General features: G+C 39.2%; 1 protein-coding gene across 11 annotated transcripts; it reads right to left on the reverse strand.

The window, feature by feature from the left end:
- Positions 1-32,424: 32,424 nt before the first annotated feature.
- On the reverse strand, positions 32,425-60,625 carry LOC128105057 (zinc finger protein 431-like). 11 transcript variants are annotated; one of them, XM_052729886.1, is made up of 8 exons: positions 60,357-60,623; positions 52,216-52,337; positions 44,317-50,855; positions 43,612-43,720; positions 43,371-43,523; positions 38,188-38,314; positions 37,921-37,981; positions 32,425-36,913 (listed from the first exon to the last, which is right to left on the reverse strand). In XM_052729886.1, exons 6-8 carry the CDS (start codon positions 38,255-38,257, stop codon positions 34,999-35,001), a joined length of 2,046 nt encoding a protein of 681 aa, XP_052585846.1. In that variant the 5' UTR covers positions 38,258-38,314; positions 43,371-43,523; positions 43,612-43,720; positions 44,317-50,855; positions 52,216-52,337; positions 60,357-60,623; the 3' UTR covers positions 32,425-34,998. The 11 variants fall into 11 exon arrangements, with proteins under 11 accessions (XP_052585846.1, XP_052585845.1, XP_052585847.1 ...); XM_052729885.1 differs by having other exon boundaries at positions 60,309-60,623; XM_052729887.1 differs by lacking the exons at positions 44,317-50,855; positions 52,216-52,337.
- Positions 60,626-66,922: the final 6,297 nt, after the last annotated feature.

Consider the following 66,922-nt stretch of genomic DNA (forward strand, 5'->3'; position numbering starts at 1 on the left):
CGGTCAACCACAGTTTTTTTCTTTTTTAAAAGGAAAGAGTTAGGGATGAAAGGTTCACAACACGTCCCCACGGTTGGGCATGTTTGCACATGCCCGGTGGACCTGGATACTTCCACCTAGCCAGTTCAGGTCAAGATAGCCATTTCCACGTCAAGATGTCTCTCGTGACCAGGATCCATGACTTTGCATGTTTACATAAGCGTGCAGCGTAGCCATGTGATCTACAGACATGTGTGGAGTAGTTACGTCAACCTATGCATGCCCAGCCTTTATAAGCTGGCGCCATATTCCCGGCACCTTCTTCTTCTCTATACACCTGTCTCCCACAGGCCTGAGCACTCTCTGTCCCTTTTATCTTAATAAAACTCTTATTAGCAGGCTCTGTCGTGTTTCGTAACATTTCCTTGCAGGGTAAGAGGACAGCACTGCAAAATAACTGACAAAAACCTTTTTAATGACCTAGGAACCCAAATATATCTGTCTTTTCACCTTTTGCATATCTGGTGCCCATGAGGCAGAGGAGGCATCAGATCTCCTGAAACTGGAATTACAGGTACTTCTGAACTACCTGATGTGGGTGCTAGGAACCAAACCTGGGTGCCGAACAGGAGCAATACTACTGAGCAAACCCTTCAGCTCTCAAATATGTCATTATAATGCAGAAGATGAAAATACTCCATTTCTCCTACTGTGTCCTATCACTTGAACAAGACGAAAGTCCCCGCTAGATGGCTGTCAAAGGATTCCAGTCAGAGTATATTGGAAATTTTCCCATAATTTTAGATATGCTTTTTCTTTTTGGACTCTTCTATGACAGCCATGACTATCCTGAAACTCATTATGTGGACCAACCTGACCTCAAACTTAATGAAATTGGCCTACTACTGTTCCAAGTGCTGGGGTTATAGGCATATATTTTTAAGCCCAGCTGAGATATTTTTTAAATGGCCTATCTTTGAATCAGAGAATTAAAGGACAAAATAAGAGTTTAGAAGGAACCAGGAAAGTTTTGGTGAACAGTAATACTTTTGAAATTGTATAATAATAATTTAAACTGGCAAATCATTTGATATGATCTCAATAATTGGGTTATTTTCTTTGCTTTTCTAATTTCATTCATTAAAAACTGCTTAACTAGATAAGCCCACCCTTCACCAACTGGGACCAGGCAGCTGCCTCTTCCCCAACCCTGTCACCAATAAAACAGCCCCCTGTGACACCAACAACCACTGCAGTCTTACACCCATCCTGCACCAACTGGGAACAGGTAAGACCCCATCTCCAGACTGGGCAGACCAGGTCCCTAGCCCCTAGGCTCTGGGGGCACATTCTGTGCCCCTTCCCCAAACCACTGGAGCCCCAGGGTCCAGGCAGCTGCCTCTTCCCCCACCCCCTCACCAAGCAAACAGTTCCTACCATGCACCAATTGGAAACAGCTGCTCCCTGAGACAGAGCCCACTGGTGTCATTGGACCAAGAGCTGCTGCCTTAGACACAGAATCCATCAGCACCGATTGGATCAAGAGCTCTCATTAGACCAAGAATTTCAATTGGAACAAGAGAGGCTCCCTCAGACATAGACAAAACTTGCATGGAGTGGAGGAAGAGATGTGTAGGCACCAGTGCAAATATACAGTCAACAACATAAAGACCAATATGGCACCATCAGAACCTCATGGTTCTACATCAGCAAGACCTGAACATTCCAACACAGAAGACACAGAAGAAACTGACCTTAAAAATGACTTTAAGAAGATGATAGAGGCTTTAAAGAGGAAATGAAAATTTCCCTTAAAGAAATGGAAGAAAAGGCAAACAAAAATTTGGAAGAAATCAATAAAACCCTTAAAGGAAGCCAAGAAAAAGTAATTCAAAAGGTGAAGGAAATAGTCCAAGATTTGAAAACTGAAATAGTGGCGATAAAGAAGATAAAAACTGAGGGAATGCTGGAAATGGAAAATCTGACTAATTGAACAGGAACTACAGATGCAAGCATAAACAACAGAATAAAAGAGATGGAAGGGAGAATCTCTGGCATTGAAGATCTAATAAAGGAAATAGATCCATCAGTCAAAGAAAACAAGAAGCCAAAAAAAGTCATAAAACAAAATGTCCAGGAAATTCAGGATATCAAGAAAAGACCAAACCTACAAATAATTGGGATAGCAGAAGAAGAATACCAACTCAAAGGCATAGAAAATATATTCAATAAAATCAGAGAAGAAAACTTTCCCAACCTAAAGAAAGAAATGCCTATGAAGGTACAAGAAGCTTACAGAATACCAAATATGCTGGATCCAAAAAAAAGTGCCCTCACCACATATTAATGAAACCACTAAACATACAGAATAAACAAATAATATTAAGAGCTGCAAAGGAAAAAGGTCAAGGAACATATAAAGGCAGACCCATAAGAATAATACCTGACTTCTTTCTCAATGGAGACTCTGAAAGCCAGAAGGTCCTGGACAGATATTATGCAGAAACTAAGAGACCATGGATGCCAACCCAGACTATTATATCCAGCAAAAGTCTCAATTGCCATAGACGGAGTAAACAAAATTTTCCATGATAAAACTAGATTTAAATAATACACAAATCAAGCCCTACAGAAAGTACTAGAAGGAAAAATCTAACCTAAGGAAGTTAGATTCACCCATGAAAACACAGGCAATAGATAATCCCACACTGACAAATACCAAAGAAGAGAAACACACAACACTACCAACAAAAAGTAACAGGAATTAGCAAACAGTGGTCATTAATATCTATTAATATCAATGGTCTCAATTTGCCTATAAAAAGACACAGGCTGAGAGAATGGATCCATCCTTCTGCTGCATACAATAAACACACTTCAACTTTAAAGACAGACACTACCTCAGAGTAAAAGCCTGGGAAAAGACTTTCCAATCAAATGGACTTAAGAATTAAGCTGGTGTAACTATCCTAATATCTAATAAAATAGACTTCAAACTAAAATCAATTGAAAGAGATTGAGAAGGACATTACATATTTATCACAGGGGAAAAATCCATCAAAATGAAGTCTCAATTCTGAACATTTATGCCTCAAATATAAGGGCACCAACATTTGTAAAAGAAACATTACTAAAGCTCAAATCTCACATCAAACCCCACACACTAGTAGTGGGAGATTTTAACACCTCACTCTCACCACTGGATAGATCTGCCAGACTGAAACTTAACAAAGAAATAAGGGACCTAATACAAGTTATGACTCAATTGAACTTAATAGATATCTATAGAAAATTCCATTCTAATACAAAAGAATATACCTTCTTCTCAGCACCCCATGGAACCTTCTCTAAAACTGACCACATGCTTGGTCACAAAGTAAATCTCAACAGATACAAAAAATTGGAATAACCTCCTATATTTCATCAGACTACCATGGATTAAAGTTAGATTTCAACAACAAAAATTACAGAAAGCCTACAATCTCATGGAAACTGAATAATGCCCAAATGAATAACTAATGGGTCAAGAAAAAATAAAGAAAGAAATTAAAGATTTCCTAGAAATCAATGAAAAGGAAAGTACAACATACTGAAACTTATGGGATACTATGAAAGCAGTGCTAAGAGGAAAATTCAAAGCACTAAATGACCCCATAAAGAAGATAGAGAAATCTCATACTAGTGACTTAACAGCACACCTGAAATCTCTAGAACAAAAAGAAGCAAACTCATCCAGGAGGAATAGATGCCAGGAAATATTCAAATTGAGGGCCGAAATCAATGAAATAGAAACAACAAGAACAATACAAAGAATCAATGAAACAAAGAGGTGGTTCTTTGAAAAAAATCAATAAGATAGATAAACCCTTATCCAAATTAAGCAAAAGGCAGAGAGACAGCATCCAAATTAACAAAATCAGAAATCAAAAGGGAGACATAACAATAGACAATGAAATCAAGAGAATTATCAGATCATACTTCAAAAACCTATACTCCACAAAATTGGAAAATCTGAAAGAAATAGACAATTTTCTGGATAGGTACCACATACCAAAGTTAAATCAAGAACAGATAAACTATTTAAATAGACCAATAACCATTAAGGAAATAAGGACACTCATTAAAAGATTCCCAACCTTTTTTGGTTGGGACCAGATGATTTCAGTGCAGAATTCTACCAGATTTTCAAAGAAAAGCTAATTCCAATAACTCTTCAAATTGTTCCATGAAGTAGAAACAGAAGGAACATTACCAAACTCCTTCTATGAAGCTACAGTTAACCTGATACTCAAACCACACAAAGATGCAACAAAGAAAGAGAATTACAAACCAATCTCCCTCATGAACACTGATGCTAAAATACTCAATAAAATATATGCAAACCAACTCCAAGGACACTTAAAAAAATTATTCACCATGACCAAGTAAGCTTCATCTCAGGGATGCAAGGATGGTTCAACATAACAATCTGTCATTGTAATACACCATACAAAAAAACTGAAAGAAAAAATACCACACAATCATTTCATCAGATACTGAAAAAGCCTTTGACAAAATCCAACGCTCCTTCATGATAAAGGTCCTAAGGAGATCAGGAATAAAAGGAACATACCTAAACATAATAAAGGCAATTTACAGCAAGCCAACATCATATTAAATGGAGAAAAACTCAAAGCAATTCCACTAAAATCAGGAACAAGACAAGGCTGTCTACTCTACCCATATTTATTCAATATAGTACTTGAAGTTTTAGCTAGAACAATAAGACACCAAAAGGAGATCAAAGGGATAGAAATTGGAAAGGAAGAAGTCAAACTTTCACTATTTGCAGACAATATGATAGTGTATATAAGTGACTCCAAAATTTCTACCAGAGAACCTCCACAACTGATAAACTCCTTCAGTAATGTTGCAGGATACAAGATTAACTCAAAAAATCAAGGGTCCTCCTGTATACAAATGATAAAAGGGCTAAGAAAGAAATCAGAGAAACATCACCCTTTACAATAGCCACAAATAATATAAAATACCTTGGGGTAACTCTAAGCAAGTGAAGGTTGTTTATGATAAGAATGTTAAGTCTCTGAAGAAAGAAATTGAAGAAGATATCAGAAAAATGGATAGATGTCCCATGCTCATGGATAGGCAAGTTTAACATAGCAAAAATGGAAATCTAACCAAAAGTAATCTGCAGATTCAGTGCAATCCCCATCAAAATCCCAACATAATTCTTCAGACTTGGAAAGAACAATACTCAGCTTCCTATGGAAAAACAAAAAAAAACCCACTATAGCTAAAAGAATACTGTACAATAAAGCAACCTCTGGAGGCATTAAGACCCCTGACTTCAAGCTCCCTACAGACTGGGATGCCCTTGCCCTCTCTACTACCCAAAGAATGGCCAAAATAGTTATTGACTTAAGGGCTAGAGAGATGGCTCAGTGGTTAAGAGCACCAACTGCTCTTCCAAAGGTCCTGAGTACAATTCCCAGCAACCACATAGTGGCTCACAACCACTTGTAATGAGATCTGGTGCCCTCTTCTGGCCTGCAGGGACACATGCAGGCAGAATACTGTATACATAATAAATAAATAAATAAATAAATAAATAAATAAATAAATTTTTTTTAAAAAGAAGAATATTAAGAGGAACTTCTCCTGCCAGGTGGTGGTGGTGCACACTTTAATCCCTGTATTCGGGAGGCAGAGCCAGGTGGATCTCTGTGAGTTTGAGGCCAGCCTGGGTTACAGAGTGAGTTCCAGGAAAGGCACAAAGCTACACAGACAAAACCTGTTTCAGAAAAAAAAGTTATTGACTTCAAAGACTGTTTCTTTACCATACCCTTACAAGAATATAACAGAGAAAATTTTGCCTTCGCAGTACCTAATTATAACAATTCCCAGCCAGTCAAGAGATATCAATGGAAGGTCCTCCCACAGGGAATGTTAAACAGCCCTACCTTGTACCAATACTTTGTGCAAAAACCATTGGAGATAATTTGTGTAAAGTTTCCACAATCCATAATTTATCACAGTATGGATCATATCCTATTAGCTGGTGCAAAGTTAGACACATTAGAAAGCATGTTTGAAGAAGCAAAAAAAGTTTGGCCTCGCTGGGAACTGCAAATTGCTCCTGAAAAAATACAAAGAGGAGGACTGGAGAGATGGCTCAGAGGTTAAGAGCACTGACTGCTCTTCCAGAGGTCCTGAATTCAATTCCCAGCAACCACATGGTGGCTCACAACTATCCATAATGAGATCTGGTGCCCTCTTCTGGCCTGCAGACATATGTGCAGGTAGAATACTGTATATATAATAAAGTAACAAATCTTTTAAAAAATACAAAGAGGAGATTCTGTTAATTACTTAGGATATAAGATAGAGCTACAAAAAATTAGACCCAAAAAAGTACAACTAAGGAGAGCTCGATTGAAGACTCTTAATGATTTTCAAAAGTTGTTGGGAAGCATTTCTAACTTACTGGGTATCATGGGAATATCCAAAGATGGACTACAAAATTTGGCTATTACTCTAGAAGGGGACAAAGAATTAAATAGTCCAAGAGAATTATCAGCTGAAGCTGAGAAGGAGTTGGCTCTAGTAGAAAAGACAATTCAAGCAGCACATGTGGATCATGTGGATCCAGAACTTAAATGCATTCTTGTCATAATGCCTTCCAGACATTCCCCCCACAGGTATTTTGATGCAGAGGGAAGATATTATATTGGAATGGATATTCCTACCATGTAAACCAAATAAGAAATTAAAGACTTACATAGAAAAGATCTGATTTGATTCAAAATGGTAAATTAAGACTTCACCAGTTGACAGTAATGGAACTAGCAGAAATGGTAGTACCTTTAAGTAATGAGGACATTTCATCACTATGGAAAGATAATAAATACTGTCAGAGAGCCTGCAGTAACTTTTTGGGAGAGATTAATAACCACTATTCCAAAAGCAAGAAAATAGAATTCATAAAGAAGACTGAACGGGTCCTTCCTCACATTGTATGACAAAAACCATCCCTGGAGTCCTCACATTCTATACAGATGCAAATAAATCAGGGAAAGCAGGATACAAATCAAGAGACTTAAGTAAAGTGGTACAAAGTGGTACAACCCTCTACAAAAGGCAGAACTGTATGCCATTCTTATGGTACTGATGAACTTCACAGATCCCCTCAATATAGCCACTGACTCTCAATATGCTGAGAAAGTTGTTTTACATATTGAAACTGCTGAATTTATTCCTGATAATACAGAATTAACTTCATTATTCATACAATTGTAGGAAATCATCAGAAAAAGGGAACATCCTATATATATAAAACACATAACAGATACCATACAGGTCTTCCAGGTTGTCTAGCACAAGGTAATTATGAGATTGATCAGTTACTAATAGGTAATGTGCTAGAAGCCTCAGAATTTCATAAGAAACACCATGTAAATAGCAAAGGTTTGAAGGAGGATTTTTCTATCACTTGGCAACAAGCTAAGGACATTGTAAAAAAAATGTCCTACTTGTTCCTTCTATAATCAAACTCCAATACCTGCAGGGAGTAATCCAGAAGGTATACAAAGAAATGAAATTTGGCAGCTGGATGTGTTACATTTTGCAGAATTTGGAAGATTAAAGTATGTACACCTATTCAGAATTACAATGGGTAACTCCTATGAGTTCTGAAAAGGCTGATTCTGTGATTACACACCTATTAGAAGTTATGGCCATCAGGGGAATACCTGTACAAATTAAGAAAGACAATGCCCCAGCATATGTCTCCAATAAAATGAGACAGTTCTTTGCTTATTACAATATAAAGCATGTTACAGGTATACCACACAATCCCACAGGCCAAGCAGTCATAGAAAGTTCCAATCAAACTTTAAAGGATATGCTAAATAAACAGCAACAAGTAACAATGATTCCATGAAATAGATTGCATAGTGCTTTATTAACTTTGAATTTTCTCAATGCTGATGAGAAAGGAGCAATAGCTGTGGAGAGACATTGGACAACAGACAAAACCCCTGAGCTAAACCAACTGGTTTATTTCAAAGATGTGTTGTCCTCAGAATGGAAACTTGGATATATCCTACATTGGGGAAGGGGTTTTGCTTTTGTTTCTGCAGGAGAAGAAAAGCTATGGATACCAACACAATGAATAAAAATTTGATTCGAACAGGAGAAACCCCTTAAGGAGAAGTAAAAGCTCATCCACCAATGTGACATCTCTACAAGTTGTAAGAAAAATTTAACAATCAAAGGTTGTGGTAGGGTTCTGTTTTTATCTTTCCAGGATAATGAAAATACCCATCTTCCTGAAATCATAAGGCCTTGGATATGTGGATGTTTACAGAAGAAAGGAAGAATCTATTGGTACCAATCTACACAGGGTAAAATCTCACTGTCTAACATCTATATCCCTATAAATCTAGAAAAGTTGTGGTTCAAATTCAATTATAAACCAAGCTGGCTTTGTAGATGGAATTGACTCACTCCTTCTCTAAACCCAAGCATATTGCTAAAAGAAAAGGTTGAGAGATTCTTCAGTCCCATACCAGAAGAGTCCTCTGGTGTGGAACAAAAGGAAATCAATAAAAAGGAACCATTGTCTTCAAGATTCTAATTCTCTCCATGCTTACTCTTGATTTCTCAGAATCTTTTCTTACATGTCATGTCATCTTTAAATCCAAACTTTCCATTTTGATAAAAAAAATAAGTTTTTCCAATAGCAATATCTGACATCTCCAGAAGGAAGATGGGGCCCCAACAACAACAACTCTACCCAATCCAGAATGATGCCATGGTAATCATCATCATACTACACTTCTTGCCAGAATTTCAGATAATCATACCCATTACTCTGAGACTTGCTGCAGAATCTACAGTTAGTCTAACTGAGATTTAACTATCTGAGCTTTCTTACAGTACCCAACAAAGATACCACCCCCCCCCCAAACAGCAGAAAGCTATTCTAAGAAAATGACGCCCCTTCTCCCTAAGGTTTCATATTTCTCAGGGTTATGGATGATGGTTATAGGGTTGGGGGTGGAAGAAAATATTAAACTCAGTATTCTCCTTAGGAAAAGAGAAAGTATCTCAAAAAAGGGGGGAAGAAGAAATGGAATGGATAGGTATAAGATAGTATGGTAGATTATTCTATATACTAGTAAACAAATTTAGTAAAGTAGTGGCCTTAGATAATTTGCACTGTTATGGATTCTTATATGTTGATACAAATGTAAACTACTTTTATATTCCTGTTTAAGATAATTTGTATATTGAAACAAATACAGAACTATATTTGTTATAATGTACATATATTTCTACTCTTATTTGAAATATTTGTATATTGATACAAATGTAAATTTATATCTGTCATACTGTATGTATGTTCTACTTCTGTTTAGGATATTCTGTATATTGATATATATTTAAAATTATTGTCATATTGCATATTGCACTATACATTTCTACCTCTGTTATAAATAACTTGTGAGCCGGGCGGTGGTGGCGCACGCCTTTAATCCCAGCACTCGGGAGGCAGAGCCAGGCGGATCTCTGTGAGTTCGAGACCAGCCTGGTCTCCAAAGCGAGTTCCAGGAAAGGCGCAAAGCTACACAGAGAAACCCTGTCTCGAAAAACCAAAAAAAAATAAATAAATAAATAAATAAATAAATAAATAAATAAATAAATAACTTGTGAATTGTCAAAATTTTGAAGTCATTGTCCTTTACCGTACATTTGCTTATAGACTGTTTACCTTGTTTGCGTGAAGCCTTAGTCCTTAGGTTATTTAGGTAGATAATAATTCTAGATTTATAGTTACCTATGTCTTGTCATCTCTATAGTTATGTTAGTTAGGTTATCCAGATTTACAGATACATAGGTAGGATGGACAGGTAATCTTCAAACACTTCATAGACCTAGAGAACATGGCATTTAAATAACTTAGAATTCTGTTGACATGAGACACAATTGCACCTGGCAGCACCAATTTGATCCCAAGAGAATATTGGGCTTCTAAGACATTTCCATTTGGAAGTTTTTCTTCTTGGCACAAAATGGCCTGTTGGGCAAAGTTGAGCCCTTGCCTCAACTGCTGACAATACAAGTGCAATGCTGTCCTTCTGGACAAGTGGGACACAAGGAAAAGTGACTTCTGAACTCTGCCAAGACAGGGTAAGATGGTCTTTCAGAATTCTGCTTCTGAAAATGGTCTGTCAGATACTCTAGGCCTATAGCCACTTTGAATGCACCAACAATGCTGAGAAACATTAGGTGATTGTCCAGGCTGCCAGCTGTCTCTGTCTATTCTTGCATGATTCCCGAAAGTTGCATACATCCATCTTCAATTTCTCAGGTACTATTATATTCCTTCTCAGGTCTTTGATGGGATTGAAGACTAGCAGTTATAGTTACAACTTAGTATATATATAATATCTTAGGTAGAACATATTAAGTATTAGATTCAGGTTCTTTAGGATAGGACACCTTTTGGAATGATCTTTGTAACATACCATTTACCTACACTCTAGACCTCTCTGGATTTTAGTGTGTGTTTCTTGCTTGATATTGTTCACATTGGTTGTAGTTCCATCTTATCTAGGTCATCATCGCTCATTAATCCTGGACAATATTTGATAACCATTCCCTTGTATATAGTCTTGTATTAGGTTAGAACCTTCTTATTTAGACAAAAGGGGAAGATATAGTGGGTAGCCATTCCAGCTTTGATCTGGAAATTCCAACCCCCATTGAGGCTTTGTTAATGGTCACGCCTACAAGGCAGGGCTGAGAGAGGACCCTGAAGACCTGAGATCTGAATGTGCCAGCTCTCTTGGTTCCTGGACCCTGGACGCTGGAAGTAGACCGAGCAGAGTTCTTCAGAGAACACTGCTGGACTGTGCTACACCTTTCCCAGACACTGTTACCTATCCTTCCACTTGTAAGTTACCCCACAAAATAAACCTACCTTTTAACTACGTGGAGTGGCCTTAATAATTTCATCAATCCCGAGATACCATCTTACACCTGTCAAAATGGCTAAGATCAAAAACACTGAAGACAGCTTATGTCGGAGAGGATGTAGAGCAAAGGGAACACTCACTCCTCCACTGTTGGTGGGAATACAAACTTGTGCAGCCACTTTGGAAATCAGTATGGTGGTTTCTCAGAAAACTGGGGATCAATCTTCCTCAAGACCCAGCTATACCACTCTTGGGCATATACCCAAGGAATGGTCAATCATACCAGAAGGACACATGCTCAGCTATGTTTATAGTAGGATTATTCATAATATCCTGAAGCTAGAAGCAACCTAGATACCCTTCAACTGAAGAATGGATTAAGAAAATGTGGTACATATACACAATGGAGTACTACTTAACAGAGAAAAATAATGGCATCACGAAATTTACAGACAAATGGATAGAACTAGAAAATATCATCCTGAATAAGGTAACACAGACTCAGAAGGACAAACATGGGATGTACTCACTCATTAGTGGATATTAGATGTATACAACAAAGTATAACCAGACTGGAACCCACAGTTCCAGGGAAGCTAACTAGCAAGGAGAACCCTAGGAAGGACACATGGATGGCCCAGCAAAGATGAAATGGATGAGGTCTACATAGGCAAACTGGAGGTCATGGGGGTAATGGTGGGGAAGGAATGAGGGATGAGAACATAAGGAAATGGGAGGCTTGAGCTGGAACAGGGACAGAGTGGGAGAGCAAGGAAAGAGATACCATGATAAATGAAAACGTCATGGGAATGCAGAGAAACAGAATGCTAGGGAAGTTCCCAAGAATCCACAAGGATGACCCCACCTTAGTGAAGATGGTGCCTGAACTGTCCTACTCTGGTGATAAGATGGCTGAATACTCTGTCATCATAGAGCCCTCATCCAGTGACTGATGGAAGCAGATGCAGAGATCCAAGGCCAGGTGCCAGGCCAAGCTCCAGGAATCTAGTTGATGAGAGAGAGGACGGATTGTATGAGTAAGAGATATTGAGACCATGATTGGAAAAAGTACAGAGATGACTAGCCAAACTAGTGGAAATGCATGAACTATGGACCAATAACTGAGGAGTCCCCATGAGCCTCATCCAGTGACTAAAGCAGATACAGAGATCCATGGCTGGGCACCAGGCTGAGCTCCAGGAGTTCAATTGATGAGAGAGAGGAGGGATTCTATGAGCAAGGGACAATGAGATCATGATGGAAAAATGTACAGAGATAGCCAGCCAAACTAGTACAAATGCATGAACTGTGGACCAATAGCTGTGGAGCTCCCATGCTACTGGACTAGGCCCTCTGCATGGGTGAGACAGTTCTTTAGTTTAAACTGTCTGTGGGGCCCCCAGGTAGTGGGATCAGGATCCATCCCTGCTGCATGAGCTGGCTTTTTGGAGCCCAGTGCCTATGTTGGGACACCTTTTGGAGCCTTGGTGCAGGAAGGAAGGGCTTAGACCTGCCTCAACTGAATGTATCAGGCTCTGCTGACTCCCCTTGGGAAACCTTGCCTTGGAGGAGGTGGGAAGCTGAGATGAGTTGTGAGAGAAAGCTTCAGGTGGGAAGAGAGAGGAGGGGGGATCTTTGGTTGGTATGTAAAATGAATAAAAAGTTTCTTAATAATAATAAAAACATCCAACAAAAAATGTTGCTAAAGTTTTCCTGTCTGGCCCACAGTCAGGACAAACTCTCTCACCCGCCAGTCCCACAGCCGCTCAGACCTAACCAAGTAAACACAGAGACTTATATTGGTTACAAACTGTATGGCCGTGGCAGGCTTCTTGCTAACTGTTCTTACAGCTTAAATTAATCCATTTCCATTAATCTATACCTTGCCACATGGCTCGTGGCTTACCGGCATTTTCACATGTGGCTTGTCATCATGGCGGCTGGCAGTGTCTCTCTGACTCAGCCTTCCACTTCCCAGTTTTTTCTCCTCCTTGTCCCGCCTATACTTCCTGCCTGGCCACTGACCAATCAGTGATTTATTTATTGACCAATCAGCAACACATTTGACATACAGACCATCCCACAGCAAAAAAATGCTTAACTATGTTTGTGTTTTTACCTGTGCCATGTTGTCTATGTTGCAATGAGAGGACAACTTAAAGGTGTCTATTATCTATTTCTCCTATGTGAGTTTTAGAGATGAAATCCATAGTGTTGTTTGGCTGCAAGAAAATTCAATGGCACTTATTTGGGTTTAAATATTATTCATGTATGTGCTGGTGTGGGAGTGTGCATATGCCACAGTCCAAGTGAAGAAATGAGAGAAAAATTTCAAGGAGTATTCTGGGTTACTTTGAGATTCAATTCAGGTCATCAGGCTAAGCAGCAACTCAGTTTACCAACTGAGAAAAATCTCTGCCAGTCATTTGTGGTTCTGAAAAAGTGTTATAAAAAATGTTTAGTCCTCAGAATAAACTAACACATTCCAAAAGAAAGTGAAAGCAGTATATTATTTTCACTTGCAAATAATATTTATTATTGAAACTGTCCTGTTTTCTGCTATTCTTGGATAAAAGTATGTTTATCATCTGAAAATAAGACAATATTTTAGTTATATAATGTTTCAACTAATCTTATTTGAGAATCAGTGATGTGTCTCAGTGGGAAAAGTCTGTGGTATGTGAGAATGGCAATCTCTTCTTGATCATCATATGAATAAGGAAAAAAAGGAGACCCTGCAAAGTTGTCTTCAGGCTACACATATGTGGTCCATTGTTTATTTAAATATCAGGCAGCGTGTGATCATACTTTTCAAGGAAGGGTATCTGTGAAAGGGTGGTGAGTTGTTTTTCCTGGTTCTGTTTTTTCATATTTTCACAAACTTCTTGGAAACCAGCATGCACATACCCACAAAAAGACACACTGACATCACATAATTAAAATTAAAACAAATCTTTAAGCAATCAGATTTTCACTCAAGAATGTTTTTCTCTTAAAGCATTTATTTCTGCAACCTTGGTGTTGAAGCATCAAGGCTTACTTAGTTTTTATTCATCATGAACTGGTTCATGTATCAGAAAGCAGGCATATAGGATTACAGTCAGAGAAATCATTCTTTCTCAGTTGGTGGTATCATTTGGTGTGGGATCCCATTTTCAGGTTTCCTAGTGGCTTTACCCAGCAGGTCTGTAAACAGAGAATGATTAGACCAAGGGCCTGAGTGCAGGTGTCTGAGGTGGTCTGCACTGGGCTGTGCTGGGGGGAGGTCTTTTGCTCCACCCCTTGGCATTTCTATAAATACTCTAGGGCAGAGACAATCAGGGCTCATTGGAATAGGTTCCAGGCCCTCTCGAGGTTATCCTGTATTTTCTATTTGTTTCTCCCCACTCTGAATCCTTCTATTTAATATTTCCTGCTGCTCCTAATCAAAAGCACTCTGGGGAAATGCAGGGGTGGTGGGTAGCCCTCCTACAGAATGACACCATGAACAGGGACTGAAGACAAAGGAAAAATAATAATACTAGTAATAGATAGATGATAGATAGATGGATAGATAGATAGATAGATAGATAGATAGATAGATAGATAGATTGATTTCAGAGTTCTTGGTGAAAAGTCAGGAGTTAGGTCCTGCCAGTTGAATAGTGACAGTCTAGCATTGAAGTAAAAGAGAAAAATTAAATAGGGCAAGGGGTTTTATCCTCAAGAGAAATGAGAAACAGACTGGAAGAATGTCTGATGCTGCAGCGCAATATTTTAACAATATTTCTGTTTTTCTCTTTCTCAATTTCTATGAAAATTAAGGAGGGTAGTGTATACTAATATAGTGCTGGAAAAACTTAGAAGTGTAAAGTAGTACAGAAAAAATTTACTTCAGATAAATTAGGCAACTAGACAGAGAAACTGTCTTCAATCTTCTAACTTTGGGGGCCATGAATGCAAACTGGGGGAAAAAATTTATCTTCTTTAAACTTTACCAGCAGAGAAAAGCTCTTCTTTGAGTTTATCGGGCAGAAAAAAGAATCCTACAGAAGCTTTTGGCCTGGGGACAGCTAAAATACTAAGTCCAAGAAGCAGGAGAAAGTAATTCTCCCTGAAGCAAAATACGGGGGAATAAGCAAATGTTAGTTTTGGGAATAAATTTGATGGTCTTTCTATCTTCTGGGAAAAAAATCTTCATAAAATCTCTCTTAAAAGCCTTTATCTTTCTCTCTGAAAGTAAAAGCTCTGTTAATCTCTCTCTAAAATGCCTTTCAGAACTTTCTGAGTTTTCTTTCAGTAAAGGACAAAAAATAAAATCACCCGGAGATATTAGTAATTCACCTGTGATTAGATCTAAGAAAAAACAAAGACCTCTTGAGAAAAACGGGGCATGAAAATACTAAGCAAATCTTCGAAGAATCACTTGTAGAAAGACTGAAAAATAAAGGGGTTAAGGTGGAACTACAAGTGCAGAGGTTCTTAAGTTTGTAGAGGAATTGTGTCCTTGGCTTTCTGATTATGGGAAACTGATATATATATATATATATATATATATATATATATATATATATATATATATATATATATATATTCCTGGGAGTGAATTGGAGTTGAAATGCAAAAGTATTATGGAGAACATGGGCCAAAAAAGATTCCCATGAAAGCCCTTGGCCTGTGGGCATTAGTTTGGGATAATTTAGATCCAAACCCTAAAAAGTAGGAGGAATCTTTTCCTAAGGCTCTGAGGCAGAGACAAAACCCTCTGCTCTGCCAGAAGAATGCAAAAACCCTTGTACAATACCATTTAAACAGGGTCTGGTTTCTCTTAGCCATAAAGCTAAGTTTAAGGAACAGAAGTCTTGGGAGAAGACAAAGGAGGAACTGAAAAGCTTGAAAAGCCGAGTAACTTCTCTAGCTCAATAAAATAGAAACTCTCCAAGTCTCTCCTCTTCCTTCTGTAGGGGTGGAATTAGACTCACCTGGGGAGGCATCTTTTAGAATGGAAAAGCGACCTGTAATTCACATAATGCAGAGATCCTCTGAAGCAATTCAAACCCTCTCTGTCAACACTACATCTCCTCTTCAAGCTAGCCTTCAGGAAGCTGCTAGTAAGGGGGAAGAAATTCAAGGCTTTCAAATGTTCCCTGTCTAGGAAGAGCAGGATAGCCAGGGTAATATTATAAGAGGGCATATTCCAATTCCTTTCAAATACTTTAAGTAGTTAAAAACAGCATGTAGTCAATATAGCCCTACCGTTCTTTTCACAACAGCATTGTTAGAAAGCCTTGCTTTAAAAGTTTTGTCCCCAGGTAATTGAAAACAAATGGATCAAGCATATGGTGGTATTTTATTTGTACTGAAATGTGATTTTAATTGTATGTTAATAAATAAAGTTGCCCAGGGGTCAGAGCTATTAGAGCCATAGCAAGAGCATGGTGGTGGTGGTGCACACCTTTAATCCCAGCACTTGGTAAACAGAGCTAGGTAGATCTCTGTGTGTTCAAGAATACAGCCAACGTTGGAGACACACGCCTTTAATCTCAATACCATAGAGGACCTGGAGGGCTGTACATACAGGCAGTGATGAAGCAGTCATGTGTTTGGGTTTACAACCAATAAGAAGGCAGAACAGACAGTCTATATAAAGAGGAACAGACAGGAAGTAGGCCCCCTTTCAGAGAGCTCTCTTGGCTGAAGCAGGAAGGGTAAGGCTCTTAGTTCTGACCTCTTGGCTTTCTTCTCTGAATTGGCTCTGTGTTTCTTATTTAATAAGACGGTTGGTTACATCTACATTTGGCGCCCAACGTGACAAGAATCCATTAAAAACCGCTTAACTTGGCTTGGCGTCAGGTCCGGTTTCCCCCCTGAGCGGCCAGCAGGTTCAGTTTCCCACTTGGGTGGCTGGCTCCCTAGCCTGGGCCCAGGTCGGCTTGGCCTCAGGCCAGACTAACCTTGAGCTACTTGCTTAAAGCCAGTGCTATAAACAACTCAGGCCTACCCTGCCGAACATGGCCCCTGCCTGTAAAACCAACGCACGTGGTTGGAGCTTAAGGTAGCCAGAGCCAAGGTTTGACAAGGCTCAAGCGGGAACACGTGGCTGGATTCAAGCTCTTAGGCAGAACTTGTGGCTACGCTTGCTCTCTTTCTTTCTTTCTTTTCTCTCTCTCTCTCTCTGTCTCTGTCTCTCTCTCTCTCTCTCTCTCTCTCTCTCTCTCTCTCTCTCTGGATTCACACCTCGGATACTAGGTGGGTGTTTTGAAATTCCCTTGGATTTGTACTGTTCTACTCGGACTTGGTAAGTCACTTAACATATCAAATATTTTAAAGGAAACTATTTAAAAGAGAAATTTTTCCACATTTAAAAAAATGGGTTTTCTATGTACATTGGAAGAAAATTGGGCTTTGTTTGCAATTTTAGGCAGTCTGACAATGGAACAACTATACGAGAAGATTAATGTTGATCAAATTATGCAGTTTATTACTATGCTTATCCTCATTTTACTATTTAAAAAGATAGTCAATTTAAGTGCCAGGGTGACAGCTTTAGAAAAACTTGTTAAACCTGTAAAAATTCATACAGAAGAAATTAACAGTGAAGTTGCTTCAAGACTGGATCATAAGGTTACAGAAAGAAAGCCTGTTTTCACACAGTCACCCTTAATTTGTCCAGTAACCGTACAGCAGTTGCCTGATCAAATGACTAGACAAAATATTTGGGGTCCAATTGAAATGTTAGATTTACAAAGGTTTAAGGAGGCAATAGTATCTTATGGCATGCATTCCCCATATGTAAAGCAAATGTTAAACTCTTGGTCAACATATAATAGGATTGTACCACAGGACTGGCAGGAGCTGGCACAAGCTGTTCTTGAACCCAGTCAAAGGCTTCAGTGGCTAACTTGGTTCAAGGATGAAGCTAAAAACATAGAAAAACAATGGAGGGATAAAGAAATACAAGTCTGCCAGGATGAGCTCATTGGAGGAGGTCAATATGCTTCAGCACAAACACAATGTTTATATGATGTCCAAACCTGAATTTTATGTCGAACAGCAGCTTTGAATGCATGGGACAGAGTTGAGGAACCAGGAAAAAATACTGAGTCATTTACAAAGGTGATACAAGACCCAAAAGAATCTTTCACAGATTTTTTTACAAAGACTGGCTTCAGCAGTAAAGAGAATGGTCCCGGATTCAGAAGCTAGTAAGATAATAATTGAATCTTTGGCCTTTAAGAATGTGAATGCAGCATGCAAAAGAATAATCAGGCCATTAAAGGCAAGATCTGCACCTTTGGAAGATTGGATTAGAGACACAGTTAATGTTGAAGCTCATGAGCATGATGATATGTGGGTAGGAGAAGCAATTTCAAAGGAGTTGAGGAATGTTAGATGTTTTGGATGTGGAAAGCAAGGACATTTGAAAAGGGACTGTAAACAGGTCATTCCTAAAAACAATGTTTCTTCAAGGAACACTGGCAACAGAATGCCCCTTCCTTCTGGAGTATGCAGAAGGTGTGGTAAGGGAAAACACTGGACCAACGAATGTAGATCAACAAGGGACAGACAGGGTAATCCTTTGCCTCAGTCTTTGGGAAAATCCCAGAGGGGCCTCATGCAGGCCCCCATAGCAAATCCAGTTCAAACCTTTCCTGCAGTCATAGAGGAAACCCCTACTCAGAGCAATTAAATAACCAAATGCCTATTGGAATAAATCATGCTGGTCAGGATGATAAAACAGAGAGAATAGAAAATTCAAGAGAAAACATAAATAAAATTTTTTGGCAAACTTCTATTAATGAACAAAGACCAAAATTATCGATAAAAATAAATGGTGTTTTGTTGTCTGGTCTGGTAGACACAGGTGCGGATATTGCCATAATTGCACCAGAATTTTGGCATCCAACTTGGCCTCTTCAGGAGGTAAATGTTCAACTGTTAGGAATTGGGACGTTATCTCAGGTGAAACAGAGTGCAAGATGGCTCGAATGTATAGGCCCAGAAGGACAGAGAGGAAAATGAAAACCATATGTGGCTAACATAGCTATGAACCTGTGGGGTTGAGACTTGTTGCAACAATGGAATACTCAGATTAACATACCTCCAATCTCAGAAACAAATCATAAACTAGCACATGATTCTGAGAGAAATATTAGAAGGCATTATTCTGAGTGGTCACCAGCCATCCATATTATACAAGAACAGGGCACAACAACTAATGATCTTCTAAAGACACCAACAGCTCTACCTTTAAAATGGTTAACAGACAAGCCTGTATGGGTCCAGCAATGGCCTTTAACAACAGAGAAACTCCAGGCTTTAGAAGAGCTGGTAGAAGAACAGTTAAATGCTCAGCATATTGAAGAATCTCCTGTATTTATTATTAAAAAGAAATCTGGTAAATGGAGAACGGTAACAGACCTTAGAGCAATTAACAAAGTAATTCAGCCAATGAGCTCTCTACATTCTGGAATTCCTTTGCCTACTCTGTTACCAAAAGGATGGCCTCTCTTAGTTATTGATTTAAAAGACTGTTTCTTTTCAATACCCTTACAAGAAAAAGACAGAGAAAGATTTGCTTTCACAGTGCCTACTTATAATAATTCTCAACCAGTTAAAAGATTTCAATGGAGGGTCCTCAAACAGGGAATGTTGAATAGCCCAACTCTGTGCCAATATTTTGTACAACAACCATTGGAAGTGATATGTAAAAAATTTCCTAAATCTATAATTTATCATTATATGGATGATATTTTACTAGCTGACTCAAATGCAGATACTTTAGAATGTTTGAAGAAGTAAAGAAAATTTTGCCTTGCTGGGGATTACAAATTGATCCTGAAAAGATACAAAGAGGAGATTCTATTAATTATTTAGGATATAAAATAGAGCTACAAAATATTAGAACCAAAAGGTGCAAATTAGGAGAGATAGACTCAAGACTCTTAATGACTTTCAAAGATTATTTGGAGATATTTCTCATCACGAACTATTGTTGAGGTAAAAAATGATGAACTGCATAATTTGTTCAAAACCTTACAAGGTGACAAGGAATTAAATAGTCCAAGAGAATTATCACCTGAAGCTGAGAAAGAATTGGCCTTGGTAGAAAAGAAAGTACATGAAGGGCAGGTGGATCGTATTGATCCAAAGCTGGATTGCATTGTGGTTATTTTACCTTCTAGGCATTCCCCTACAGGAATAATAATGCAGAGGGAAAATATTATATTTGAATGGATATTTTTACCAAATAAACCAAATAAAAAATTAAAAACTTATGTGGAAAAAATCTCTGACTTGATTTGGAAAGGAAAATTGAGACTTTGTCAATTAGCAGGATTAGACCCAGCAGAAATTGTCATATCTTTAACTAAGGAGGACATTAAAAAATTATGGACAGAAAGTGAACCTTGGCAAAGAGCTTGCATTAATTTTTTGGGAGAAATTAACAGCAAATATCCAAAAAGCGATAGAATTGATCTTATAAAGAGAGCTGATTGGATCTTGCCTCGAATTGTATGGGAAAAACCCATATCTGGAGTTTGTACATTTTATACAGCTGCTAACAAACAAGGAAAGTCAGATTACAAATCAGAAAATTTAAGTAAAGTGGTTCAAAGTTCTTACAATTCGGTTCAAAAATCAGAATTGTATGCTATTATGTTTGTATTAATGGATTTTTCAGAACCTTTCAACATAGTAACTGACTCTCAGTATGCTGAAAGAGTAGTGTTACATATTGAGACTGCAGAATTTATCCCTGATACTTCAGAATTAACTTCACTATTTATTCAATTACAAGATACAATCAGGAAAAGGAGTCATCCTTTATATATAACTCACATCCAATCCCATACTGGTCTGCCAGGCCCTCTAGCACAAGGCAATGATGAGATTGATAAATTATTGATAGGAAATGTGCTGGCGGCCTCAGAATTTCATAAAAAACATCATGTCAATAGTAAAGGTTTAAAAATGGATTTTTCTATAACCTGGCAACAAGCCAAAGAAATAGTAAAGAAATGTCCTACTTGTTCCTTCTACAATCAAATGCCATTACCAGCAGGATGTAACCCAAAGGGTATTCAAAGGAATGAAATCTGGCAGATGGACGTGTTTCACTTTGCAGAATTTGGAAAATTGAAATATATACACCATACTATTGATACTTATTCAGGATTTTAATATTCAACTGCTTTGAGTTCTGAAAAAGCTGATTCTGTAATCACTCATTTGCTAGAAGTTATGGCCATCATGGATATACCTGCACAAATCAAAACTGATAATGCTCCATCATATGTCTCTGTTAAAATGAAACAGTTTTTTGCTTATTACAATATAAAGTCTATTACAGGCATACCACATAATCCTACAGCTCAAGCAGTTATAGAAAGATCAAACAGAACTCTAAAGGATATGCTAAATAAACAGAAAGGGGTAACAAAACCCCCCAGAAATAGACTGCATAATGCTTTATGAACTTTGAACTTTCTTAATGCCAATGAGAAAGGAACAACAGCTGCAGAGAGACATTGGATAATAGAAAAAAACTACAGAATTAAATCAGCCTATATACTTTAATGATGTGCTGACCTCAGAATGGAAACCAGGTATGTATTACGTTGGGGTTGAGGTTTTACTTTTGTTTCTACAGGAGAAGATAAGCTGTGGGTACCATCAAAATTGATAAAGGTTTGATTTGAACAAGAGAAACCTCTTAATTAGAGGAGGTGATAGTTCATCAACCAACTTGAACATCCAATTTAAACTAACTTATACTAGTAACACATGCCTTTTCATTTAATCAGATAATAACTTGCCAAAAAGGAACATCCCCAAAATTAGTCTTGGGGAAAGGTTTTTGTTTTTGTCTTTTAGGAGAATGAAGGTTAAGGAATCTGAAGAACACTGGACAAATGAGACAAATGAACAAAAGGGACAAATCATCTATCCCAGGAAACAGAGTGAAATGGCGTATGGGTATATCATCTAAAAAATTTTTTTATAAGTCTTCCTAAATGTTTGTTTCTGCTTTTCTCTAAAGATTTAACACTATTGGTCTTCTTATAGTCCCAGTCAATTAAAATTTAAAGCTGACTTTGGAGTTGGAGAATGGCTCTCTCCTTGTTTAAACTGAAGCATGTTGTTAAAAGGAAAATGCAAACTCCCTGTATCATGCCAGAAGAAAAGAGCCATCTTCTGCTATGGGACAGGAGAAATGCCAAATTAATTAAGGGACTATTCTATCACTAATCTCAACTCTTTGATTCTATTCTGATTCTTTAAACTTTTCTTAAAGTATAAATTTGATATCAAAATTTACAAGATTAATATATATATATATATACATTTTAAACTTTGTTAAGATATGAATGGTCATATAGAGTACTAACTAATTCTAGAAAAAAGGCTTCAATTAGCTGCATATATATGTCTTTGTGTTCGAGTCTCTTATCATTTTTCTGCAGGAATTCACGGCCAGGCCTAACATCAACTGAAGTCTCCAAGAAGATGGGGCCCCACAACAACAGCACTTCCATGTGGACAATAATAATATCACTAAGCTGACAAACATCATCTACAGATCAGCTTTGAACTACAAGGTACTCAGAGCAATTTTGAGATGACTAGTTGACATGATCCAGTCTCAAAGACTACTTGAATAAAGACTTGAGATAAACCCTGAATTTTGGCATTATACACAGAATGGATAATGAAGGATATAGTTACCTTTCCTAGAATTTGACAATTAACCTAAAATTTTTCTTTCAGGATAAAGATAACTTCACCCATACCCAGCAGGAAGCAATTTTAAGAAAATGACGCCCACATTCCCAAAGAGGTGGTGTGGGGCGGGTGGTTTTTTGGTATTTTTAATGAGTTTTGGATCTGGGATAATTTTCATTCTTTAGGGGATTGTTTACAAGTTGTTGTCAAGGGTTAGGAAAAAGGCTAAGCAAAGGAGATTAGATTTAAGATTCTTGTTAAAAAAAAGGAAGAAAAGAAGAAAAAGACAATTACTAGTTTTTAATACTTTACATTGGATTGGATTGTTTTATATTGTATACAAATTATATATATTGAATTTGATATTGTTAGAAAATGCTATATGTATATTTCTAATTGCACTTATGCCTTTCATTTAACAATGCAATTTTCTGATCCTTGAATGTTATTATTACCAACTACTAGGATATAAAGAAATGAAAGTTAGTAGTTAGACATTACAATAGAACTTGTCATATTAGATATGTTTTAAAAATTGAGCAGATATATTTTAGACAGGTCATCTTCAAACCCTTCAGAGATCTACAGAATATGGCATTTAAAATGTTTTAATAACTTAGAAAATTTTTCTTTTTTGAGACATTTCGGCACCTGGCAGAACCAATCTACTTCAGAGAAAATATGGGCATTGAAGAAACTGCATATGGAGTTAACTTTCATTGTGGCAAAATTTAGCCACTGGACAACAAAGTATCCTCGAATCAACTGCTGACAAAATGGACAGACAGGACATGAAACAAAGGACTATGGATTCTTGCCAAAACAAGTGTGGTTATGGCTTTATCAAAAGGCATCTTCTGAGGCCAGGACAATATGGCACCATCCCTGAAGTGGTCTTCGCAATTCGGAAAAGGCACAGTGCCCTCTTCTTCGAAGGCAGCTGCACAGGCAGTGGGCCGATGACTTTTGATGTGCTATGGAACAGCAGCTGAAGCAGTTATTCTTGAAGAGTAACTAAGCTCACGCCTCTCAATAGTAGACTGGCATTTGATAGAGGGATGTGGAGAAGAATGGGATGCTGAAATGAAGCCATATATACATAGCCAAGAAGAATGGACAACTGAATTAAAAAACCATCAACAATTTCCAGAATTTAAAATCCTGAATCATGACATGACACTAGTGGAATTCAGGTGTTTCTGGTACATGGACTGCTCTCACCCAATGTGAGGTTGAACTGTTGACCTTGTGTATATCCTACTTCACAAATGAGTCTGTCAGATATGCTAAGCCTATAGGCTGAAGATGATGCCCCAGCACTGCGGAGAAACCTCAGGTGACTGTCCAGACAGCTGGCTGTTTCTGTCAACTCACAAATTTTTTGGAAGTTTCTTGCATGCACTTTCTGTTTTTATTTTTGTTAGCTAATATTATTTCCTTCTTGGATCTCTGAGGGAGTTGAAGATTAGTTAGTTATAGTTGAAGGTTAGTTAGTTATATTTGAAGACTAGTTAGGATAGAAAGTGAATTAGGTACAATTTGGACTTACCAAAAAGGATAGATAATGGAATTTTTTTCTCTGAATTTGTCAAATAAAAATGGACTAGACATTGTTTAGGCATTTATTACTTGTATATATTGTATATAGTTATTGTACTTTTGTATATAGTTTTTCTTTTGTTAGTTATAACCTTTTTCTTTTTTTTCTTTTTATTAAAATAGAAAAGGGGAAATATGGTGGTATATAATTTGTACTGAAATGTGATTTTAATTGTATGTTAATAAATAAAGTTGCCCAGGGGTCAGAGCTATTAGAGCCATAGCAAGAGCATGGTGGTGGTGGTGCACACCTTTAATCCCAGCACTTGGTAGACAGAGCTAGGTAGATCTCTGTGTGTTCAAGGATACAGCCAACATTGGAGACACATGTCTTTAATCTCAATACCATAGAGGACCTGGAGGGCTGTACATACAGGCAGTGATGAAGCAGTCATGTGTTTGGGTTTACAACCAATAAGAAGGCAGAACAGACAGTCTATATAAAGAGGAACAGACAGGAAGTAGGCCCCCTTTTGGAGAGCTCTCAGGAAGGATAAGGCTCTTAGTTCTGACCTCTTGGCTTTCTTCTCTGAATCGCCTCTGTGTTTCTTATGTAATAAGACGGTTGGTTACATTTACACAAGCATGTCTATCTGGCAGTAACTATCTCCTGTGGAAAAGTGAGTTTGTAGAATAGTGTCAGGCTATAGCTGAAATAAATTGACCATCACCTTTGATATGCTTGCTGGGGAAGGCCTTTCTTGAGAGATGGGTCAACAGTTAAATTTTGATATAGTGATGTATGCTTAGGTTAATCCTGCTGCCAAAAGAGCTTGGAATACACATCCATCATCAGGAAGACAACCTGAAGGCCTGATGAGTTATTTCAAGATTTTGTTTCCAAATTAATGAAAATGGCAAGCAGGTTAATCATAAGCTGGGCTTTTACTTGTAAAACAACTTGCATATGAAAACACCAATGAAGCATGCCAGGCCATAATACATTTGCCCTCTTCGAAAAAAGGGAAACATTTCTGACTATATCCAACTTTGTTCTGTAATAAGGCCATCCTACAATCAAGGGATAGTCATAACTGCAGCATTACAAGGAAAAATGGTTAGAGAAGTTCTGTAACAGCAAAGACATCCTAATTCCAGACATGGGAAAGATACTGGAACTCCTGGAAGTTGTTTTGGGTGTGGACAGATAGGACATTATATTAGAAGGTGCCCTGGCAAGAGTAGGGGCTTGGGATCAAATAGAGAATCTGGTTTATGCCCAAGATGTAAAAGAGGGAAACATTGGACTAGTGAATGTATGTCAAGTGCAGATACCCAGAAGAGTCCATTTCAGGGAAATGGACAGAGGAGCCCACCCCAGGCCCCAACAAGATAGACCTTGGGGTAATTCAGAAGTCAATCCTCTGGCAAAGAAATACATTCAAGACCTCTATAGAACAACACCAGGTAGTACTGGATTAGATCTCAGTTCTTCCATCTATACAGTTTTGACCCCTCAAATGAGAATGCAAGCTCTCCCTACAGGTGTTTATGGACCTTTGCCACAGGGCTCTGTGTGGTTATTGTTGGGTAGAAGTTGTACTACTATGCAAGGAATTCTCGTTGCCCCTGGAGTGATTGATGCTGATTATATGGGAGAAATAAAGGTGATGATTCATTCACTCACAAGAATTTCAGTAATAAAGATCGGTCAGGGACTTGCACAGTTAATCTTACTTCCTCAAATACAAACAAAAAATCCAGTCAAAAGAAATGAGAGGAGAGGCTGGATTCGGTTCGTTGGATGCCCATTGGCTACAAGCCATAGAACCACAATGTGCAGAACTTATGTTAGTCATAAATGATAAAAGCTCTCAGGTCTTTTAGATACAGGAGCAGATTTCTCTGTTGTATCTGCTAGTCAATGGCCTGCTCTGTCACAAAAAATGGAGATTGTTACACAGCTGCAAGGAATTGGCCAAACTCAGTGTCCTGAGAAGAGCAGTAATGAGCTCTCCTGGAGAGATGAAGAGAGTCATGAAGGGAATTTTCTGCCATACATTGTCCCTCACTCGCCTGTAAATTTGTGGGGTTGAAATGCTTGGAGCCATATGGGAGTATATTTGTATCGTCCTGATATAACTGTCTATGAACAAAGAGTTCCTGACCAAAAGTTAGCAGAAATGTCATCTTTAACCCCTAAAGAAAAAATGAATAAGGAAGGTATGGAGCATTTTTAAGAAGGGTCATTGAGCAGCCTGTACTCCATGCAGATCCTATCACTTGGAAATCTAATCAGCCTGTGTGGATAGATCATTGGCCTCTAACAGAAGAAAAAATACAGGCTGTCTAGCAGTTAGTACAGAAACAGCTGGATGGTGGTTGTATTGAACCTTCTAATTCTCTCTAGAATTATTCTATTTTCCTGATCAAAAAAAGAAGTTAAGGAAATGGAGATTATTACAGGATTTGAGGAAGATTAATGAGACCATACAACCAATGGGAGCTTTGCAGCCTGGATTGCCTATCCCTACTGCCATACCAGAAAATACGGATAAAACTATTTTGGATTTAAAGGATTGTTTTTATACCATTCCTTTAGTTCTCCAGGACTGTCAAAGATTTGCATTTAGTGTTCCCTCAGTCAACTTTAAAGAACCCATGAAAAGATTCCATTGGAAGGTTTTGCCCTGGGGAATAGTTAATAGCCCAACACTGTGTCAGAAATTTGTAGCTCAAGCTATCCAAAAAGTTAGAAAGCAAGTTCAGCTGGCTTATATTATTCATTACACGGATGATATTTTGCTTGTGCATAAAGACAAAGAAATTTTGCTTGACGCCTTAGGACAGCTTCAGCACTGCCTTACTCATGCAGGGTTAGTGATCACTCCAGAGAAAGTGCAGAGACAGTCACCTTTTCAATATCTAGGACATGTATTATACCCTAAGGAAATAAAGCTTCAAAAATTGGAAATAAGAAAGGATGAGTTTAAAACTTTAAATGATTTTCAGAAATTATTGGGGGATATTCAATGGTTACACCCTTATTTAAAACTATTTGCTGGTGATTTGAAACATTTAAGGGGTGTTTTAAAAGGAGATAATGATCCTAATTCACCCAAAGAGTTAACTGAAGGAGGTAGACAAGCTCTCTTGCAAGTTGAAAAGGCTATTCAAAACCAGCAAGTACATTACATTAATTATGCCCTACCTCAGTATACAAATATTTTACCCACTAGACATGCTCCTGCAGAAGTATTATGGCAAAACAATCCTCTCTTATGGTTACATCTTACTGTTTCACCAATCAAAGCATTGAATCCCTACTATGAGTCTATAGCTTGTTTCGTACAAAAAAGCAGAATTGAATTTAGATGTTATTTTGGTAAAGAACCTATGGTAATTAGTGTTTTTTTTACAAAGCAGCAAGTTGATTGGCTTTTTCAAAATAGTGATTCTTGGACAATTGCTTTTTCTGTTTTCAGGCCAAATTGATAATCAGTTCCCATCTGATCCATTGTTGCAATTTATTCAAATGCATTCCTTTGTATTTCCTAAAATCACTATGAAAGACCCCGTAGAAGATGCTATGCTAGTTTTTACTGATGGATCTTCTAATGGAAAGGCTGCTTATATTATTAATGGAAAAAGTTATGTAGTACAAACAACTCCAGCTTCTGCACAGATAGTGGAATTACAGGCAGTGAACATGACTTTTCAGGTTCTTGCAGACAGTCATTTAACTTATATATAGGCAGTCAATATATTTATAGAGCTCTTCAAATCATAGAAACTGTTCCCTATATTGGGACTAACAACAATCAAGTTAAAATGTTATTTCAACAAATTCAAGGTGCTTTTCATAAAAGAAAGCTGCCATGCTTTGTGGGCCATATTAGAGCTCACTCCAATCTTCTTGGTCCTTTAGCTGAGGGTAATGCAATGGCTGATAAGTTAACAAAGATAGAAGCATTATCCCAAGTGAAATTGGCTCAACAGTCACATACTCTTCATCATCAAAATAGCAAAACCTTAAGAAAACAACTCAATCTTACCAAGGAAGCAGCTCGAAAAATAGTTAAATAATGTGGGGTATGTCCAAAATATTTTCTTGTCCCTCACTTAGGGGTAAACCATCGAGGCCTTCTTCCTAATCATCTATAGCAAATGGATGTCACTCATATTGCAGAATTTGGCAAATTAAAATATGTATATGTGACCATTGACACTTATTTAGGATTTTTAATGACCAGTGCACAATCTGGGGAAGCTACAAAGCATGTAATTACACACTGTTTGAAGTGTTTTTTGTATATGGGTATAACGAAAATTATTAAAACTGATAATAGCTCTGGATATAGTAGTAAAGCATTTCAACACTTTTGTACCCAATGGAAAATTGAACATAAAACAGGTATTCCTTATAATCCTCAGGGACAAGGTATTGTAGAAAGGGTTCATAGCAGTCTTAAAATACAGCTTCAAAAACTGAAAATAAAAAGGAAGAAATTTACCCTCAATCACCACATAATGCATTAAATCATGCTCTTTTCATTCTGAATTTTTTGAATATGGATGTCTGTGAGGAGTCTGCCATGGACAGATTTTGGCACAGTGGTAACCAAGTGACTTTTGCTCAAGTGAAATGGAAGGATCTCTGCTCAGGATTATGGAAGGGTCCTGATCCTGTGTTAATATAGGGTTGAGGACATGTTTGTGTTTCTTCACAAGAGGAGAATGAAGCTTGGTGGTTACTGGAGCATTTGGTAAGGAGCATGGAGCTAAGGAAGGTCAGCTCCAATGACATTCCCATAGAAGAACTGGAATGAAAGTGGCTGAATTAGTGTTTCAGAGGTTTTGTCACTGGTTAATGCAAAATGTAAGGAAATGGAGTTTGGAGATATGCCACTTTTTGGCTTTATGGCTCCTTTGTGGAAATACTTTATATAGCCTAATAGCCGTGTAAGATTTTTGCTAAGAGATTTACAGCTGTTCAATATGGTAATTTCACCCTCAGCCTGAAGCAAAGCTTTTCAGTAGAGCAAACCAAAACTACTGCTGTAACAGAAACATTTGTCTAAATTGAAGCACTTAGGGGAGCTATTATGAGTTGGGGTAAAGGGACAGCCTCTAGTTAAAAACCATTTTCCACTGAGAGCGCATCTCTGCTGGTTCCAGAGTGGCTGAAAGAACTCAACAACTTTGGGGTGTGGCTTCTTCCCAAGAATGTTACAGTCTCCTAGCAACAAGTGTTACAACTCCATAACAACAACACTCACTAAATCCCAGTGTTGTATATCAAAACTGACTATAACCTCTGAAATTTAGAAATGATTTGTGTACTTCCTGTTGTGTTAAAAGTCATTCTAATAGTTCTATAAGTTTGGTAGAAATCTTTTAAGTGTTTGCTAAGTTAGATATATGCTAATAGATGTATAGAATATCTTTAAGACATGTAGTAATAAATAATAAAAAGTAAAGACATGTAGTATATTTGCTAAGGTAGTCCTACAATAAGCTTGTAAAAAGTAAAGATGCTAGTTGCAAATGTAAGTTTAAATAAGAATATAAGGAGTAAATATATAAGTAAATGTAGGTTTAAATAAGAATGTAAGAAGTAACTATATAAGTATATTTGCTAAGGAGTTTCTTTAAGAATATTAGCTTGTAAGAAGCATAAATGAGTATATGTTGATATGTTACATGTGAGTTTCTAAAAAAGTGTAAATGTTGAGTGTGAATGTATGCTTAATGTAGATGGCAAAAAAGTGTAAATGTTTGAATATGAGCCTATGCTTAATATATCAAGCTGGCAGTCTGAGCATTTTCAAAAACTCCAGAAGCTGCTAAGATGCTAAGAATTGCAGACAACAGAACCTGTACAACAATCACAGACAGGCATCTGCAACTGAGACCCATTGGAAAATCAACGCAGCAAAGAAAAACCTGAGCTAGCAGCAAAAATGGCGCAGTTTAAAATGCTACTGTAACTAAAGATGTCTTTGGCTTAAGAATGAAAGCTGCAGAGATGCTTGTTTGAACTAAAATTGTTAGCTGCAAAAAGTTTTTGGTTGTAAAACATTTCTTCATATTTGGAAGGCTGGTACCATAATTTATTATTTAAATTTTGGTACTTAAGAAATGAACAAAAGTGATTTCAATGCAATGGGATGACCTAGGAACTGTTTTCTAGAATTATTTGTGTTAAAATAAAAAGGAACTGTTTAAATGAAGAAATTTATTGTTTCTACCTAGGCTTGAGATACAGTTTTGCATATGCATGTATGCTTTATTAACTGTGGTGATTCATGAAACATTATGTGTTAAAAATGAAACTTTTAATGGAACTGTTTATGTAAAAATGGAATTACTTATGAAACTGGTGTTGTGTTTAAATGGAAAAGTTTGGATTTTCTTCTAACTAGGTTCAAGATTTTGTTCAAAAAATTATAAAGAAAAGAGGGAGTAATGAGTGAATTAAGGTTGAGTGTATTGATAGTAATCCACCCTGGTTTGAAGTTAATGAAATATTTAAGTTTGATGTGAATACATCAGAAGTTTTTCCTATGTTCTCTTAGCAAGAAATTCAAATGGTTCTGTTAAGAGTTTGATTTGAGATGGAAGATTGATGGAATTGCAACTACGTATAGCAAAATTTGTTAACCTGCTGATGTTAATGATGAAACTAAGGCATTCTTTAAGTTTGCAAATACATTAAGAGTTTTTGGGTTAGAAAAGGCTGGATGCAGCTAAGACTGCTGTAGTCACCTTGGACCCAATCAAAAAAAGAAATGTCATCTTTATTATTCTCAATTCCCATACTGGAAGAGGTGACAGCTATGGAGATTGCTATGAACTATTAATGAGGAGTTGTTTTTTTATATATTAAGAAAGGGGGACCTGTGGGAGCCCATTTTCAGGTTTCCTAGTGGCTTTACCCAGCAGGTCTGCATAGAGAGGATGCTTGGACACAGGGTGTGAGTGCAGGTGTCTGAGATGGTCTGCACTGGGCTGTGCTGGGGGGAGATCTTTTGCTCCAACCCTTGGCATTTCTGTAAATACCCTAGGGCAGAGACAGTCAGGGCCTGTTGGAATAGGTTCCAGGCCCTCTCGAGGTTATCCTGTATTTTCTATCTGTTTCTCCCCACTCAAAATCCTTCTATCTAATATTTTCTGCTGCTCCTACTCAAGAGCACTCTGGAGAAATGTGGGGGTGGTGGGTAGCCCTCCCACAATTGGGGAGGTTTAGGTAATGCTTGCCCTGCTGGAAGAAGTATGTCCCTGAGTGTGAACATGAGAGTTCGCATCCACACACCATTTCCAGTTCCCACTTTCACCTTCATGCCACAGGTGGAAGATGTGAATTCTTAGCTTCCTGCCTTAGCTGCCATGTTTGACACTTGTTGCCATGCCACTTTCATGGTGATCCTGTATCTTTCTGGACCTAAGGGCCAACTATTCCACAAGTTGACATAGACATAATGTTTTATCAGAGAAACATAAAAGGCACTAATACACATCATGTTTTATACCTGGATGCCTTAATTTCATGTAATTGAAGAGAACTGTGGAATAGAAAGGGTCTAGCTCATCGTTTAAATTCATAGGTTTTTGTCCATATGAGTTTGAAGGTGCAAATAAAAAAAGAGGGACATCATAATGCCTGAACAGATTGGTGACACTTGTCAAATATTTTCTCCAGAGTAATCTTGTGTAACTGAATGTAAGTCTGTTGGGTAAAGATCTTACCAAACTCTTTATGGCCAGATTTCCCTCAGTATTAGGTTTTTTTTTTAGGCCCTCAAAGACTACTATAAAATGAAAAGGCCTTAAGAGACGAATTACACATTAAGTTTTGTTCTTGTATAAAGACTAATATAAACTGCAAAACTTTACCACATTCACTACATTTATAGGGTTTCTCTGAGCGTGATTTTTTTCTCATGATTTCAAAGACTGCTGATTCATGCAAAGGCTTTTCCATATTGATTACAATCATAGGATCTCTCTCCAGTATGTGTTTCTTTATGCCTTCAGAGACTACCTGCACATGCAAAGGCTTCACCACATTGATTACATTCATAGGTTTTCTCTCCAGTATGTGTTCTTTCATGTACTTGAAGACTGGAATGTTGTGAAAAGACTTCACCACATGAATTACATTCACAGGATTTCACTCCAATATGTGTTCTTTTATATATTTGGAGACTATTGGCACATGTAAAGGCTTAACCATATTAATTTTATTCACTGGGTTTCTCTTTAGAATATATTCTTTCATGTATTTAGAGAGGACTGTGGCATGAAAAGGCATTATCACATTGATTATAGTTGAAGGGCTTCTCACTAGTATGAGTTCCTTTATGTATTCAGAAACTACTGACACATCCAGGTTTTACCTCATTGATAACATTCATAGGATTTCTCTCTTGTATGTGCACTTTTATGGATTTGGAGGTTATTGTGTTTTGAAAAGGCTTTATCTCATTGATTATATTCATAGGGTTTTGTAGCTAGAGTTTTCTTGCCTAGCCCACAGCCGATCAGACCCAACCAAGTAAACACAGAGACTTACATTGCTTACAAACTATACGGCCATGGCAGGCTTCTTGCTAACTGTTCTTATATCTTAAATTAATCCATTTCTATAAATCTATACCTTGCCCCGTGGCTCGTGTCTTACTGAAATCTTCACATGCTGCTTGTCATGGCGGCAGCAGACAGTGTCTCTCTGACTCAGCTTTCCACTTCCCAGAATTCTTCTCCTCCTTGTCCCATCTATACTTCCTCCTGCCTGGCTACTGGCCAATCAGTGTTTTATTTTTTAACCAATCAGAGCAACACATTTGACATACAGACCATCCCACAGCACTTCCCCTTTTTCTTTATTAAAAGGAAGGTTTTAACCTTAATATAGTAAAATTACATATAATTTGGGAATTTGGGCGTAGTTTCTCTTACTACTTCCTGCTGGAGGGGGGCACTGTATCTTATGAGGACACAAAGAAAATTTTAGGGTTATGGAGTAGTCCATGAGGCTGTATTGTCTGAGCCAGTTGCCTTTAAACCATTCTGGATGTTGGATCATCTGGGCCATGGTGTCTTCGGAGAACTTTCAGGGGGTCTTCACAGGTCAAACCTGATGTATCTTAATCTGGAACAAATCCATAGCCTCTGGCTTTCTGTGGAAACAAAAGCAGAGCCTCCTTTCCAAAGCAACATATCCTTAGATCCAAATTTTGAAATCAAGGTACATTTAAAATATACATTTTGGCATAACTCAATAGCTTTTGTAATCAAATGTTTTTCTTCAGTTAAAATATCAAAGAGAACATAATCCAGATTCTCTGTGTAGTAGCCATCTTTACATGGCTTATTTTTTATATTACCTTGACCCTATTGCTTTAAACTGCAGCATTCTAAGACTGCAGTTGGCTGCTGGCTCCGCCCATTTCAGCTTCCCATCATGGCAGTGGTACATTTTCCGCCAGCTCTGGGAGCCATCAACTCTCAGAAATAGTGGGTCTATGCTTCTATAAAAGCAGCGTGTAGCGCAGAAACTTCTTTTTTTTTGTTTGCTTTGTTCTAGCAAAGGCTAAATCCACCACGCAGCTTAATGTGCCACTTGCAGAGGCCTCATTTCCACTATACTGCAGGTCAAATGCACATTCATCAGGAACCTGCCATAGTAGCTCAAACCGGCAGACTGCCACTAACTTGAGAGAGACAACTAGGAAGCTGTTTTTACCTCCATTTTAGAATCTTTTTTCTCAGGTTTTAGGTGGAAACTCTTGCCAACACATTGGGCGCCATTTGTAGCTAGAGTTTTCTTGCCTGGCCCACAGCTGCTCAGACCCAACCAAGTAAACACAGAGACTTATATGACTTACAAACTGTATGACCATGGCAGGCTTCTTGCTAACTGTTCTTATATCTTAAATTAATCCATTTCTATAAATCTATAACTTGCCACGTGGCTCGTGGCTTACCGGCATCTTCACATGCTGCTTGTCATGGCGGCAGCTGGCAGTGTCTCTCTGACTCAGCCTTCCACTTCCCAGAATTCTTCTCCTCCTTGTCCTGCCTATACTTCCTCCTGCCTGGCTACTGGCCAATCAGTGTTTTATTTTTTTAACCAATCAGAGCAACACATTTGACATACAGACCACCCCACAGCAGGGTTTCTCTCAAGTATATGTTATTTTATGTATTTAAAAATGACCTTGAATTGCAAAGGCTTTACCACACTGATTACAGTCTTAGGGTTTCTCTCCAGTATGTATTCCTTTATGTATTCCAAGATTGTTGAGACATACAAAGGTTTTGCCACATTCATTAAATTCATAGTTTCTGTCCAGAATGTATTCCTTTTGTATTTGGACATGACTGTGTCATATAAAGGCTTTATTACATTGATTGCATTTGTAAGGTTCCTTTATGTATGCAGAGATTACCAGCACATGCAAAGGCTTTATCACATTGACTACATTCAGGGGGTTTCCTCTCTAGATTGTGTCCTTTTATGTTTTTGGAGATGAGAGTGTTGTGAAATCCTTTATTACATTGATTACATCTGTAGGGTTTCTTGCCAGTATGTGTTCTTTCATGTCTTCAGAAACTATTGGTACATACAAAGGCTTTACCATATTGATTACATTCATAGGGTTTCTATCCAGTATGTGTTCTTTCATGAATTTAACGGTTACTGTGTTGTGAAATGCTTTTATCACGTTTATTACATTTGTAGGATGTCTCTCCAGTAATGTGTTCTTTCATGTCTTTGGAGATAACTGTGTCATGAAAAGGCTTTATCACATTGATTACATTTGTAGGGTTTCTCTCCAGAATGTGTTCTTTCATGTGTTTGGAGACTACTGGAACATGCAAAGCCTTTACAACATTGATTACATTCATGGGGTTTTTCTCCAGAATGTGTTCTTTCATATATGTAGAGATGACAGTGTTGTAAAACGGCTTTATCACATTGATTACATTTGTAGGGTTTCTCTCCAGTATGTTTTCTTTCATGTATTTGGAAACTACCAACACATGCAAAGCCTTTATCACATTGATTACATTTGTAGGATTTCTCTCCAGAATGTGTTCTTTCATGCATTTGGAGAAAACTGTGTTGTGAAAAATTTTTATGACATTGACTACATTTGTAGGGTTTCTCTCCAGAATGTGTTCTTTTATGTCTTTGGAGATGGCTGTGTTGTGAATAGGCTTTCTCACATTGATTACATTTGTAGGGTTTCACTCCAGAATGTATATTTTCATGTTTTAGGAGACTACTGGAACATGCAAAGGCTTTATCACATTGATTACATTTGTAAGGTTTCTCTCCAGAATGTGTTCTTTCATGTATTTGGAGCTGACTGTGTTGTGAAAAGTTTTTATGACATTGACTACATTTGTAGGGTTTCTCTCCGGAATGTGTTCTTTCATGTCTTTGGAGATGACTGTGTTGTGAAAAGGCTTTATCACATTGATTACATTTGTAGGGTTTTTCTACAGAATGTGTTCTTTCATGTTTTCGGAGACTACTGGAACATGCAAAGGCTTGATCACATTGATTACATTTGAAGGGTTTCTCTCCAGAATGTATTCTTTCATGTATTTGGAGCTGACTGTGTTGTAAAAAGGCTTTATCACATTGATTACATTTGTAGGGTTTCTCTCCAGTATGTGTTCTTTCATGCATTTGGAGAGTACTGGCACATGCAAAAGCTTTATGACATTGATTACATTTGTAGGGTTTCTCTCCAGAATGCATTCTTTCATGTATTTCGAGACGACTGGGTCGTAAAAAGGCTTTATCACATTGATTACATTTGTAGGGTTTCTCTCCAGCATGTGTTCTTTCATGCATTTGGAGATAACTGTGTTGTGAAAAGGCTTTATCACATTGATGACATTTGTAGGGTTTCTCTCCAGTATGTGTTCTTTTATGTCTTTGGAGAAGACTGTGTTGTGAAAAGGCTTTATCACATTGATTACATTTGTAGGGTTTCTCTCCAGTATGTGTTCTTTTATGTCTTTGGAGAAGACTGTGTTGTAAAAAGGCTTTATCACATTGATTACATTTGTAGGGTTTCTCTACAGAATGTGTTCTTTCATGTATTTGGAGACTAGTGCCACATGCAAAGGCTTTATCACATTCATTACATTTGTAGGGTTTCTCTACAGAATGTGTTCTTTTATGCATGTGAAAATTACTGTATTGTGAAAAGGCTTTATCACACTGATTGCATTTGTAGGGTTTCTCTCCAGAATGTGTTCTTTTATGTATTTGGAGAGTATTGTTTTGTGAAAAGGCTTTATCACATTGATTACATTTGTAGGGTTTCTCTCCAGTATGTGTTCTTTCATGTCTTTGGAGATTACTGGTGCATGCAAAGGCTTTACCACATTGATTACATTCATAGGGTTTCTCTCCAGTATGTGTTCCTTTATGTATTTGAAAATGATCATGACTTGTGAAGGCTTTACCACATTGATTACTCTCACTGATTTTCTTTCCAGTATGTGTTTCTTTATGTATTTGGAGACTAATGTTGTGTGAAAAGGCTTCATCATATTGAATACAACTATGGAGTTTCTCTCCAGTATGAATACTTTCATTATTCTGAAGATGACTGTAATATAAAAATGCTTTTGCACATTGAGTATATTCAGAGGGTTTCTCCCCAATATGATGTTCTTTGTACCTGTAAAGATAATTGGCACATGTAAAAGCTTTATCACATTCAGTACACTGATGAATATTTATATCAGTATGAATTAATTTTACAATTTTGTCTAATTTTTAAGACAAATAAGATCTTAAAGTTTACACTCATAGTGTTTCCCTTCATTTAGGGCTGTTTTGTGTCTTTGAAGGTATCTGTTATGGTAAGAGCCTTTATTATAGGGTCCACATTTATACAATCTTTTGTCTATATGAGATTCTTCACATATTTGAAGAGAACTGGAAGAACTCAAAGCTTTAACATACTTATTGCACTCATAAGTTTTCCAATAGTGAGAGTCATACTCCACTTGCAAAGTGAACCAGGAAATAGACATATTTATACATTCCAATACTCAAGGAGCTTTTCTCTAGTCTGGGTGTCTTGATGTATTCCCAATAAAGTTGGAAAATCAATTAAATTTAAACTTGTATCACACTCAAAAATTCTACTCAAAGTGGGGACTATTACTTGTCTTCTAATTATTCTGTGTGTGTGAGAGAGAGTTATGTTGCATCCTTCCTATACTCACATGGCTTGTATCCAGAGTAGTATATGATATACTGATAAAGGAAAGCAAACAAATAAAATGTTTCCACAGTGCATTCACACAACTTGACTTTCTGTTCCTCATAGATATATACTTGGATATATACTTATCACCTATTCAACACATATTCCTTTTATAATATCTGAGTGGCATGAAATTAAACAGATTGGCTGTTCAACAGCAGAGCTATCATGGAGCTGTAATTCAAATGGGAATATCAGTGAAGGCATTGTTTCACTGTGTTCTTTCTTAGAGGAATGCCTTGAAAACACATATCAGCTACCTGACATTGAGGTATTTGGTTTTGTGAGAATTTAACAATCATCAGTACACTTTCAACTGTGCTTATTTACATTGTCACTTTTATTTAAAACTTCTGGGACACATTAAAATTTCTCCATAGGCACATTTGTATCAGCCAGCACATGAGAAGTACCTTCTAAGTCTTCCAGAACTTTGACAATGTTCTTCAATATCATGGTCTTCCCAACTGTAGCCTAAAATACAGTACCAGAAAATATATCATATATTATGGGAAACTGTGCAAAAGTTAAATTATTATCTTCAGTGGACCTTAGAACAATGCCAGATATATTCACCTCATTCTTCTTCTTTCTCAATTGAAATTACAAAAGTGTATCAATAACTAAGGAAGAGTTGTCCCCTTATTTTAAAATGTGATAAAAAAAAAATTCAGTCTTACCTACAGCAGTAAGGTTTCTGTAGGTCTCCCACATTACATCTTTGTAGAGATTCTTCTGGGAAGGATCCATCAAAGTCCACTCCTCCCAAGTGAAGTCGATATGCACATCATCATAGGTCACTGCAGTCTAAAATATCCCATACATGTGTACAACAGAAAGTGTGATATGACAACATGGTGATGTATACTTCTTTGGCAGTATATTCATATAATTCTGGGCCTCCCCACAGTTATTCCATGACACAAAAGTTCTAATCATCAACTCATTTTAGAAAACAAAAACTGAACAATGAGGTTCACATCTGTTATTTCTAAACATTTTGTCTAGGATATACCCTTGCAGGAGTAATACCTATTAAGAGATATAAAGAGGGGCTGGAGAGATGGCTCAGTGGTTAAGAGCACTGGCTGTTCTTCCAGAGTTCCTGAGTTCAATTCCTAGCAACCACATGGCTCACAACCATCTGTAATCAGATCTGGTGCCCTCTTCTGGCCTGCAGGCAGACATGCAGACAGCACACTGTATACATAATAAAGAAATAAATGAATCTTTTTTTTTTTTTTTGGTTTTTTGAGACAAGGTTTCTCTGTGTAGCTTTGTGCCTTTCCCGAATCTCGCTCTGTAGACCAGTCTGGCCTCAAACTCACAAAGATCCACCTGGCTCTGGCTCCCGAGTGCTGGGATTAAAGGCATGTACCACCAACGCCCAACTAGGCTCACAACCAAAAATCTTTTTTTAAAAAAAGAGAGATATAAGGGAGGCAAGCAAACAGATCAAAGTACACATTAGAGTTATTGAATGAACAATTACTAACTACAAAAAAGATGGGCAAGTTGGGTGTACTGGCTCAAGTCTTTAATCCCAGCACTCACAAGGCAAAGGCAGGAGAATTTAATTGAGTTTGCTGCCAACCTGCCTATACAAAGAATTTCAGGTTAGTCAGTTACATATTAGTAAGACTCTTTCTCCCCCATAAAAATAAATTGTACAAAAAAGGTAGAAAGAACACACAGGTTTCTATAGAACTTTCTACAAAGAATTATGCATACACTCCAGTTCTGTTTTGATCTTCCAGAAACCAGTTTAAATTATAATAATAATAAGATCTTACTAAAAGGGAATGCATGTTTGAAGTTACAAGTGAACAGATGAAAACATCAGCAATATAAATGTTAATCATAAAAAATAACATAGGACAGTAGAAATGGTTCAATATTTAACACGTCTTGCTGGTCTTACAGACAGTTGGGCTCACCATAAATGGGGGCTTACAACTATCCATTACTACAAGTCCAGGGGTTGTGAAACTATCTTCTGATTCCTGTGAGGACCAGGCACACATGTGGTACATATCCATACATACAAGCAAAAGATGCACATTCCTCAAAAGAATTGAAAACCAACATGATAGGTAGGAAGAATGTCACACAGCTGCAATTGAATGACTCAGAAGGCTCATGCAGTTTTAATGTCATGAGTATGCCATCCTGGGAAAGAGAATGATACATTCTGCCATAATTCAAAATTCAACATGAGGGTGAAGCTCAGCAAAACAGCATATGCTTGACATGTAGAAATACCTATACAACAAGCCCATCACCCAATAATATAAAAACAAAAAAGCCCAGGCATGATGGCCAACATTTAATCACAGGATAAGAGCCAGAATAATTTGGATCTCTGAGTTTAGGTCAGTCTGGTATACAGAGGTACTTTCAGGACAGCCAGGACTACACAGGGAAACCTTCTCTTCAAAAACAAAAATAAAAACAACAAAATGGACAAAAACTCAGGTTACAAAATGGCTTAGCAGTGAATATCAATTGCTTCAACTATATCTTACAGGATTTAGTGATACCATGTATAGCAGTGGTTTAAGACATGACAGCCAGACACAAACAACATGAGCTAAAGAAAAGGGCTGTGGAATGCTCAGGTGACTGGGCTGTATCAGTACCTGGGCTTGAGCCCATCTGTACTGGCTGGGAAGATGTCTGTGTGACTGTGCTATGGTATGGGTCTGGTGGCTTGCTCATTGTGGACATTGTTGCTGGGTTTGGGGAAACAGTTGCAGTGGCATTTTCCTGAGTCTCAGACAGAACTTTGTTTGCTGTGAACAGTTTTCCTCAGGGTGGCTGTGGTTGGTGAAGAGGTGTTTGTAACAGCCAAACTTATCATGGGTAAAAATTTGTTTGTGTCAGTGACTTTGTCTAGTGTTAATGAGAGTGGAGTTAAAGCTGACTTCTCAGGAAGAGTGGGTGTCCCAGTTCCAGATGACGGGATGGTATGTTTAATGCTGTTGAAAGTATTGTTTTGGTCCTATTTGTTTTTCTGAGGCCTAGAGACACTGATGATCCTATTCCAGTGTTGGTGGACTTTGGTGATCATAGAGTTGTACCTAGAGGCATGATAACATTAGAAATTGTCTGCCCTGACTGGAAAGTTGTGTGATTATGCTGTGGTGTGTGTCTGGTGACTTGCTCATTGTAGGGGTTGTTGCTGTGGTTGGGGGTACACCTGCATAGGAAATGGATTGAGGCTAAAGACACTCAAATTCCTTCCCCAGTGAGGAATTTCATCCAGAAAGTCTCTTCCTGCTAAAGTTTCCCCAAACACCCAAAAGAAAGCCACCAAGGAGAGAGAAGTATTCAAATACATTATCCTATCTGGGAGTGTTTTCATTCAACTGAAAACATCCTGAACATAGGCTTATGGTCACCCCATGATCAAAACACATTTAGTCTATCTTCAATGATCCTCATAGTCTTCAACAGCACCTACAGTTTCAAATGTTCAAGGTCTCTTTGGACACTCAGGTGATTCCTTGACTCTGACATCTTGTAAAATCAGAAAAGAAGTTACATCTTTCCAACATACACTGGCACAGAATACCCATTACCATTCCCAAAGAGGAAGTGGAACACAGTGAGTGAAGACTGGACCAAGGCAAGACTGAAACCCAGCAGGGTAAACACCAAATCCAGCAGCTCTGTCTCAGACATATGGGGCTTCAGTTTCAAAGCTTAGGTGTCTCATTTTCCTGAAATTTCTCATATATCTCTTTGGCTACTTCCATTCCCTATATGCAGCTCTCCATGGCAGATGTCTCACAGCTTTGGTATCTCAACATTTTGTGGTCTCAAAATGTAACCTGGGCTTCATGCTCAAAGCTTCAAGCAATGAACTTTCACAGGATCCTCACTGGGGCTCTGACTCTGCCAAACATAGATGACTGCGAAAGTGCTAAACTGAAACCACAGATCAGGAATCCATGACCAGAAATTTTGATTCTTTCTTATTTCCAGAACCAGCACAAGCTTGGCTTCTTAATTGAGATGGACCTTGCAGAGTTAGGACAACACGCAGCAGGTTTTGTATGAAGCTGCTTCCTGGGAATAGGAATCAATTTGCCTAATCCTCTCATTAATTGAAGGCTTAACATGAAGACCTTAGGGTACCTAGATAGGCTTTCTTCTCTTTAATGGTGATCTACTTGAAAATTCCTATCTGTTTCAGCACATGACTGCCATGTGAAACTACCTTTTCATTGTCACTGGTGTCTGAAAAAATTATTGCATTTTTCACTGTAGACCTGAATGAGTCATCAGTAATAAGCAAGCAACAGATTCAATATTCCATCTAAGAAATGAGCCCATTACTTTTTAATTTGGCCTTACTCAATTTCTCAGGGCAAGGGCAGAATAAGGAAGATTCTAGGCCAAATAAGACACAAATGACCTCTAGCTTAATGTTTCATAGAGTCTACTTCTCACTAAAATCTATGACCTTGACCTCCTCTGTGTGCATTACTCTCATGAGTCTCATCTTCCTCATCCTACAAGAACAGCCTATTGAGCTCTGTGTATAGTTTTCTATGACTTTTGTCATTTAAGTTCTGATATCTTCTACATTCCTCTAAAGGACAACATTCCCAGATTCTTCCCAGCAACACAATCATTTTTGGTGTTCCATTTTTTGTTCTAACTTGCTTCTGTGCTGCTCTGATTAAATCTTCTAATCAAAATCTTCTCAGGTAAGTTTATTTAGCTGATTCTGCCAGGTCACAATCCATCATTGTGGTATATAAAATAAAGATAAAAACAATGGGCAAACGCTGTTTCCTGGCCTTCTCACTTGCTTTGTCACTGTCTTGTGCTCAGTCAGCTCTCCTATCCATCCCAGGTCCACTTGCTTAGAGATATTGCCAACTCACTGGAAGAGTCTTCCCACATCAATCATCAACACAATCTCTTACAGACATAGCCGTTCCTGACAATTATGAATAAACCAACTTTGAACATCGTTAAGCAAGTGTATTTGTGTCAGGATGGAGAAACATTTGGGGGATATATGCCCAAGGGTGGTAATAGCTAGGTTTTGAGGTAGATAGATTCCCAATTATCTGAGGAACTGGTATATTGATTTCCATAATGGCTGAACAAGTTTTCACTCCCACCAGCAATGGAGGAGTGCTCCCCTTGTTCCACATCCTGGCCAGCATGAGCTCTCACTTGTGTCATTCATCTTAGCCATTCTGACAGGTGTAAGATGAAATACCAAAGTAATTTTGACTTACATTTCATTGATTGCCAAGGATGTTTAACATTTCCTTAAGTGTTTTTCAGCCATTTTAGATTCTTCTATTAAGAATTCTGTTTAGATATGTACCATATTTTTTAATTGAACCATTTTATTTGTTGATGTCTAGTTTCTTAAGTTGTTTATTATTCTGAGTGAGGCAACCCAGAACCACATAGACAAACATGATATGCTATTCACTTATAATTAGACATTAGCTGTCAAGTAAACAATACCAACAATATAATCCACAGACCCAGAGAGGATAAGTAACCAGGATGGTTGTGGAGGCAGGGGAATGCATGGATCTCCCTGGGAAGAGGAGATAAAATAGATTTTATGGGTGGACTGGGGGCAGGAACAGAAAATATCAAGTAAGAGAGGGACAGAGGGAGAGAATATAGGAAAAAGTGAGTGCAATAGGGTAGCTATTGGGGGTGATGTGGAAACCTAGTATGGTAGAAACTTTCTGGAAGCTATCAGGATGACTCTAATGAGGACTCCAAATATTTGAGAATATGGAGCCTGAACTAGCCATATAAGGCTCCCAGTGGTGGGAATGGGACACCAGCCTAGCCACAAAAATGTTCAACCCACACTTACCTTGTCTGCAAGATATTCTGGGGTAATGGTGTCTTGGAATTTGTGTAGTAATCAACCAACTACTGGACTAACTTGAGGCCCAAGATCAAAGAGGGAGCCCATGCCCAACACTGCTTGGATGAACAGGAACCAGAAGTTAGATGGCTCAGAGAACTAGGGTAGAACCAAATACAACTGACCAAAAAGAAAAAAAAGTCAATGAATTGATATCTAACAATATTCTATTATCATAGATTAGTACCTAGTCCAATTGTCATCAGAGAGGCCTCCTCCTGCAGGTGATGGGAGCAGATGCAGAGATCCTCATCCAAATACTAGCTGGAGCTCTGGGAACCCTGCATAAGGGTGGACTGTAGGACCCAGAGGGGTTAAGAACACCAGGAGAACATGTCCACAGAATCAACTAGGCAGGGACCAAAGGGGCTCAAAGAGACAGATGAAGCAATCATGGGTACTGCATGAGTCTGTGCCAGGTCCTCTGCATACATGCTGTGTTTTTTTACCTTGATGTGTTTGTGAGAGTAAGGGTATCTCTGACTATTTTCCCTATTCTTAGATCCTTTTCCTCCTCCTGGATTGCCTAATCCAGCCTTGATATGAGAATTTGTGCCTAATCATACTATAACTTGCTGTGTCATGTTTTGTTAATATGCTTGGGAGATCTGCCCTCTAGTGAACAGAAATGAAGGAGGAGGGGATTTAGGGGAGAGAGGTACAGAGAAGGAGTGGAAGGAGGGGAAACTGTATTTTGAGGTGTATTGTGTCAGAGAAAATAAATTTTAATAAAGAAAGGAAGTAGAGGAATATGGACACAGTGAGGCAAGATTGGACCAAGGCAAGACTAAAACTCAGCAGGGCAAACACCAAATACTGTTGCTCTGTCTCAGATACATGGGGCTTCATTCTCAAAGGACTTAGATAGCTTTAACACTGCAACTTTTCATACATGTCTCTCCTTTGCTACTTCCACTCCATGTATTCAGCTTTCCATGGCAGATGTCCCATAGCTTGGGTATTTCAACATCTGATGGTCTCAAAATGCAACCCAGCTTCATCTTCACAACTTTATGCAATGAATACTCACAGCCTCCACACAGAGTTTCTGACTCTGCCAAAACCAAAAGTGTACAACAGTGTTAAACTGATGCCATGGAAGAAATCATGACCATTAAATTGTGCATCTTTCCTGTTTCCAGAACCAGTACAACATGGGTAATTCCTCCCAAATTTGGCTTCTAAGTTGTGATGGACCCTGCCATTTTTCAAACTGATTTGCAGCAGACTCTGTATGAAGTTTCAACCTGGCACTAGAAATCACTTTGTTCAATCCATCTATAAGTTAAAGGTTTAGCTGATGGGGTCTTACACATAGGGCTGATAGGCATCTACTGTAAAGCAAGGGAGTTCTCTTTAATAGTAACAGTCTTCTTGAAAGATCCTGCTGGCTTCACCAGCAGACTGTCATCTGAAACTACATAGTGCTATTTTTCAAATTTTTATTAAGAAAATTTCTATTCATTTTACATACCAACCATAGATACCCTCTCCTCCCTCAGCCTTCCCCCCACTAACGCCCCATTTCCACATCCTCCAAGTCAAGGTTTCCAATGGGGAGTCAGCAGAGACTGGTACATTCAGTTGAGGCAGGTCCAAAGCCCTCCCTTCTGCAAAAGGCTGCCCAAGGTGTCACACCTTAGGCACTGGGCTCCAAAAAGCCTGCTCATGCACCAGGGATGAATACCAATCACCCTGCCTGGGGGCCCACCAAACAGTTCAAGCTAAATAACTGTCTTCCATATCCAGAGGACCCAGTCTAGTCCCATGGGGGCTCCTCAGCTATTGGTTCACAGTTCAGGTGTGTCCACTAGTTTGGCGGGCAGCTCTGCATGTTTTCCCATCATGATCTCAATGTCCCTTGCTTATAGAATCCCTCTCTTGTTGTTTGGACTCCTGGAGCTCGGCCTGGGACCTGGCCATGGATCTGTGCATCTGATTCCATCAGTAACTGGATGAAGGCTCTATGATTACAGTTAGGGTATTCACTAATCTAGTTACTGGAATAGACCAGTTCAGGCACCCTCTCAACTATGGCTAGTAGTCCAAGGTGAGATCATCCTTGTAGATTCATGGGAACTTCCCTAGAATTCTGTTTCTCCCTATTCCCATGATGTCTTCATTTATCATGGTATCTCTTTCCTTGCTCTCCCACTCTGTCCCTGTTCCAGCTCAAACCTCCCATTTCCTTATGTTCTCATACCCCATTCCTTGCCCTCCATTAACGTCCCCTCACCCTCAGTTTGCTCATGTAGATCTTATCTATTTCTCCATCTCTGGGCTACCTATGTGTCCCTCTTAGGGTTGTCCTTGTTAGCTAGCTTCTCTGGAGCTGTGGGTTGTAGTCTGGTTATCCTTTGCTTTGTACATCTAGTATCCACTTATGAGTGAGTACACACTATGTTTATTCTTCTCGGTCTGGGCTACCTCACTCAGGATGATTTTTCTAGTTCCATCCACTTGCCTGCATATTTTATGATATCACTTTTTTTAACTGCTGAGTAGTATTCCATTGTGTATATGTGCCACATTTTCTGAATCCATTGTTTGGTTGAGTGGCATCTAAGCTGTTTCCAGGCTCTGGTTATTATGAATAATGTTGCTATGAACATAGCTGAGCATGTGTCCTTGTTGTATGATTGAATAATCCTTGGGTATATGCCTAAGAGTGTATAGCTGAGTGTTGAGGTAGACTGACTCCCAATTTTCTGAGAAACCACCATACTGATTTCCAGAGTGGCTGAACAAGTTTGCATTCCCATCAACAGTGGAGGAGTGTTCCCCTTGTTCCACATCATCTCCAAATTAGCTGTCTTCAATATTTTTGATCATAGCCATTCTGTCAGGTGTAATATGGTATCTCAGAGTCATTTTGATTTGAATTTCCCTGATGACTAAGGATGTTGAGTAATTCCTTGAAAGTCTTTCAACCATTTGAGATTGTTCTATTGAGAATTCTCTGTTTATAGCTCTGTAGCACATTTTTAATTGTATTGTTCTACATTTTGAGGTCTAGTTTTTTAATTCTTTATATATTTTGGAGATCAGCCCTCTACAATTAATAAACAGGACCTCCTGAAAGCTTTTGTAGGGCAAAGGACACAGTCAATAAGACAAAAGAACAGACTACAGAATGGGAAAAGATCTTCACCAATGTCACATCTGACAGAAGAAATGCATTTAAAGAAAATGAAATTTAAAAATAATAATTGTCTTTTAGCATGATAAAAGTACTTTAAGATAAAAAACTTAGCTATATTAGCTATATTGACTTTTTTAAAAAAAGTAGAATCTTCCCTAGTTGAGGAAATGCAATTAATAAGCGACTGACTGATCTTGTCCATGTGCACATACATGTTGGCTACTGAGATCTGTAACTTGACACACAGAGTTACAGGCAATGGTCTATTTCTCAGTCTTCTAAGCTGACATAATTCTGTCAAGCAGAACTGAACATATCTGCAAAGGAGAGTTGTCTAATTGGAAATTCAATATTCACTGGCTCAAACTAACTTTCTCAAATTGTACACCCACCAATCTGGTCTATGTTCATGATATGAATTAAAATATGCAGGAAAAATACTAAATCACTCACCCTGAAACAATCAGGTCCTCTTTCATAATGGTGACTCCAGCAGCTGATTGCCAATCCTGTTTCCCCCTAAAGTGCACACAATAAACTATTCCTCCTATTCTCCTCTGAAGGCATCAGCCATACTCCACATGCAAATCCTTTTCCTGTGACTGCAATGGATAGTCAACTACATGACACAAATGGGTAAATTTAAAACTTTGAGGTGGTAGAGTCATTTAATTTAAGAATTTATAATGTTTGATGATGGAAACCAAGGTCAACACTGTGGGGACCAATGTACTGGAATCAAGGCCACTTGAATTAATATAGAAGAGTTTCTCTCAGAAAAACATTCTAAATAGCTGGGGGTGCAGCTGTTCAAGAATTAATATGCCTTCCAAAGGAGAAATCATTCCATACACTTGAGATTAAAAAAGAAAAATTTTATTAATGATAGCATGCATCCATTTCTGACTAATGCTCAATGAGGAGCCAGCCTGGAACAGATTTTGCATTCCACATGTTCTGTCATCCTTAAGTTTCCTTTAGGTTCAGGCTCCAGTTATACGTTGAACAATTTAAATAGGATTAGGAGATTGCAAGTCTAGCCACTTAGGCAGATGGGAAACTCACACAGCAAAGATAATTCCAGATTTATTTCTTAAGTACACCACTAACATGAAACAGCAGGTCATTCTTCATTGACAGGGTCCTGAGGTAGAGGTGCCAGGAGATGAGAAGGCACCTCCTCATCCAGGGGATGAGAAGGGTAGGAAAAGTAGAAGTCAGAAAAAATAAAGGCTGGTATAGGGAGGTCTTTACAAGTTATGCCTCATGCCAAGTAAACTTCTTAAGGAGAATAGCATCTTCCAGTGGGAAATAGAAGAAAATAAGAGACTTCTATAAAGTCAACAGAAGCTACCATACAATGGGGCAAACTCAGGAGGAGGCAATTCACACAATGCTGCATAAAGAGAACACAGAGTACCTCAAAAACATTACTGACTAAGCACATAGTGGCCTTGGGATTGATAACCATAGTGCCCTGTGGTAATAAGAGTTGTATTCTCAGGATATGAAGCAACCCCTTCACAAAGGTCCTGGCCCAGATCATTACCAGCTTTCCCTAGCATATTCCTGGTTTTAAAGAAGGAGCTCTGCTGTGGGATGTTCTGTATGGCAAATGTGTTGCTGATTGGTCAATAAATAAAACACTGATTGGCCATTGGCTAGGCAGGAAGTATAGGCGGGACAAGGAGAATAAAGCTGAGAAGTGGAAGGCTGAGTCAGAGAGACACTGCCAGCCACCACGATGAGAAACAGCATGTGAAGATGCCAGTAAGCCACGAGCCATGTGGCAAGGTATAGATTAATGGAAATGGATTAATTTAAGCTGTAAGAACAGTTAGCAAGAAGCCTGCCACGGCCATACAGTTTGTAACCAATATAAGTCTCTGTGTTTACTTGGTTAGGTCTGAGTGGCTGTGGGACTGGCAGGTGATAGAGATTTGTCCTGACTGTGGGCTAGGCAGGAAAACTCAAGCTACAGAGCTCTATTTTATTCTCAATATATGAGGTCCTTAAAGAAAGCTCCCAAGTCCTAGACTCCAGGCCTTTTCTGGTTCTATGAGCACCTTCCTTCTCTCTGTGTGAGGGCCTAGAGGAAAAGTCTTATTGATCAGGCCATCATTCAACACAATAGTATTTTTCTTTTCAAATAGGTATCACCTTGTCCATCTGTCAGAACCATGCTTTTCTCAAGAAAAGAATTGAGAACTTAATTGCACACCAGGCCTTAAGGTTGGTTGTGACCCTGTAGTGCCCCCTAGAGCAGCTTATTAAGAGGCCTGTTCTTTGATATAAGGATGGGCCTAGTGAAAATCAAGGGTGTCTCCTTTGTCATAGTTTGGAGCCAAATGCCTGGACAATCCTGGTGAACAAATGTGTATCCTAGCATCTTAATCTCTAACAGGCCTGGTTAGCATATACTTATCTTTGTGGTATTTTAGAGGCAGCCTCCCTTAGTTAAATTCTACTCTCTGTGACTTACTATCTCCTAAGCATTGGTAAATCCTTTATATCACCAATTCTACTCTTCTATATCACAGCTTAATAGTGGAGTGCTACTCAACAAAAGAGATGCCATTTATAATCCCTATAAAATTATTTGCAAATTCATCATTAGAGAAACTAGGCCTCTACAAATTTAAGAGCTGCCTTCCATGACTGCATGAAAAGCATGTTGACCTTCACTACAAAGATGTTTCTACACATAGCTCCCTGTTCCCAATGCTCTGAGCAGAGACAGCCCACAGAGCAATGTTATTCAGAGTCCTACACCTGGGTCCAGGGAGTTGCAAGGACCACATGGTACCTCACAGGACAGGGAATCTGGCTACAGGTTCCCACCCAACCCCAGAGAGGACTGCCACACTGGCTTCTGAGGCTCACCATTTGCTCTTCCTGACCTAGGGACAGCAGCCTCTTGCTCACCATGCTGTGACTTCCCAGCTTACCCATGCTCCCTCCTCTGCTCCTTCTAACAGCACAGGCAGCACACAAAACCACTGGTATACACTCTGTTACAAAGACAAGACTGCAGCCTGGCCCTGGAAAGCCCACCCCCACCACCACTCTCCTCTGACTGGCAGGTAAGACTGGAGGGCCTGATTGGCTACTGAGGCCTGAGTGACAAGAGCACCTTCCTTAGGATAACTGTGTGCTTAAAGACTCTGTGCAGTGAGTGGTTCCTGGCCCTGCCTTCCACCCAAGACACAGATCTTTTCCAGATCTACAGAGATTTCCATTACAACAGCACTTGCCCCTGGCTCAAATAGCTGACCTTGCTATATTCCTGCACTCCACAGGCACTTCCCCTTCTTCCTCCTGGACACCATGTGGCTAGCTTGCACAGCCCATTACACAATGTGGAGTGGAGTGATTCCCCTCTCCACCAGGTTGAAGTATGCCCAGAATATTAACAATTACAGAGAGATTTTAGGACACAAAATAAAATGTCTGTTTTATGGCTTCACACTGAGGTCTGATGAACTCAGGTACTTTTTACCTGGTTGTCATAGGGACTTTAGACAACCAAGAGAGAAAAGCAGGAATCAGATCACAGACAAGATAGATCTTTCTTCCATCAGAAGGCTGGATGATGGTTCCATTGCTTTAGGAGATTTATTCCTGAAATTCATTTCAATCTCTTGACAATTTAACAACAATATGAAGTGTAATCTTTACAATAAGTTGAATACTTAAAGAAAAATGGAACAAGTTCCTTTATGAGCACTACTGTTAGGTACAACATCTTCCTCTGGGCAAATGAAAATAAAACAAAACAGTATTAGTAACGTTCTCTGCTTGAACAGAACTGATAGATTCAGTCTCCCTATTTAGGTAGAACGTGAATTTATTAGAATGTCTCACATTCTGTGGTCTAGCTAGTCCAACATTGGCTGTCAACCAATGAAAAGTTGAAGAATTCAGTACTTCTTCAATCCTTGAGGCTGGATGTCTCGAATGGTCTTCAGTATACACCGGAATTCCTAAAAATTGGGCTCTAAAGAGAGTAAATGAATCACCTTCCTAGGCAAAGAGAATGAGCTTCCTTCTTCAATATTCTTTATATATATAGGCTACCACCAGAAGGTCTGGCCAAGATTAAAGGTGGATCAAATTACCTTGAAGATCCAGATTAATGAAGGGTCTTCCCATTTCAAAATTTTAAATAAGAATAATCTCTCACAGGTATACCCAAGTGCTTTACCCACAAAAATATGAAGTGGGGATTCAGCCATCATTGACAAGTCCAACCCATTAGATCTGGGGGTTCTGGTAGAGGAGTTAAAAGCCTAAAAGCAAGATGCTTTGGAGTCATTGCTTTTTCAATGTATTGGCTGTTTCCTGCAGTGAATTTCTTGTGTGAAATTGTAGCTTTCTCATCTGTTACTACCATGGAATTCAATTCAAGAGCTTCTAGCAGTGTAATTGATCATTATTGGGCACAATTTCCCCTATGTATTTGGGGTATATTGATAACTTCCCACAGTTATGTGTGAAAACAGTTACACAGGCAAAATTTTGAGACATCTCAGACATTCAAGGACAAAGTATGAGCATATTGTTGATTTGCAACCCTTAGATAGATGGAAATGTACTCTGGCTTTACCTCACCTGCAGATAAGAAAAACTATCCTGAACAAACCTCACTAACCCTAAACTCTTAACTCCTTATACTTACTTTCACCTCAGTTTATTAACACGAGACTTTAGCTTAGAGATTTATTGCCTGTAAACACTGAGATATAGTGGAAAAGGTAATCAGCCATTTGCTAGTACCTGGAGATGAGTAAACTTTCCCAAGAACCCTCTGAGGACCTGTCCATCCATAGCCAGAGGGACGGGAAGGTGCCAGGTTCTGTTTCTTGTACAAATTAAGCTTAATTCTATCTTGATTCTGCATCTTTAAGCAATAGGTATAATCTTTAGATCTAAGAAGTTCCTTTTAAGCAACTGATTATAGCTAAAGTGCTACAGCAGACCAAAAGCTGCACATCTTCCTCTACTGCTTAGGCAGGTTGCCTAGTAACCAAAGATGCTTACCCTGCCTGTGGAAAAATGGCTCATGAGAGCCCTTTGGAAGCAGAGCAGGTGGAAAAGACAGTTTTACCTTATTCATCATTTTCATGATTAATAGATTTTTTTAACTTATATGTAGCCACATTTAGGAATGTAGTTTGAGCACAGGAATTCCCACCTCAGATTACATTTGTGGATTTAATTCTTAGTTGACCTCACCAAAAAACTTTCACTAGCCACTCCCACCTTGTGTCATAAGTGAAACCTGACAGTTATTGCTCTGTGTATGAATTTCAAGCCTCTCCTTGCATTGCCAAAGAACTATTGTTTTTAAATGTATATAGGCCGGTACCCTCACTGTAGAGATGATGCTTACTTGGAACAATAAAAAGATGGACTGAAAGAGCACAGTGTGAGTAGATTCATTCCTCTCCCCTCACTTCTAGTTTTCCTCCACTGGTTGTAGAGTCTCCTTTCGACTCAGAGAGAAAGTCTTTAAGGCAGGCCCCTAAAAGCTTTTGCTATCCTTACCCAATTCTTTGTGCATTAGTTAATTCCAGTGCTAGTCAGTTTTAGGTACCAAAAACAGTCGTCACAAGAGGCAAGACAGAAGATCTGAGAAAGATTTCTTACCTGAAGGAGGCAAGGAGAATGTGGGAGTCATTTCCAAAGCAATGCTTTGCCTAAGCAACAGAAGCATGGGTATTTTACGTGGGGAGTCTGTAAACATTATATAGAGTTCTGCTGTTCTCACACTGACAATGGAGAGAGAATATAAATACAGAAAACACAAAGGAAAAGTCACCTATCAGCACTGTGGTCACTGCTCTTAGTTGGATGGCTCTGCTGAGCTACTGTAACCTAAGAACAAGGCTTCCTTTGCCTCTGAGCAGGCAAGTTCAGAAGAAGGCCACAGCTGCTTCCACACAGGATCATTTTGACTAGGAGTTCATTTTAACAAGCCCTGGCTGCTGTCTGTCTCAGGACTGTGACATTGCTATAGACAATTCCATTATTTCCTTTTCCTAACTTTTTAAAAAATGTTAGTTATATGAGTATTTTGCCTGCATGTGGCTTTGCACAGAACCTACAAAGGCCAGAAGGGAGCAAGATATCCCTGGGCCTGGAGTTACAGCAAATAGTTAGCTACCATGTGGGTTCTAGGAATAGAATTTGGATCCTCTGAAACAACATCCAGTGATCTTATCTACTGAGTAATCTCTCTAGCCCCTTCTATTATTTCAATTTTATTTCCATACATTTTAATTAAAAGATACAGCATCACTTTCCCCTTGTTCTCTCTTCACTCCATCCCTTTTCTAATGTTTCCCTCCCAACTTCTTCCTTGTCAAGTATGTATGAGTATGTATGCTGAAATACGTGAAGGTAACCTGCTGAGTCTGTTTTTGTTGGTTGTATATGGTTGCAGGGCTGACGACAGTGTAATAGAGAGCAGTAAGGGAATGTACATTAGTGACACAGAAGAGGAATCAAACCTGCATGTTGAAAGTGTGTTTCAGTAAGAGGCCTTGCAGATGTCCATGAATTCATATCCAGGTTCTTTTCATTTTGAACACCAAACAGGGTGGTGAAGAAGTCTTATTTCTATTAAACTGATAAAATAACCTGACTCAAAGTAACTTTGGGGGAAAACATTCACTTGATTCATAATTTTATGGTACATCCCTATCAAACAGGACCTTTCCTGCCATGGTCCCCAAAGTATCATGATGTTAATAATGTAAAACACTCTCACCTTCTTAAATCCCAAAGTGTTGAAAATTTTCAACATTTATTAAGTCTACAGACACATAAATGTATATTCTGTGAAAAAAAAGAGTAAGAGCCCACTGTTTTCAAAAAGGGGAGAACAGGAGAATAGCAAATAATCAATCACATTTAAGGAAACCAAAACCTAGCAGCTTCCTGTATCACACTGTACAAGTTCTGAGACTCTAATGATATTCTGGGCTCTCAGAGACTGCGGAAGCTCCATGTTTCAGGCTCTGCCATCACTAGCACACACAGCTTGCCTACCATCCCAGTTCTACTCCGCAACTGCAGCTCTCCTTGGTCATCCTACAGTCCAGGAACCTACCACCCCTTCAGGTGTCCACTGGACTCACTGACCTCTCAGGGCCTCTCCGCAGGTGTTTCAAATCTGTTCCAGTGTCATCAGCTCTTCATGAGCCCTTCAGTCTTGGATTGGCAGGCAAGATACCGAGGCAGAAGAATCCCAGCAAATTACCAAACTGTCTGGGCTCTGCCCAGATATCAAGCAAAGGTAGTATCTATTCCTTTGGTCTACTGTATGTGGATTCTACTTTTTACCTGACAGCTTACTGAATTTGAGGGGATACAAAGGGGTAAAGAATAACACAGCAGACAGGAGGAGACGTGAAGGAGATGGGAAAGGACAGGAGGAGACAGGAGAGGACCTGATCATCCCTAGGGCACTGGAAGTGCTTCAGTTCTCTGAGTCCCAGTATCAGTTCCCTGGAATCTCTACTGTCTGGTCCATCTAGTCCTGACCTCCTGGAGATGGTGCACTGATGGAGCCTGGGAAGTGTTCCTATTCCCAGCCTTGCAGTTACTGTTTGTACCTCAAATCAGCTTGGCTTGCCCTCAGTCAAGTGACAAGGACACAGAAATGTGAGCAGGGGAAGAACAGAAAGATATTAACCCTATCCAATCAGCAGCCTGGCGAAGTCTTCTCCCCATCCTCTACACTCACATCCTGAGACCCTGTCACCCTAGAAATGTTGTGAGCCTGAATTTTAAGGCAATTGGAACTTACATCTCCCACAGCTTCAACCTTGGGGTTCACATGCCTTATGGAAAAAGACACCTTAAGCATTGGAGGTGAGATTATCCAGAGGCCCACAGTCTTGTTCAGGTCTGCAGAAGATAGCAAGGGACAGTTTCCTGAGCCCACCATAGACTTGTCTGTTCCTGGGGGCCTGCCTCCATACCCCACTGTACACTTAGCCCTTGGATGTTGTTGAAACCCTCAAACTCCAGCCTCTGCCTCCTAAGTTTTGTGATCACAGGGTTGGACACCATGTCTGGCTTTGGTGACTTCTTACTCAACTTTAATGGGTGTCATGGAGTGAACATGTGGACATTCAAAATATAAAATTTTAAAAGTCAATAAAAAGAAGTAACCATGGTGATTGATTCCACTGTATCCATAGTCAGGAAGCAGACAGTGATGAATGTCGGTCATTATTACATAATTCAGTACCAAATCTATGGAATGGAATGGTGCTATCATTTCTAGAAGGCAGAAGAGTCTTCTCATCTCAATGAACTTAATATATAAGATAATCTCTCATAAGCACACCTCAGAGAATAACATGATCTAGATAAGCCCTCAGAGGTGTGACTGGAAGAGTGTCCCTTGACTGACTCTTATCAAGTTGAAAATCAATATTAGCCATCACACAAAATTAATAAAATTTGCTGTGTAGACTGCCTGTGTAGACAGTGACACTATTCCTTTTTTTAATGATATCTCAAATACCAATGAGCCATGTTTGAAGACAAAGTACATAAAACATAGGAGTATGGACTTATTCCTTTCCCAGATGTAAGCAGCAAATTGCTAAGGATCTCCAGGGCAGGAATATGAACCCCATGTAGAGTAAGGCATCTTGGAGAACTCTGCTGACCCATGCTTTTACCTTATTAAATCAGAATCTTACCCAAGCCATCTCAGCAACTGAGCTATGATCTTCTTACCAAAGAGAAGAGGAGACAGAGAGATAGAGACAATATAAAGAGACAGAGAGGGAATGAGAAAGAGTGTGTGAGAGACAGACTCCCTAAGGACCCATTGAAATGAAACTTACAAAGTCAACAGAACTGTAAACATGGCTTTGTGTCAATTCTTAAGTGTGGCTCTCCCTCACAAGACTACACTATCCAAAAGTCCTTTCTTTCTAATAATATCTGTGCTAAATCCATGATAAACATCTCTTTTAAGCCAGGTGTGGTCATATGAGGCAGAGGCAGGTGGATGTCTGTGAGTTCCAGGTCTAGCCTATCTACTACATAGTGAGTTCGAGGTCAGACAGGGTTAGAACATGAGACTGTGTCTCTCCAAATGATCTTGTTATCAAAGAGGAGAGACAGAAGCAGAGAGACTGAGAGACGGGGGGGGGGGGGGGAGAGAAAGAGAGAGAGAGAGAGAGAGAGAGAGAGAGAGACTGACTCCCTAAGGACCTACTGAAATGGAATTTACAAAATCAACAGAACTGTATACATGGCTTTGTGTCAATTCTTAAGTGTGGCTCTCCCTCACAAGACCACATTATCCAAAAGATCACTCCAAAAAATCTTCTTAATAAACATCAGGACTAAGAAAGTGGGTTAAGAGATAAAGTACTCATCTTGCAACTATCCCTTTACTTCTGCATTATAAAGTCAGTTGCAACAGTGCATGCCTATAGTCCAATGCTTTTAAGGCAAGATAAAAGGCAGGCAGCTACCTATGACTCTATGTGTATAGAAATTAAATAAACACAGATTTCACGACTTTCAACTCAAAGTGACCCTTAAACTGTTGTTTCTGACCCTCTAGCTACTGATATTTCTCTAAGAGAGGCTCACATTCTGGAACTCTCTCTGCAAAGGGAGGTGATCTCCTGCAGATCCCACTATAGCTCTGCAGCCTTCATGGTCCCTTGTGTTTTCAGGCAAACCCAGCCCCAATGATGCCCACACAGAAAACACTGTAGAAGAATAATTTAATGTCTGATTCCAACCACATAATGTCACAAGATGTGGCATCTGCCCTATCCACCTGCCCAAAACCATGCAAACTGAGATACCTCTGCAGATCAGAAATTCCTTTTGTCCCCTGGAACTGACCTTCACTGAATCACACCATAGTGGCTGGCAGTAACAGAAAGCTAAAAGCATTCTAATCATGTATTGCTGAAGGATGATCCCCATCACTCCCTTTCTACCATTTTCTAAACTGTCTGTAACATTTACAAGACAAACACGAAAGGGAAATGTAACGTCTAGAACTTGTAGAAACCAGACCTTCAGTTTTCCAATCTGTCTTCCCAGATTCCCACTGTCACAGAAGCAAAGCCTATGTGTACACACTGGACAGTAATATAACAAGCATCATAACCTCCCACGCCAGGGTGGCAGAGCCTTCGCATCCCCAGGGAATACACACTCCCTGGATCAGTAAGGCTCAGAAGCCAAGGGCCACTGCTCAGGTTACTACAGGGACCAACAGAAACACACTCTGGCTCATGGTCTATCCCAGTCCCAGCAGTTCAGACTCTGACAGCTCAGCCAACCTGCTCTTCCTGGACAGTGACCCCCCACACTGACCATGGCATAGCTATGGCACTCCTTAGAGCTTCCTATAGCAGAAGCAGAGGAGAATCCCAAAGAGAACTTGGAAATTACCTCCCACTGGTGATACTGATGACTAAGTCTCCCAAAGCTCCTCATTAGTTAGGACCACCCAGTTGGACCTCAGGACATTAGCAGCTACCCTACTGGGTGAGCAGAGAACCAATGACTCAAACAGCACAAGCCTTCCCAGGTCTGCCCTTCCACACTAGGGTTGGACAGGTATCTAGTCTGAGAAACTTGTAATTTAGAGAATATTCCATTTTCTACAGCACTTCCTATTCCTCTTTCAAGATACTGGGTCCTTTGCATGCACATTCCATTACACACTCAATGCCCAGTGAAGCCAACCCTTTGCTTCAGTGCTGGGGGGGTCCTGAAGCCAAACACAGGTCACATTCAAACAGTAACTGTTATTAAAGCAGAAACAGAACACAATGAAGGGTCTATGGGAGGGCTTGGAGCCAGGAAAGAGATAGTGGAAATGAGGAAATAATAATCCCATAAAATTATGTTGGAAAGTTGAAACAGGCTTTATGGCCATGTGCTCCAGAGACTAGGGATGTGTACTAGAGCACACTAAGCACCACTCATGCATTTCTCCCAGGCTGTACATCTTAAACCTGGAAAAGAGTCATGTTAGGCAGGGCCATACCATTTTACCCAGTTCTTCTATTTAGGTTGAACTGGTGTAACTAATGTAATTTTGTTTCACAAAAATTCAGTTCTTTATCCAGATTCTTGATTGTCTGGTCTGTAAAGCAAAGAAATGGTCAGTCAGGACATTTATGGAATGTCTAAAATCGATGACCTCACTACTCATTGCTACTGTCAACTCCTGTCACAGCAGGAAAGCTTTCACCTCCTTCTTGCCAATCCTTTCTGTGCTGTGACTACACCTGCTTTACTGTGGATCAGTGAACTCAACTCTTACACAGGTCCCACTTCATCTGTAATTTCACAATGAAATTTAGAGAGGTTGAGGGTACTCATTCACTGGTCTATTTTCCATCTCACTGACCAATCAAAGCCCATCCTGGAAGGATTTGCAGGACTGTCTTCCCAGCACTGGGCAGCAGAGGCAGGATTTGGTGTTCAAAGCAATTCTCAATTATGTAGTATGAGACAAACTTGAGCTACAGGAAACATTGTTCTAAACCAGTGGTTCCCAACTTTCCTAATTCTGTCATACTTTAATACAGTCTTTTATGAGGTGGTGAACCCAACTATAAAATTATTTTCACTGCTACTTCATAACTAAAATTTTGCTACTGTTATAAATTATAATAAAAACATCTGTATATTCCAATGGTCTAAGGCTACTGCTGTTAAAGGGAGCCTTTACCCTTCATGTTGAGAACCATTGCTCTATAAAGGTATATAAATAAATAAATAGCACCTAAGAAAAATTGGAAAGAAATTCTTAATGGTTAGGAAACATTGGAAAACAGAAACAAATGGAGATTAGAGCTATAATACATTTAAAGAAAGTGAAATTTAAAAAATGATACCACTAATTGACTTTTTAAAATGATAGAAATAATTGGAAGAACACTTAGCAGTACTGACTTTGCAACAGAGTAGGCACTTCCCTGCTAGAGAGAATGCCATTCGTAAGACATTGCATGACTTTCCCATGTAAAGTGTCAGCTGCTGAGTGCTATAAGCTAACACATGGAGTTAAAGCCTGTGTCTCAAACCTCTGAGCTGACTTAACTGTGTCAACTAGGATTGCACATATCTGTACAGGAGAGTTCCCTAACTGGAAACTGAAGACTCAGTACTTCAAGTTACCCTCCCTAAATTGTACACCCACCAATTCTATCTGTCTTCATTTACATGGTAGGAATAATACCAGGAGTTAAATTACACAGAAAGTCACTCCCCCTGCCCAGCCAGTCCTTTTTATGATGAAGACCTCTGCAGCTCACTGCCTTAAACTCCAGCCCATGATCTAGCTATTGCCTAGTCTGTTTCCCCCTGCGGTGTACACAGGACACTGTTCCTCCTCCTCTTCTGGTCTGAAGGGAGATACCATGATCCACATACAAATACTTCCCTGTCACTGCAATAGGCAGTCCACTATGTGACTCAAAGTGGTTACTTTAGAACTCTGTGGTGCTACAGACCTGCAATACAAGAATTCATGGTGCTAGCTGGGCAGTGGTGGCGCACACCTTTAATCCCAGCACTCGGGAGACAGATGCAGGCGGATGGATCTCTGTGAGTTTGAGGCCTGCCTGGACTACAGAGGGAGTTCTAGGAAAGGCACAAAGCTACACAGAGAAACTCTGTCTTGAGAAGCAAAAAAAAAAAAAAAAAAGAAGAATTCATGGTGCTTGGTCAGGACAATAGCAAGAGGAATACCCTGTGGGGATACAGACAGGATTCAAGTCCTCCTCAATCTACATCAGAGAATTTGACTCAAAAACACTTTTCAAAACGACTGGAAATGCAGCTGTTCTAGGCTATGATGGCAGCAAGCCAGGACTTAATGTTGGTTGTGACCCTGTGAGCATCCTGTTAGAGGCCGGTTCTTTGACAGGGGCCAGGGAATTGGGGGACCCTTTTGGCTGGTTGTAAATTAGCATTTTCTCTTTTGTTATGGGAATGTTCCTCAATGGCTGGTTAGTGCTGGGGAACAAGTATTTACATCTTATCATACTAATCTCTAAAAGGCACGGTTAGCATACTACATATCTTAGGGATATCTGAGAGACAGCCCTCCCTTAGCTTAATTCTACTTTGTGACTTAATGTCTCCTAAGAATGGGTAAACCGTTTTACCATCAATTCTATTACCATCAATTCTACTCTTCTACATCACAGTTTAGCAGTGGAGTGCTACTCTACACAGATGTCCTTTACCAGCTCCACAAAATTAACTACAGATGGATCCTAAACCTAAATGTTGAAAATGCAGAACTGCTTAAAGATTCTACAGAGACCAGGACTTTCTGAGTTTGGCAAATCTGCCTTCCATAGTGACAATACAAGCATTACAGGCCCCAGCATTTCACAGGGACATCAACAACAAGGATATTTGTAAGTCTTGTTCCCAATGCTCTGCACAAACACAGCCCACAGAGAGAAGTTATTCTGAGGATTCAGCCCCAGCCCAAGGAGTTGCAAGGGCCACGTAGGACACGCAGGATCAAAAAGGAATACACGCGTGACACACAGGACCAGGAAGGAACATGTGGGACTCGCAGGGCCGCACAGGACCAGGCAGGATCACGCTGAATTCTGCGTCTGGCCACTGGCTCCCACCCTTCCTCGGGAGGACCCACCACCCGGCTCCGGCTCAGCCGGCCGCTCCTCCCAGTCTGGGGAAAGCAGCCCCTCGCTCACCATGGCCGGCCACTCCTCCCGGTCTGGGAACAGAAGCCCCTTGCTCACCATGGCGCAGCTGCCAAGTACTCAACCCACAGCAGAGCCCACGGGGCACAGCACAAGAGACCAACTTCCTACTTCCTCATCATAAGAGCTGAACCAGAAGCCAAGCGCCAGGAGGAAGAACACTCCCATCTGACTGGTGAGTCCGCTCGACTCCCTGATTGGCTAGTGAGGCCTGAGTGACAGGACCGGGTAAGCTGAAGGGAAACAGTCCAGTGGTTCCCAGCCCTGGCTTCCACCTGAAGCACAAACCTATCCCAGATTGGCTGGAGATTTGAGCCAAATTCCACAGCAAGTCTCTAGTTAATATAAACCAATGGGTTCAGTTTTAAAAGAAAGTATGCATTTTCAGAAGGAGGCTACTCAGACAATATTGCACAAGAGGAACACAAGGTATCTCTAGAACATTACAAAAAAAAAAAAAAAAGGCCACAGTGGCTGGGACTGATTACCACAGCCCCAGGTGTGGAAAGAGATGGTTCTCAGGATCTGAAACAAATCCTTCCCAAAGGCCCTGGTCCCAGACTTTTACCAGCTCTCCCGAGCATATTCCTAGTTTTAGAGAAGGAACTCTCCCCCCACCCCGCTCCTGCCCGCCCCTATATATCAGGGCCTTAGAGAAACCTCCCAAGGCTTAGACTGGTTGCAAAACTGAGAGAGACATAGTTTCTCAAGTATCTTCTAGGAGTTCTGCACTTTGAATTTGACATTTATGTGTAAGATCCATTTGGAGTTAATTTTGTGGAGATTACAAATGGCATCTCATGTACTGGGTAGCACTCCTCTACTGAGCTGTGATGTAGAAGAGTAGAATTGGTGATATAAAGGATTTGGCAATGCTTTGGTCATTGTAAATCATACAAAGTGGAATTAAATGGTGTGGGGGGGGGGTGTCTGCCTCTAAAACACCCAAAGACAAGTAGTATGTAAACCAGGCCTGTTACAGAATAAGATGCTAGGATGTAATTGTTTGTTCAGCTTTTGTGTATAGTGGTCACATGTCTGTACATGTGCTAATGGGGTGTGCATCTATGGAGAGAGGATAGAGCGAACCCTTTGGGTAAAGATCTCTCTATAGTAAGCTGGAGCATCATAGTTTTAAGAGGGATTTCATAGTTGTGTTGGCTGTACACATCTATTCGATGATGTTTTGTCATGTGTTTGCTGGTTCTTTGTATTTCCTACATACACCCATTAAAAACCAAAAGCGCCAGGCGGTGCCAGCAGACGCCTTTAATCCCAGAACTCAGGAGGCAGAGGCAGGCGAATCTCTGTGAGTTCGAGGCCTGCCTGGTCTACAAGTTCCAGGAAAGGCGCAAAGCTGTGCAGAGAAACCCTGTCTAAAACAACAACAACAACAACTACAACAAAGCAGTGATGCCATGTATTATATATGAAGACTGCCTTGTGTTTTCTCTAAGGACTAAATTATTACATTATCTTATACACAGTTTCTATTCAGCTTTCTTTTGTTTGATTCTTGTTCCTCAGTACTATCTAAGGACAAACAATTGGCACCATCCTATGATCAGCTGTGCCTGCTTATAAGGGATGACCACCATCAGGTTTGCTGGCTGTTGATATTCCATCATAGAAGAAGATATTCCCTCCTTTGGAGTATAGAACCTCTTTCCCATGCAATTCAGACCTAATGACATGTGACCTTCTGGGGCACTAGGTGGAGCCTGATGAAGTGCTCCTATTCCCAGCCTTACAAAGTACCCTCCCCACCTCAGCAACTGACCTATGATCTTCTTACCAAAGGGAAGGAGAGGTAGAGAGATAGAGAGACAGAGATAGAGAGACAAAGACATAATGAGAAAGAGTGATAGAGAGAGACTCCCTAAGGACCCATTGAAATGGAACTTACAAAGTCAACAGAACTGTAAACACGGCTTTGTGTCAGTTCTTAAGTGTGGCTCTCCCTCACAAGACCACACTATCCAAAAGTTCTTTCTTTCCACTAATATCTGTGTTAAATACATGATAAACATCTCTTTTTAGCCAGATGTGGTCACATGAGGCAGAGACAGGTAGATGTCTGTGAGTTCCAGGCCTAGCCTATCGACTACATAATGGTTCCCAGGTCAGACAGGGTTAGAAAGTGAGACTGTGTCTCAAAACAGACCCACTCCAAAACTCTCTACTCAATTAACCTTAGGGCTGAGAAAATGGGTTAACAGATAAAGTACTCACCTTGCGACTATCCGTTTATAAAGTCAGTTGCAACAGTACATGCCTATAGTCCAGTGGTTTAAGGCAAGATAAAAGGCAGAGAGGAGAAATCCTGCCAGCTATGAACAAAATAGATAGCAGAATAGAGATCCTGTCTCTAGCATGCTGATGGGAAAAGACCAACAACTAAAGTTATTCTCTGAATTTTCTACCCATCCCATGACACACATGCACACCTTTCCACACACAAATGAACCAACCCATACAAACAGTCAGAAGAAAATATATAATAAAATTACAAGTTGAATGATGGGGACACAACTTTTATTCCAATACTTGGAGGCAGAGGCTGGTAGAATTCTGGGAGTTTGGGGATAACCTAGTCTACATTCTGAGTTCAATGATAGCCACTAATACAGAGAGAACCTGTCTTGAAATAAAATTCACATTCTGATTTGCATTGACTCATCCTGAAATCCTTTTCCAAAGTGCACTGAGGTGCCCCAGCTTGACCTGAGCAGAGGTCCCTATGAACACCCAGTTTGCAGCAACACAGCATGAGCCTGTGTCTCTGGGTCTTCATCCTTTCACAGAACCAATATTTTTGTCTGACCATTCTCAAGTCTCACTAAATAAATTTTGCAGAGCCTACTTGAGCCATAAATGGGAGTACAGAGGCAGGAAGACCACTGGCAGTTTTAGGAAAGCTTGTCCTATATAGACAGACAGACAGACAGACAGACACACACACACACACACACACACACACACACACACACACATGCAATGTAAAAGAAAAACAAAACTAAATAACGAAGAGCACAGCAGATTCAGGACAATATCTCTTGAAGTCATTTCAGGTGTCCATTCACTGGTCCCTGTCAAATTATTCTCAGAAATGAATGTCGCCAAGCACGGTACATAGCAGAGCCAGGCAGATTTCCTTGAATTTGAGATACATTGGTCTACATAGTGAGTATGATAGTTAGACATGTCTTAACACACACATACACACTCACTCACAAATATAGTTGAATATAATTTTACTTTTTGTTTGTTACAGGATCTGATTAGAAAGTTCCAGCTGACCTAGATCTCACGATCCATAAACAGCTTAATAAATAATATATATTGAATATTTTAAATCAAATTCCAGCAAGCTTTCATTATATACCATTGGCTCATTATTCAAAGTACAGCAATTTTCTATACAAGAGGGAGCTTCCAAGGAATTTTCTGTATATTTACTTATATTTCAAAAGAACTGGAAGTGGGAGAAATTTTACACTGTTTACATTCCTAGGTTGTTTTCCTCCATCTAATCATTCTATTGAAAGACCCTAACCCTTCAGGCTTACAACCCCCAAGCCCCAGCAGAATGAGGAACTAAAAAGAAAACTAGTTCCAAGGGCAACCTGACTCAGTCATGATTCAACCACCCCTGCAACAATGTAACAATGTAAAGAGATTTCTGTTAAGAGATGTGCTCAACTGTGACTGGGATAATTGCAAGTGTTCCAGGAAGGATCACTGTGACCTTTGTGTAAACTCCACTCCTGTCCTGATACCCCACCTTGAGGTTTCAGGAAGAATATGCATGCAGACATGACTGTACCCACCCTGTGATCAGGCCATGATCTTATGAAATTAGCCTCTAGACATAAATCCATCGAAACAAAATTGCATGGGAATTGTAATCTTATGGCTTTTGTGGGTTTTTCCTTTAAAAGTACTTATGTGACTGTAGTGAGATGCGACTCTTGCTCTTTGGAGCTGAGTTAGCCCATCTGTACAGTCACTTCTTCAATAAACCTCGTGCTGTTGCATCAACTGGATTGGAGTCTGGGTTCTTGGGGTGCCCACTTGAGACCCTAGACTTTGGGGTCTATCACTATAAAATCAATATCAATTTTTCTTGAACTTTTTCTAATTTAGAAACATTTTCATAGTTTGTTTGTAAATTGAGTTGTTTTCACATTTTGTTTTATGTTCACATTTTGTTTTATGCTAAGACTCTAACTGTGGAGGCTGAAATAATAACTACTAAAGTAAATATTCCAGCTGCCAGTAACCCAATAAATTTTTAAGAATGTTTTTCTAAAAAAGTTAGAAATTTTCCAAGTATTGTATTGAAATTTTTGTAATACCACTCTTTGTTTTAACTTTACTGCTATAAAAAACTAAAAGGATGTTGATGATTCACAATTATGGCATTATTTGTTGTGCTATCAACACATAGAGTTAAATAGCTGTTATTGTATGTTACATGAAATAAAGAATGACTATACTGGAGTACTACATTTTCTATTAGTAACACATGAGAATCAACAACACAACCTTATGTGTAATATGTTTATATCAAAAGTAAAATTAGCTGAGATTTTAAAAATATAAGAAGGAAATATAAATGCCATAAATTTAATTTTCTATAATAATTAGAAGAAAAATGTTAATGAGTTGATGCTAAAATGGATTTACTTCAAGTCCTAAGTGCTAATATTGTTGGACCCCAAAGTTTAGGGTCTCAAGTGGGCACCCCAAGAACCCAGACTCCAGTCCAGTTGATGCAACAGCACGAGGTTTTTACTAAAGCGACTGTACAGATGGGCAAACTCTGCTCCAAAGAGCAAGAGTCACATTGCACCATAGTCACATAGGTGCTTTTAAAGGAAAAACCCACAAAAGTCATAAGATTACAATTCCCATACAATTTCATTTCAATTGATTTATGTCTAGAGGCTAATTTCATAAGATCATGGTCTGGTCATAGAGTGATCACAGAGGGGGTACAGTTATGTCAGTGTGTACATTTTTCCTGAAACCTCAAGGGGGGTATCAGGACGGGAGTGGAGTTTACACAAAGGTCACAGTGGTCCTTCTGGAACACTTGCAACTATCCCAGTCACAGTTGAGCACATCTCTTAACAGAAATCTTTTTACATTGTTACATTGTTGCAGGGGGTAGTTGAGTAATGATTGAGTCAGGTTGCCCTTGGAACTAGCTTTCTTTTTAGTTCCTCTTTCTCCTGGCGCCTGGGGGGTATAACCTGAAGGGTTAGGGTCTTCCATATTAAGTGTAAGCACTAACATGTGCAGTTGATGTGGTTTTGGACACTGAACACAGGGCTTTGTGCATTTTATGCAACTCCTATACTAACTGAAATACAGGACTCAATCCATAATTACTTTACAAAGCTCATGTCTTTTTATGATCTTTATGAAAAACATAACATTAGTTACTATATGCAATGGAAAAAGTCAACCTATATGTTAATTTAAAGTAAATAATAATTTTAAAAATGCACATGTCAAAGCTGTAAGTGGAGGAACAGGATATGTAGACGAGACTGCTATACAGTATCTGTGCCATGCTTGCAAAGCTGAAATATAAAATAAAAATGGGATCTTCCATACTTAAAAGAAACCAGTAAAATTAGCAGTGTTCTCATAATATTTTCTCCCTAATGGGTAATGACTGAATCATGTACTGTCTTAGTTAGGGTTTCTACTGCTGTTAAGAGACACCATGACCATGGCTGCTATGGGCTGCAAGGATATATCCTAAGAACTCAGCTGCTTATGGCAAAGTCATTACCTGAATGGATCAAGGAATTCCTTCAGAGGAAGCCAAATTCCAAGGAGCTTTTGGTGTTACTTGGTTTGTTATATATCAGATAACCCTCTGCGCTGACAACTATGCTCAGTTCAAGCCTCCCTGTAATTATCGTCTTTGGCAGCATCTGGCCAGGACCATCCCCAGAGGGAGGAAAATATCTTATCGGAGATACCTCTGTACTCTCTAAGAACAGACTTAAGCATCCAGACTACCCATTTGAGAAGGCCTGGCGGATGTCCCAATTAAGCTTAACTACCTCCTTTCCCAAATCTTTCCTCTAGTTCCAGATCTCCCTTTAACTATCACCAGAGGCAGCTAGCTGTAGAGTTGCCTAGCAACTGAGCACACTTTCCCCTGCCCTGCAGAAAAATGGCAGATAGCCTGAACAGATAGGAGCCACAGGAAAAAAGAAGGCAGTTTTATTTTCTCCCATTGACTTAGCAATTTATAGATTCTTAACATTTTCTACCAATCACATTTAAGATTATAGTTGAGTACATAAAATCCCTCTTCTTAGATATTACCCAAATTTAGCCTTTAGTTAATTCATTAGTCACTTCCCTTTTGGGTTGCAAATGATAATTAACAATTACTGCCTCTCTATGTGACTCTTATCACCCCTCAGTTTGACCCTGGAAGCCTGACAATCACTGCCTGAGGAACTGCTTACCTGCCTTTATGACCACACAGGAATTCAGGCCTTGTGACCTGGCTGGAGGGGAGGAATGTGATTGTTTGGGTATATAACTATAAAGCTAGAGACTGAAGGATAAATTAA

Source organism: Peromyscus californicus, unplaced genomic scaffold (assembly GCF_007827085.1).
Source record: "Peromyscus californicus insignis strain IS unplaced genomic scaffold, ASM782708v3 Scaffold_9__1_contigs__length_137607984, whole genome shotgun sequence".
Taxonomy (NCBI): Eukaryota; Metazoa; Chordata; class Mammalia; order Rodentia; family Cricetidae; genus Peromyscus; species Peromyscus californicus.

Bases quoted from the DNA above. Each gene is read 5' to 3' on its own strand.
- LOC128105057 (XM_052729881.1), bottom strand. From the start codon at position 60,359: ATGGTGAGCAAGGGGCTTCTGTTCCCAGACCGGGAGGAGTGGCCGGCC. The intron at 38,315-60,308 runs GTGAGCGAGGGG...GGGATATTTTAG, and splicing joins GGGAGGAGTGGCCGGCCATG to ACTGCAGTGACCTATGATGA. The intron at 36,914-37,920 runs GTACTTCTCATG...TTATCTTTACAG, and splicing joins AGTTCTGGAAGACTTAGAAG to GTACAAAGAACATCATATTG.